The sequence below is a fragment of the Scardinius erythrophthalmus genome, assembly GCF_964197995.2.
Source record: "Scardinius erythrophthalmus genome assembly, chromosome: 10".
In the NCBI taxonomy this organism is placed as follows: Eukaryota; Metazoa; Chordata; class Actinopteri; order Cypriniformes; family Leuciscidae; genus Scardinius; species Scardinius erythrophthalmus.
The window spans coordinates 22,470,542-22,542,630 of record NC_138230.1 but is presented as its reverse complement, the minus strand read 5'-3'; positions in this window follow the sequence as shown (position 1 = coordinate 22,542,630).

The window sequence follows — 72,089 nt, the reverse complement described above, 5'->3', positions numbered from 1 at the left end:
TGAGCCAATAAGTGGTCTTCTACTGCCCTCTGCTGGCCATTCTACTTATTAATTAAATTTTTCCACATGTGCTTGTATTTATACTTGAATACACACTAAAAATCACTTATATAGCAATAACTATTATAACACAATCATATTTTGTCAGTGTTAATCACTTTATTTGCACTGACACTTCAAATAATTGCTAGTAATGTGGTAAATCATGGTAAATCATGGTTAACTATGCTCTGTGTGTGTGTGTGTGTGTGTGTGTGTGTGTGTGTGTGTGTGTGTGTGTGTGTGTGTGTGTGTGTGTGTGTGTGTGTGTAAGCATGCATTGAGTTAACATGGATAAACTGGTTTGCTTTAGTGCAGAAAACTGGTTTAAAGTGAAAGTGAGCCAATAAGTGGTCTTCTACTGCCCTCTGCTGGCCATTCTACTTATTAATGAAATATTTCAACATGTGCTTGCATTCATACTTGAATACACACAAAAAAAATCACTTATATAGCAATAACTATTATAACACAATCATATTTTGTCAGTGTTAATCACTTTATTTGCACTGACACTTCAAATAATTGCTAGTAATGTGATAAATCAGGCTAGAAACATGGTAAATCAAAGTAAATAATACTAGATTGTCGTTTATCTCCTGGTAAATAATACTAGAACGTGGTATATCATGGTAAATCATGGTTAACTATGCTGTGTGTGTATGTGTGTGTGTGTGTGTGTGTGTGTGTGTGTGTGTGTGTGTGTGTGTGTGTGTGTGTGTGTGTGTGTGTGTGTGTGTTTGTGTGTGTGTGTGTGTGTGTGTGTGTGTGTGTGTGTGTGTGTGTGTAAGCATGCATTGAGTTAACATGGAAAAACTGGTTTGCTTTAGTGCAGAAAACTGGTTTAAAGTGAAAGTGAGCCAATAAGTGGTCTTCTACTGCCCTCTGCTGGCCATTCTACTTAATAATGAAATATTTTACATGTGCTTTTGCATTCATACTTGGACACACACTAAAAATCACGTATATAACTAACTATTATAACACAATAATATTTTGTCAGTGTTCATCACCTCATTTGCACTGACACTTCACATATTTGCTAGTAATGTGGTTAATCATGCTAGAAACATTGTAAATCATAGTAAATAATACTGAAATGAGGTGTATCAAGGTAAATCATGCTAGAATCCTAATAAATCATTCTGGAACATGGTATATGATAGTAAATCATGCTAGAATCATATTAAATAATTCTAGAATGTGGCAAATCGTTGTGGGAGGAGCCTATTTTACTCAAATGGCTATAACTCAAGAAGTAAATGAGATATCTTCACCAAACTCAGTACACATGTGTATGGGTTCAATTTGAGGTCACAGTAAACAATTCTATGGAGATCGGAGCATAGGTGGCGCTATAACTGTTAAAAAGCTTTAAAACCATATATATCCCATGGCAAATTGCCTGTATTGGCTGTAAATGGTCTTTTCCATCTATTATGTCAGTGGTTACATGCTTGCTAAATAAATCTTAATAACTTTTGATGCTTTTGTGCTTAAATGCCTTAAAGGCCTTAACTGCTTGAACCCCGATAAATGCTGCTTGCAGCTTTAATTATTATTATTATTATTATTATTCTCCCCTAAAACGCATCGTGCAGCCCAAACCGTAAGAGCTGGAACCTTGAAACTTGGCCAAATGGTAGTCCTCAATTTGGGGAGAACCTATCAAAGTATGACCCAGATTGGCCCATAGGTGGCGCTATAGCGACCAAAAGCGCGAAACTGCTCATAACTCCTAGACCGTATGTCGTAGACTCAAGTGTCCTATATCATTGGAAAGCTGGACGCCTGAAGGTCAAAACGTATATCTCCGATTTTATTTCAGGTATGCAAATTTTTCCGCCATTTTGAATTTTGTCAAAAACCTACTTTTGCGAACTAGTCCCTGGTTTTTCGCCCGATCGGAACCAAACCAGTGCAGAAATGTTCTTTGGAGTCTGAAGATCAATAATTATCGAAAAAAAGTCGAAATTTCGATTCCTGGTCGCTAGCGGGTGATAAATTAATGTTGTGGGAGGAGCCTATTTTACTAAAATGGCTATAACTCGAAAAGGAAATGAGATATCTTCACCAAACTTGGTACACATGTGTATGAGTTCAATTTGGGGTCATAGTAAAAAAATTTCGACGATTGATCACATGGTGGCGCTATAACATGAAAAAAACATGAAAAGGGCTATGACCACGTGACCGTTTGTCCGATTGACTTGAAAATTGGTATGCAGTGTCTTGGTCCAAGGTGCCATGTATGTCTATGAGGACATTGGCGTACCTCGAAAAACATGACAGCCATCGACCAATGAAATTTGAGCACCTATTAGACAAGGTTAACGGAGGCCGATCGGAACGATACTCGATGGGCATGTTCAACTCATGGCCCTAGAGGTCTGTAAGAATTTTGAAAGAAATCGGCCACTAGTTGGCGCTAACGAGTTTTATGGCTCTGTAATCACGTGGTGTTACACTTATTGTCACAAAATGCATATCATTTGATAGATCTGCTCATGCTGAACAACTTTGCCTCAAGAACCATTGCTGTCAATCAAACCGTTCATTAAATATTCGCAATTATGTTAAAAACCTACTTTTGCGAACTAGTCCTAGGTTTTTTGCCCGATCGGAACAAAACCAGTCTAGGGTAATTCTCTGGACTCTCTAGATCAATAATTATCAAAAAAAAGTTCAACTTTAGCATTTTTCGCATGGGTATATTGGGTCATAATGAAAATGGGCGTGGCAAAATGCATTTAAAAGCCTATAAATCCTAAACGAAAACTCAGAACTTCACAAAAATTGGTGAGCATATGTACCATAACAGTCTAAACAAGCATGTAAAATTTCATGAAGATCGTACGATAGGTGGCGCTATAACTGTTAAAAAGCTTTGAAAACCATATATTTCCTATGGTAAATTGCCTGTTTTGGCTGTAAATGGTCTTTTCCATCTATTATTTCAGTGGTTAAAAGCTTTACAAATAAAACTTAATGTCTTAAATGCTTATGTGCTTAAAGGCCTTAAATGCTTGAACCCCGATAAATGCTGCTTGCAGCTTTAATTATTATTAGGGGTTCAAGCACGAAGTGCTGAAACCCTATTGTAATTGTACTGATTTTTATTATTATTAGGGGTTCAAGCACGAAGTGCTGAAACCCTATTGTAATTGTACTGATTTTTATTATTATTATTATTATTATTCTCCCCTAAAACGCATCGTGCAGCCCAAACCGTAAGAGCTGGAACCTTGAAACTTGGCCAAATGGTAGTCCTCAATTTGGGGAGAACCTATCAAAGTATGACCCAGATTGGCCCATAGGTGGCGCTATAGCGACCAAAAGCGCGAAACTGCTCATAACTCCTAGACCGTATGTCGTAGACTCAAGTGTCCTATATCATTGGAAAGCTGGACGCCTGAAGGTCAAAACGTATATCTCCGATTTTATTTCAGGTATGCAAATTTTTCCGCCATTTTGAATTTTGTCAAAAACCTACTTTTGCGAACTAGTCCCTGGTTTTTCGCCCGATCGGAACCAAACCAGTGCAGAAATGTTCTTTGGAGTCTGAAGATCAATAATTATCGAAAAAAAGTCGAAATTTCGATTCCTGGTCGCTAGCGGGTGATAAATTAATGTTGTGGGAGGAGCCTATTTTACTAAAATGGCTATAACTCGAAAAGGAAATGAGATATCTTCACCAAACTTGGTACACATGTGTATGAGTTCAATTTGGGGTCATAGTAAAAAAATTTCGACGATTGATCACATGGTGGCGCTATAACATGAAAAAAACATGAAAAGGGCTATGACCACGTGACCGTTTGTCCGATTGACTTGAAAATTGGTATGCAGTGTCTTGGTCCAAGGTGCCATGTATGTCTATGAGGACATTGGCGTACCTCGAAAAACATGACAGCCATCGACCAATGAAATTTGAGCACCTATTAGACAAGGTTAACGGAGGCCGATCGGAACGATACTCGATGGGCATGTTCAACTCATGGCCCTAGAGGTCTGTAAGAATTTTGAAAGAAATCGGCCACTAGTTGGCGCTAACGAGTTTTATGGCTCTGTAATCACGTGGTGTTACACTTATTGTCACAAAATGCATATCATTTGATAGATCTGCTCATGCTGAACAACTTTGCCTCAAGAACCATTGCTGTCAATCAAACCGTTCATTAAATATTCGCAATTATGTTAAAAACCTACTTTTGCGAACTAGTCCTAGGTTTTTTGCCCGATCGGAACAAAACCAGTCTAGGGTAATTCTCTGGACTCTCTAGATCAATAATTATCAAAAAAAAGTTCAACTTTAGCATTTTTCGCATGGGTATATTGGGTCATAATGAAAATGGGCGTGGCAAAATGCATTTAAAAGCCTATAAATCCTAAACGAAAACTCAGAACTTCACAAAAATTGGTGAGCATATGTACCATAACAGTCTAAACAAGCATGTAAAATTTCATGAAGATCGTACGATAGGTGGCGCTATAACTGTTAAAAAGCTTTGAAAACCATATATTTCCTATGGTAAATTGCCTGTTTTGGCTGTAAATGGTCTTTTCCATCTATTATTTCAGTGGTTAAAAGCTTTACAAATAAAACTTAATGTCTTAAATGCTTATGTGCTTAAAGGCCTTAAATGCTTGAACCCCGATAAATGCTGCTTGCAGCTTTAATTAGGGGTTCAAGCACGAAGTGCTGAAACCCTATTGTAATTGTGCTGATTTTTATTATTATTATTATTATTATTATTCTGCCGTAAAACGCATCGTGCAGCCCAAACCGTAAGGGCTAGAGCTTTGAAACTTTGCCATATGGTAGTACAAAAATCGAGGAGAGGTTATCAAATTATGACCCCGATTGGCCCATAGGTGGCGCTATAGCAACCAAAAGCGCGAAACTGCTCATAACTCCTAGACCGTAAGTCATAGACTCAAGTGTCTTATATCATTGGAAAGCTGGACGCCTGACGAACAAAACGTATATCTCCGATTTTATTTCCGCCATGATAGATTTTCCGCCATTTTGAATTTTGTCGAAAATCTACTTTTGCGAACTAGTCCCTGGTTTTTTGCCCGATCGGAACCAAACCAGTGCAGAATTGTTCTCTGGAGTCTGAATATCAATAATTATCAAAAAAAAGTTGAAATTTCGATTCACGGTCGCTAGGGGGTGCAAAATTAACGTTGTGGGAGGAGCCTATTTTACTAAAATGGCTATAACTCCAGAAGTAAAAGAGGTATTTTAACCAAACCTGGTACACATGTGTAAGACGTCAATATGAGGTCACGGTAAAAAAATCGCGGCGATTGGTCACATGGTGGCGCTATAACATGAAAAAAAACATAAAACAGGCTATAACCACCTGACCGTTAGTCCGATTGACTTGAAAATTGGTATGCAGTGTCTTGGTCCAAGGTGCCATGTATGTCTATGAGGACATTGGTGTATCTCAAAAAACATGGCCGCCATCGGCCAATGAAGTTTGAGCACCTATTAGACAAGGTTAACGGAGGCCTATCGGAACGAAACTCGGTGGGCATGTTCGACTCATGGCCCTAGAGGTCTGTAAGAATTTTAAAAGAAATCGGCCACTAGTTGGCGCTAACGAGTTTTATGGCTCTGTAATCACGTGGTGTTACACTTATTGTCACAAAATGCATACCATTTGATAGATCTCCTCTTGTTGAACAACTTTGCCTCAAGAACCATTGCTGTCAATCAAACCGTTCATTAAATATTCGTAATTATGTTAAAAACCTACTTTTGCGAACTAGTCCTAGGTTTTTCGCCCGATCAGAACCAAACGAGTCTAGGACAATTCTATGGACACTCAAGATCAATAATTATCAAAAAAAAGTTGAACTTTTGTATTTGTATGGCTGTAATAGGGTCATTTATAAAATGGGTGTGGCAAAATACACTCAAAAGCCTATAAATCCTAAATGAAAACTCAGAACTTCACAAAAATTGGTGAGCATATGTGTCATAACATCACAAACAAGCTTGCAAAATTTTATGGAGATTGGACAATAGTTGGCGCTATAACTGTTAAAAAGCTTTAAAACCATATATTTCCTATGGTAAACTGCCTGTATTGGCTGTAAATGGTCTTTTCCATGTCTGATCATATAATTTTCATATCATAATGTTCAAAACTAGTGCAATACAATTCTCTGGACTCACTAGATCAATAATTGTCAGAAAAAGTTGAACTACTTCATTTGGATAGCTATAATAGGTTCACTTCAAAATCTGGCCTTTACCAAGTGTCCCCGAAAGCCTATATCTCTTTAATCAATGCTCAGACCTTCTTAAAAACAAGTCAGAACGTGTGAAATATCACCCTGAACAAGCATGAAAATTTTCAGACAGATCGGACAAAATTTGCCTCTATAACAGTTAAAAAGGTGAAAATGATATGATTTAATGGCATGTTAAGCCAATAAGTGGTATTTTACTGCCCCCTGCTGTTTAAAATAGTCATTTTCTCATATTGGTATTGGTATCAGCCATGGTAAATCATGATAAATGATGGTGTGTGTGTGTGTGTGTGTGTGTGTGTGTGTGTGTGTGTGTGTGTGTGTGTGTGTGTGTGTGTGTGTGTGTGGTACAAATATAACAAAGGTTTTATTTTCCAACATGAAAACAAACATAACAGAGTGCTAGTGCACAAACAATAACCGACAATGATAATGGATGAGAGGGGAACTTAAATACACAGATCAAGACAAGGACAACAGGTGACGGTTATGATGATGAGGAGCAGGTGATGATGAGGAGGGTGATGAGGAGCAGGTGCAGGTGATGACGACAGATGGTGAATGTGATGAAGACAGAAGGTGAATGTGATGAAGGTGAATGTGACACCAATATCACTGAAACATTTGTGTGTGTGTGTGTGTGTGTGTGTGTGTGTGTGTGTGTGTGTGTGTGTGTGTGTGTGTGTGTGTGTGTGTGTGTGTAGCATTATTGTGTGTAGCATATGTAGCAATTATGCATTATTGAGTTAACATGGAAACACTGGTTTGCTTTAGTGCAGAAAACTGGTCAAAATCATGAGGTTTAAAGTGAAAGTGAGCCAATAAGTGGTCTTCTACTGCCCTCTGCTGGCCATTCTACTTATTAATTAATTTTTTCCACATGTGCTTGCATTTATACTTGAATACACACTAAAAATCACTTATATAGCAATAACTATTATAACACAATCATATTTTGTCAGTGTTAATCACTTTATTTGCACTGACACTTCAAATAATTGCTAGTAATGTGGTAAATCATGGTAAATCATGGTTAACTATGCTCTGTGTGTGTGTGTGTGTGTGTGTGTGTGTGTGTGTGTGTGTGTGTGTGTGTGTAAGCATGCATTGAGTTAACATGGATAAACTGGTTTGCTTTAGTGCAGAAAACTGGTTTAAAGTGAAAGTGAGCCAATAAGTGGTCTTCTACTGCCCTCTGCTGGCCATTCTACTTATTAATGAAATATTTCAACATGTGCTTGCATTCATACTTGAATACACACAAAAAAAATCACTTATATAGCAATAACTATTATAACACAATCATATTTTGTCAGTGTTAATCACTTTATTTGCACTGACACTTCAAATAATTGCTAGTAATGTGATAAATCAGGCTAGAAACATGGTAAATCAAAGTAAATAATACTAGATTGTCGTTTATCTCCTGGTAAATAATACTAGAACGTGGTATATCATGGTAAATCATGGTTAACTATGCTGTGTGTGTATGTGTGTGTGTGTGTGTGTGTGTGTGTGTGTGTGTGTGTGTGTGTGTGTGTGTGTGTGTGTGTGTGTGTGTGTGTGTGTGTGTGTGTGTGTGTGTGTGTGTGTGTGTGTGTGTGTGTGTGTGTGTGTGTGTGTGTGTGTGTGTAAGCATGCATTGAGTTAACATGGAAAAACTGGTTTGCTTTAGTGCAGAAAACTGGTTTAAAGTGAAAGTGAGCCAATAAGTGGTCTTCTACTGCCCTCTGCTGGCCATTCTACTTAATAATGAAATATTTTACATGTGCTTTTGCATTCATACTTGGACACACACTAAAAATCACGTATATAACTAACTATTATAACACAATAATATTTTGTCAGTGTTCATCACCTCATTTGCACTGACACTTCACATATTTGCTAGTAATGTGGTTAATCATGCTAGAAACATTGTAAATCATAGTAAATAATACTGAAATGAGGTGTATCAAGGTAAATCATGCTAGAATCCTAATAAATCATTCTGGAACATGGTATATGATAGTAAATCATGCTAGAATCATATTAAATAATTCTAGAATGTGGCAAATCGTTGTGGGAGGAGCCTATTTTACTCAAATGGCTATAACTCAAGAAGTAAATGAGATATCTTCACCAAACTCAGTACACATGTGTATGGGTTCAATTTGAGGTCACAGTAAACAATTCTATGGAGATCGGAGCATAGGTGGCGCTATAACTGTTAAAAAGCTTTAAAACCATATATATCCCATGGCAAATTGCCTGTATTGGCTGTAAATGGTCTTTTCCATCTATTATGTCAGTGGTTACATGCTTGCTAAATAAATCTTAATAACTTTTGATGCTTTTGTGCTTAAATGCCTTAAAGGCCTTAACTGCTTGAACCCCGATAAATGCTGCTTGCAGCTTTAATTATTATTATTATTCTCCCCTAAAACGCATCGTGCAGCCCAAACCGTAAGAGCTGGAACCTTGAAACTTGGCCAAATGGTAGTCCTCAATTTGGGGAGAACCTATCAAAGTATGACCCAGATTGGCCCATAGGTGGCGCTATAGCAACCAAAAGCGCGGAACTGCTCATAACTCCTAGACCGTATGTCGTAGACTCAAGTGTCCTATATCATTGGAAAGCTGGACGCCTGAAGGTCAAAACGTATATCTCCGATTTTATTTCAGGTATGCAAATTTTTCCGCCATTTTGAATTTTGTCAAAAACCTACTTTTGCGAACTAGTCCCTGGTTTTTCACCCGATCGGAACCAAAGCAGTGCAGAAATGTTCTTTGGAGTCTGAAGATCAATAATTATCGAAAAAAAGTCGAAATTTCGATTCCTGGTCGCTAGGGGGTGATAAATTAATGTTGTGGGAGGAGCCTATTTTACTAAAATGGCTATAACTCGAAAAGGAAATGAGATATCTTCACCAAACTTGGTACACATGTGTAAGAGTTCAATCTGGGGTCATAGTAAAAAAATGTCGACGATTGATCACTAGGTGGCGCTATAACATGAAAAAAAACATGAAAAGGGCTATGACCACGTGACCGTTTGTCCGATTGACTTGAAAATTGGTATGCAGTGTCTTGGTCCAAGGTGCCATGTATGTCTATGAGGACTTTGGCGTATCTCGAAAAACATGGCCGCCATCGACCAATGAAATTTGAGCACCTATTAGACAAGGTTAACGGAGGCCGATCGGAACGAAACTCGATGGGCATGTTCAACTCATGGCCCTAGAGGTCTGTAAGAATTTTGAAAGAAATCGGCCACTAGTTGGCGCTAACGAGTTTTATGGCTCTGTAATCACGTGGTGTTACACTTATTGTCACAAAATGCATATCATTTGATAGATCTGCTCATGCTGAACAACTTTGCCTCAAGAACCATTGCTGTCAATCAAACCGTTCATTAAATATTCGCAATTATGTTAAAAACCTACTTTTGCGAACTAGTCCTAGGTTTTTTGCCCGATCGGAACAAGACCAGTCTAGGGTAATTCTCTGGACTCTCTAGATCAATAATTATCAAAAAAAGTTCAACTTTAGCATTTTTCGCATGGGTATATTGGGTCATAATGAAAATGGGCGTGGCAAAATGCATTTAAAAGCCTATAAATCCTAAACGAAAACTCAGAACTTCACAAAAATTGGTGAGCATATGTACCATAACAGTCTAAACAAGCATGTAAAATTTCATGAAGATCGTACGATAGGTGGCGCTATAACTGTTAAAAAGCTTTGAAAACCATATATTTCCTATGGTAAATTGCCTGTTTTGGCTGTAAATGGTCTTTTCCATCTATTATTTCAGTGGTTAAAAGCTTTACAAATAAAACTTAATGTCTTAAATGCTTATGTGCTTAAAGGCCTTAAATGCTTGAACCCCGATAAATGCTGCTTGCAGCTTTAATTATTATTATTATTCTCCCCTAAAACGCATCGTGCAGCCCAAACCGTAAGAGCTGGAACCTTGAAACTTGGCCAAATGGTAGTCCTCAATTTGGGGAGAACCTATCAAAGTATGACCCAGATTGGCCCATAGGTGGCGCTATAGCGACCAAAAGCGCGAAACTGCTCATAACTCCTAGACCGTATGTCGTAGACTCAAGTGTCCTATATCATTGGAAAGCTGGACGCCTGAAGGTCAAAACGTATATCTCCGATTTTATTTCAGGTATGCAAATTTTTCCGCCATTTTGAATTTTGTCAAAAACCTACTTTTGCGAACTAGTCCCTGGTTTTTCGCCCGATCGGAACCAAACCAGTGCAGAAATGTTCTTTGGAGTCTGAAGATCAATAATTATCGAAAAAAAGTCGAAATTTCGATTCCTGGTCGCTAGCGGGTGATAAATTAATGTTGTGGGAGGAGCCTATTTTACTAAAATGGCTATAACTCGAAAAGGAAATGAGATATCTTCACCAAACTTGGTACACATGTGTATGAGTTCAATTTGGGGTCATAGTAAAAAAATTTCGACGATTGATCACATGGTGGCGCTATAACATGAAAAAAACATGAAAAGGGCTATGACCACGTGACCGTTTGTCCGATTGACTTGAAAATTGGTATGCAGTGTCTTGGTCCAAGGTGCCATGTATGTCTATGAGGACATTGGCGTACCTCGAAAAACATGACAGCCATCGACCAATGAAATTTGAGCACCTATTAGACAAGGTTAACGGAGGCCGATCGGAACGATACTCGATGGGCATGTTCAACTCATGGCCCTAGAGGTCTGTAAGAATTTTGAAAGAAATCGGCCACTAGTTGGCGCTAACGAGTTTTATGGCTCTGTAATCACGTGGTGTTACACTTATTGTCACAAAATGCATATCATTTGATAGATCTGCTCATGCTGAACAACTTTGCCTCAAGAACCATTGCTGTCAATCAAACCGTTCATTAAATATTCGCAATTATGTTAAAAACCTACTTTTGCGAACTAGTCCTAGGTTTTTTGCCCGATCGGAACAAAACCAGTCTAGGGTAATTCTCTGGACTCTCTAGATCAATAATTATCAAAAAAAAGTTCAACTTTAGCATTTTTCGCATGGGTATATTGGGTCATAATGAAAATGGGCGTGGCAAAATGCATTTAAAAGCCTATAAATCCTAAACGAAAACTCAGAACTTCACAAAAATTGGTGAGCATATGTACCATAACAGTCTAAACAAGCATGTAAAATTTCATGAAGATCGTACGATAGGTGGCGCTATAACTGTTAAAAAGCTTTGAAAACCATATATTTCCTATGGTAAATTGCCTGTTTTGGCTGTAAATGGTCTTTTCCATCTATTATTTCAGTGGTTAAAAGCTTTACAAATAAAACTTAATGTCTTAAATGCTTATGTGCTTAAAGGCCTTAAATGCTTGAACCCCGATAAATGCTGCTTGCAGCTTTAATTATTATTATTATTCTGCCGTAAAACGCATCGTGCAGCCCAAACCGTAAGGGCTAGAGCTTTGAAACTTTGCCATATGGTAGTACAAAAATCGAGGAGAGGTTATCAAATTATGACCCCGATTGGCCCATAGGTGGCGCTATAGCAACCAAAAGCGCGAAACTGCTCATAACTCCTAGACCGTAAGTCATAGACTCAAGTGTCTTATATCATTGGAAAGCTGGACGCCTGACGAACAAAACGTATATCTCCGATTTTATTTCCGCCATGATAGATTTTCCGCCATTTTGAATTTTGTCGAAAATCTACTTTTGCGAACTAGTCCCTGGTTTTTTGCCCGATCGGAACCAAACCAGTGCAGAATTGTTCTCTGGAGTCTGAATATCAATAATTATCAAAAAAAAGTTGAAATTTCGATTCACGGTCGCTAGGGGGTGCAAAATTAACGTTGTGGGAGGAGCCTATTTTACTAAAATGGCTATAACTCCAGAAGTAAAAGAGGTATTTTAACCAAACCTGGTACACATGTGTAAGACGTCAATATGAGGTCACGGTAAAAAAATCGCGGCGATTGGTCACATGGTGGCGCTATAACATGAAAAAAACATAAAACAGGCTATAACCACCTGACCGTTAGTCCGATTGACTTGAAAATTGGTATGCAGTGTCTTGGTCCAAGGTGCCATGTATGTCTATGAGGACATTGGTGTATCTCAAAAAACATGGCCGCCATCGGCCAATGAAGTTTGAGCACCTATTAGACAAGGTTAACGGAGGCCTATCGGAACGAAACTCGGTGGGCATGTTCGACTCATGGCCCTAGAGGTCTGTAAGAATTTTAAAAGAAATCGGCCACTAGTTGGCGCTAACGAGTTTTATGGCTCTGTAATCACGTGGTGTTACACTTATTGTCACAAAATGCATACCATTTGATAGATCTCCTCTTGTTGAACAACTTTGCCTCAAGAACCATTGCTGTCAATCAAACCGTTCATTAAATATTCGTAATTATGTTAAAAACCTACTTTTGCGAACTAGTCCTAGGTTTTTCGCCCGATCAGAACCAAACGAGTCTAGGACAATTCTATGGACTCTCAAGATCAATAATTATCAAAAAAAAGTTGAACTTTTGCATTTTTCGCATGGGTATATTGGGTCATAAAGAAAATGGGCGTGGCAAAATGCACTCAAAAGCCTATAAATCCTAAACAAAAACTCAGAACTTCACGAAAATTGGTGAGCTTATGTGCCATAACATCATTAACAAGCATGCAAAATTTCATGGAGATCGGACTATAGATGGTGCTATAACTGTTAAAAAGCTTTAAAAAACACATATTTCCTATGGTAAATTGCCTGTATTGGCTGTAAATGGACTTTTCCATCTATTATTTCAGTGGTTAAAAGCTTTCTAAATAAATCTTAATGTCTTAAATGCTTATGTGCCTAAAGGCCTTAAATGCTTGAACCCCGATAAATGCTGCTTGCAGCTTTAATTATTATTATTTTTCTTCTGCCGTAAAACGCATCGTGCAGCCCAAACCGTAAGTGCTAGAGACTTGAAACTTTGCCAGATGGTAGTACAAAAAATCGAGGAGAGGTTATCAAAATATGACCCCGATTGGCCCATAGGTGGCGCTACAGTGCAAAAAACAAAAAAAAATCATATTTTTGCTTAAATCTCATTAACCGTTTGTCACAGACTCAAGTGTCTTATATCATTGGAATCCTTGGGTCAAGCCGAACAAAAAAGGCCTCAAGGATTTCATTTCCGGTATGCAAATTTTCCGCCATTTTGAATTATGTCCAAAACCTACTTTTGCAAACTAGTCCCTGGTTTTGTGTCCGATCGGAACCAAACCAGTGCAGAAATGTTCTCTGGAGTCAGAATATCAATAATTATCGAAAAAAAGTTGAAATTTCGATTGACGGTCGCTAAGGGGCGCCAAAATGTTTGAAGAAGGCGGAGCCTATTTTACTAAAATGGCTATAACTCCAGAAGTAAATGAGGTATATTCACCAAACTCGGTACACCTGTGTAAGAGGTCAATCTGAGGTCATAGTAAAAAGATTGCGGCGATTGGCCACATGGTGGCGCTATAACATGAAAAAAACATAAATCAGGCTGTAACCACCTGACCGTTAGTCCGATTGACTTGAAAATTGGTATGCAGTGTCTTGGTCCAAGCTGTCATGTATATCTATGAGGACATTGGTGTATCTCAAAAAACATGGCCGCCATCGGCCAATGAAGTTTGAGCACCTATTAGACAAGGTTAACGGAGGCCGATCGGAACAAAACTCGGTGGGCATGTTCGACTCATGGCCCTAGAGGTCTGTAACAATTTTGAAAGAAATCGGCCACTAGTTGGCGCTAACGAGTTTTATGGCTCTGTAATCACGTGGTGTTACACTTATCATCACAAAATGCATATCATTTGATAGACCTGCTCATGCTGAACAACTTTGCCTCTAGAACCACTAATGTCAATCAAACCATTCATTAAATATTTACGAATATGTTAAAAACCTACTTTTGCGAACTAGTCCTAGGTTTTTCGCCCGATCGGAACCAAACCAGTCTGGGACAATTCTCTGGACTCTCTAGATCAATAATTATCAAAAAAAGTTGTACTTTTGCATTTGGATGGCTGTAATAGGATCATTTATAAAATGGGCGTGGCAAAATACATTAAAAAGCCTATAAATCCTAAATAAAAATCCAGAACTTCCCAAAAATTGGTGAACTTATGTGACATAACATCATTAACAAGCATGCAAAATTTCATGGAGATCGGACCATAGTTGGCGCTATAACTGTTAAAAGGCTTTAAAACAATATATATTCTATGGTAAATTGCCTGTATTGGCTGTAAATGGTGTTTTCCATTTATGATCTTATAATTTTCAAATCATAATCTTCAAATCTAGTGCAGTACAATTCTCTGGACTATCTAGATCAATAATTATCAGAAAAAGTATAACTTCTTCATTTGGATGGCTATAATAGGGTCACTTCAATATGTAGCCTTGACCAAGTGTCCCCAAAAGCCTATATCTTTTAAATATCTTTCAGATCTAGTCAGAACATGTTACTCTTAACAAGCATGAAAAATTTCAGACAGATCACACAAAAATTGCCTCTATAACAGTTAAAAAGGTAAAAATGATATAACATGGCATATTAAGCCAATAAGTGGTATTGTACTGCCCCCTGCTGTCATTTCATCATACTACTCCCTAATATTGTTATATAATTCATATTTAGACTTTATAAAATCATTATTTTAACATTTACAATAACATTTTGTCAAAATGCATCTATTGGAGTGTTACTATTGACAATTGTTTTACATTTAGAAAACGAAAGTAAAACCTTGTCCGCCATTTAGGCCACGCCCCCCCCAGTACAAATTCACTCATAACTCGAAAACGGAAAGTCGCCGCGCGCTCAAATTTTGATGGTAAGGACCTCTCCGGGCTCTTGATCGAAACGTAGCGTCGCGGGCCTCGGGGAGCGCCCCCCCACGGAACGCTAGTCCGCAGGACACCCGACTTTGAACGGCCGTAACTCCCGAACCATATCACCCCGAACCTTGTGTGAGGGCTCATTGGAAAGGGCCCATCCTTGGCTAGCTTCGATTCAAATGTGGTGTAATTTGTCCTCGGCATTCCAGAGAAAAATGCTCCAAAAGACATGCCTTTGAATGGTCATAGCTCCCGGCCCCAATCGCCCAAAAACACTGTGATGGTCTCATTCAACAGGGCTCCTCAAGCACGATCTATGCTCTGAGGTTTAGAATTTTTCGCCATCTGGTTCCCAAGATATAAGTGAAAAAACTAATTCCCATTCATTCACTTCAATTGTAAGATGAAGGCTGTAATTCCACTGTTGTCAACTAGAGGGAGCAGCAGTATTAGACATAGTATTAATCTTTTTATCAGCTTTCAGCTTTGGCCAACAAGCAAATGCTTAAAGCTATTTATTATTATTATTATGGACTGATAATACAGATCACAAAGAAATATGTGAAATGGTTAGACCATTAAAAGATATTTTCACATAAACATCCCAAAAACATTGAAAACATATTTGTCTTTGTGTGTGTGTGTGTGTGTGTGTGTGTCTGTGTGTGTCTGTGTGTGTAAGCATGCTTAATGGAAAGAACATGTAGAAACTGCTTTGTTTTACTGGTGGATAAAAAGTGAGTCAATTAGTGGTCTTCTACTGCCCTCTGCAGGACATTCTACTTATAAAAATGATTTTTACCTGTGCAATTTGCATACATTTTTAGACTATATAAAAATTGCTTGCATGAAAATCACCTATTATAACACAATCATGTTTTGTCAGTTTATCACTTAATTTGTACTAAGCTCTCAGTTTGAACAATTCTGCCTCTCAGTGATTAATTTGAAATTTGAAAATGGTGTTATACAGAGGATATTTGCAATTATCATTTTGTTACCTATCTTTTATTTAAAATATCTACATCTACAACCAAATGTGTTTGCGTGTGTGTTGAAGCATGGTTAGTGTATTAAGTATTATTGTTTAAGTATTATTGTTTTCATTTACATTTTAACCACCAGAAGACCACTCATTGCTTCATTCTGCTTACTAAAATATTATTTTCCAGTTAGTTTCCATTTGAAATATTGTTTAAACTTTATAAAATCATTAAAATAACATTTCAAATCATATTTTGTCTGTTTATAAATCCCACAGACTCACATTGGCTGCAATACTAATGTTTTGAAAGACACAGACCTGATAGTCTAATCTTTGTGTATTGTGCATATAGTATTGATATTATTACTATTGCAAATCATGTTATTGTAACTCATATCTTAACAGAATATTATTTGTAATTTTAATTCTTTATTTCTTAATTATTTTTTTCTGATTACTACAGATATTATCAACAAAGATATCAACTACACCTTCACTTTTAATATTGATAAGCTGCACACACAGCGCAATCACACACCCACTAATGCATTCAAATAAATGTTATCTTACTGTGCTACTTTATTTGTACATGATTAGAATGAACAGACATCTAAGAATATTTTTCTTCTTTTGTTAAAGCCATTTGTACATGATTAGAATGAACAGACATCTAAGAATATTTTTCTTCTTTTGTTAAAGCCATTTCAGACTACAAGTAAGCATTATAATACTTATTAACTATTTTAAAGGTGCCATACAATTGAAAAATGTATTTATCTTGGCATAGTTGAATGGTAATAGTTCTGGACATGGAACTGACATACCGTGAGCCTCAAACACCATTGTTTCCTCCTTCTTGTGTAAATCTCCTGTTTGCAAAAGACCGCTGAAAAATTAGTGAATTACAGCATAACACCGACTGTGACGTTGGAGTCGGGATCATTCATATTTATACCCCCCCCCAATTTGCATATACAAGTCCATGTTCTAGGCCAGGCAGTGTTAACGTGGACCTGCACAGCTGAATCATCAGAAGTTCTGCAGGTATTGTGAAGAAGCAAGCAAGGACAATAGTGAAAATGTCAGATCATGGATATAAATGTTATGTTCGAGGCTGTGCTGCGGATTTCAGAACTTTTCATTCCCTTCCCACAAAAGAGAACTGCCAACAGGCATGGTTGATTTTTACAACAGGATACCTTACCATTTTAATTCCAAGCTGTTAGTTTGCTCTGCCCATTTCACCACTGACACTTTTTCTAACCTGGGACAATATCAAGCAGGTTTCGCTCATCGTTTGATACTGAAGAAGGGGGCAGTTCCAACTAATGTTATATTTCCATTACAACCCCTACCGCAAGCAGAAAGTAACGTTAGTGATTTTATCCACTACTTGACTGGTGAAGACATTTCTGTTTCAGAGATATCAGAGAACAATTTAAAATATATCAATGCATTCTACGGCACCTTTAAAATAATTATTTAAAATGGAGATCAGGCCATAACATCACAAAAACATGAAAATGGCTATAACCACCTGACCATTAGTTTGATTGACTTTAAAATTGGCATGCAGTGTCTTGGTCCAAGGTGCCATGTATGTCTATGCCGCCATAGGCCAATAAAAGTTGTGCACCTCTTAGACAAGGTTAACGAAGGCCGATCGGAACGAAACTCGGTGGGCATGTTCGACTCGTGGCCCTAGAGGTCTGTAAGAATTTTGAAAGAAATCAGCCACTAGTTGACGCTAACAGGTTTTACGGCTTTGTAATCACGTGATGCATGTCATTTGATAGATCTCCTCATACTGAACAACTTTGCCTCAAAAACTACTGCTGTCAATTAATTTGTTCATTAAATACTTGCGATTATGTTAAAAACCTACTTTTGCGAACTAGTCCTATGTTTTTCACCTGATCGGAAATATACCAGTGCAGTACAATTCTCTGGACTCTCTAGAACAATAATCATATAAAAAACTTAAACTTTACCCATTGGGGAGCCATAATAGGATCATTTAGAAAATGTGTATGGCAAAAAACACTCAAAAGCCTGTAAATCCTAAACGAAAACTCAGACAACTCACTAAACTGCCTTATGTGCTTAAAGACCCTAGATGCTTGAACCCCGCTAAATGCTGCTTGCAGCTTTAATTAGGGGTTCAAGCACGAAGTGCTGAAACCCTATTGTAATTGTACTGATTTTTATTAGGGGTTCAAGCACTTCAGTGCTGAACACCTATTGTAATTGTTAATTTTCCCATGATGCAACATTCAGACATAAAACTGATCGGGCAGACCAAACCGTAAGTCGTGGAGACTTGAAACTTTGGGGGCTGATAGTACTCACACCGCCTACAGCGTCACCAAGGCCCGCCCCGATCGGCCTGACGGGGGCGCTACAGCGGCCAAAAGTACGAAACGGCTCATAACTCATCAACCGTGAGGCGTAGGCTCAAGTGTCTTATATCGCTGGAATCCTTGGCTCGAGGCGGACCAGATGCATGCCTCGGATTTGCTCGTCACCCTGGGAAAATTTTAGGGTATTTGGGGTTTTTCCAAAAACCTACTTTCGCGAACTAGTCCTAGGTTTTTGGCCCGACCGGAACCAAACCAGTGCGGCAAGATTCTCTGGAGTCTGATTGTCAATAATTATCAAAAAAAAGTGTAAATTTCGCTTCACGGTCCCTAAGGGCCGCCAAAATGTTCGAAGTGGGAGGAGCCCATTTTGCTTAATTGGCTATAACTCGTGAACGGAACGAGATTTTTGCACCAAACTCAGCACACGCATGTACGAGCTCATTCTGTGGTCACGTGAAAAAGGGCGCAGCGACTGGCCACTTGGTGGCGCTATAACTGTTAAAAGGGTGTCAAAATGATGTATTTCTATGGAAAAAACACATGAAATGGCTGAAAGCGGCCATCTTGCTGTCTGATTTGCATACAAGCTCACAAAATCGGGCATGCGCATGCGTCACGTGATCCTGAAGAAGCTTGAAAACTTTCATGGACGTCGGGCCATTGGTGGCGCTTTAACTGTCATAAAGGTGAGAAGGCCTCTGTATTACCCTATGCAAAATGACATTTAAATGACTGAAAAATGGGGGGAAAAGAGCAGAGCTTCACCAAATTAGCTGAGCACATGCGCCATATTATTCTAAAGAAGCGTGCAAACTTTTATGGAGATCGGGCCATCAGTGGGGGTGTCACAGTTTAAAAGGTAAAAAAAAAAATGCACCACATTTCCATGATAAATGAGCTAAAAGGGCAACAAACGTTCTTTTTCCTCTCCGAGGCACATGTTAGAAGGCTGGATAAAGTTTTTGGAACGCAGCAGCGCAGACGGCAAGCGCCTAGACCCTATAGTTTTTTTTTTAGAGGCCTTTTTGTGGCCCTTTTTTAGCCACTTATTAGGGGTTCAAGCACTTCAGTGCTGAACACCTATTGTAATTGTTAATTTTCCCATGATGCAACATTCAGACATAAAACTGATCGGGCAGACCAAACCGTAAGTCATGGAGACTTGAAACTTTGGGGGCTGATAGTACTCACACCGCCTACAGCGTCACCAAGGCCCGCCCCGATCGGCCTGACGGGGGCGCTACAGCGGGCAAAAGTACGAAACGGCTCATAACTCATCAACCGTGAGGCGTAGGCTCAAGTGTCTTATATCGCTGGAATCCTTGGCTCGAGGCGGACCAGATGCATGCCTCGGATTTGCTCGTCACCCTGGGAAAATTTTAGGGTATTTGGGGTTTTTCCAAAAACCTACTTTCGCGAACTAGTCCTAGGTTTTTGGCCCGACCGGAACCAAACCAGTGCGGCAAGATTCTCTGGAGTCTGATTGTCAATAATTATCAAAAAAAAGTGTAAATTTCGCTTCACGGTCCCTAAGGGCCGCCAAAATGTTCGAAGTGGGAGGAGCCCATTTTGCTTAATTGGCTATAACTCGTGAACGGAACGAGATTTTTGCACCAAACTCAGCACACGCATGTACGAGCTCATTCTGTGGTCACGTGAAAAAGGGCGCAGCGACTGGCCACTTGGTGGCGCTATAACTGTTAAAAGGGTGTCAAAATGATGTATTTCTATGGAAAAAACACATGAAATGGCTGAAAGCGGCCATCTTGCTGTCTGATTTGCATACAAGCACACAAAATCGGGCATGCGCATGCGTCACGTGATCCTGAAGAAGCTTGAAAACTTTCATGGACGTCGGGCCATTGGTGGCGCTTTAACTGTCATAAAGGTGAGAAGGCCTCTGTATTACCCTATGCAAAATGACATTTAAATGACTGAAAAATGGGGGGAAAAGAGCAGAGCTTCACCAAATTAGCTGAGCACATGCGCCATATTATTCTAAAGAAGCGTGCAAACTTTTATGGAGATCGGCCCATCAGTGGGGGTGTCACAGTTTAAAAGGTAAAAAAAAAAAATGCACCACATTTCCATGATAAATGAGCTAAAAGGGCAACAAACGTTCTTTTTCCTCTCCGAGGCACATGTTAGAAGGCTGGATAAAGTTTTTGGAACGCAGCAGCGCAGACGGCAAGCGCCTAGACCCTATAGTTTTTTTTTTTAGAGGCCTTTTTGTGGCCCTTTTTTAGCCACTTATTAGGGGTTCAAGCACTTCAGTGCTGAACACCTATTGTAATTGTTAATTTTCCCATGATGCAACATTCAGACATAAAACTGATCGGGCAGACCAAACCGTAAGTCGTGGAGACTTGAAACTTTGGGGGCTGATAGTACTCACACCGCCTACAGCGTCACCAAGGCCCGCCCCGATCGGCCTGACGGGGGCGCTACAGCGGCCAAAAGTACGAAACGGCTCATAACTCATCAACCGTGAGGCGTAGGCTCAAGTGTCTTATATCGCTGGAATCCTTGGCTCGAGGCGGACCAGATGCATGCCTCGGATTTGCTCGTCACCCTGGGAAAATTTTAGGGTATTTGGGGTTTTTCCAAAAACCTACTTTCGCGAACTAGTCCTAGGTTTTTGGCCCGACCGGAACCAAACCAGTGCGGCAAGATTCTCTGGAGTCTGATTGTCAATAATTATCAAAAAAAAGTGTAAATTTCGCTTCACGGTCCCTAAGGGCCGCCAAAATGTTCGAAGTGGGAGGAGCCCATTTTGCTTAATTGGCTATAACTCGTGAACGGAACGAGATTTTTGCACCAAACTCAGCACACGCATGTACGAGCTCATTCTGTGGTCACGTGAAAAAGGGCGCAGCGACTGGCCACTTGGTGGCGCTATAACTGTTAAAAGGGTGTCAAAATGATGTATTTCTATGGAAAAAACACATGAAATGGCTGAAAGCGGCCATCTTGCTGTCTGATTTGCATACAAGCACACAAAATCGGGCATGCGCATGCGTCACGTGATCCTGAAGAAGCTTGAAAACTTTCATGGACGTCGGGCCATTGGTGGCGCTTTAACTGTCATAAAGGTGAGAAGGCCTCTGTATTACCCTTTGCAAAATGACATTTAAATGACTGAAAAATGGGGGGAAAAGAGCAGAGCTTCACCAAATTAGCTGAGCACATGCGCCATATTATTCTAAAGAAGCGTGCAAACTTTTATGGAGATCGGCCCATCAGTGGGGGTGTCACAGTTTAAAAGGTAAAAAAAAAAATGCACCACATTTCCATGATAAATGAGCTAAAAGGGCAACAAACGTTCTTTTTCCTCTCCGAGGCACATGTTAGAAGGCTGGATAAAGTTTTTGGAACGCAGCAGCGCAGACGGCAAGCGCCTAGACCCTATAGTTTTTTTTTTAGAGGCCTTTTTGTGGCCCTTTTTTAGCCACTTATTAGGGGTTCAAGCACTTCAGTGCTGAACACCTATTGTAATTGTTAATTTTCCCATGATGCAACATTCAGATGTAAGGACCACCCATTGGCCCAACGACGGAATCCAACGGCCTGGCGAAGGTTTAAAGCGTGTATGTCTTTTCAGCGCTCCAGTGAAGTTCACTTAATCTATTGGAACTTAGTTTTAGTATTACTTTAGCTCTACGTTTGATCTGACTCCAATTTCAAATGATAATCAAATTTAGATCGTATTTCTGATTAGAAATTAATCATAAACATCGATTATGAATTAATTTAGATCTTTGATTATCCTGATTATCCCATACTTTCAGTTATTAATACGTTATGGACCCGAATGCCGCACAGAGATCACGTCGGCCAATTCGTGTTTCTCACGGACACAAACTTGTTAATTCTGATTTGAGTCAGAGGATGTAGGGTTTGCTAATATACCCCTAAAGTCAGTCGCCTACTGCTTACGGACTAGAGAGTGTAGTTTATTTTAGCCATTTCCATACAACTTGCTAAACCAGTGATAGACAGAAATCAACAGGTCTCCAAGATGACGTGCCTACTGCTCCGTTCATTCATGTGCCTGTAGTTTGACCTACCTTAACTAAGTTTGCGGTAGCACCAGCCTCCTTAAATATATTAAAATAATGATTTCAGAATACTTCAGAATAAATCAAGATGTAACATTTATTTGTCAGGTAAAAATGTATTATGCCAATTACAGAAGTAATTTATTAAAAGCCAATTCAAATATACATTTACTCAAAGATGAATCTAAAAGTAAGCAATGTTCTCCTGACAAAGACACACAGTAATGTGTCAGGATTTTCCAACAGGAAAATACTGCCATGCATTACTGTGTGGGGGATGATCCCGGTAAAAGATTCCCAATGATTGCTCTGTCCCCTCACCTTAAATACCAGACCAGAACAAAAGGGGTTAAACAAATGTTGTTTAGAGTTGGTTGGGCCAATCCATGTACCCCAGGGGGGTAGCACCTGGTTTCTTGAGATATCGTAAAGAGATATCAGCCAGAGAGGAGATACAGGATTCTCCTAAGTTCTTCAATCTTTTTCATTAAACCAATGACTGCAATGAAATTAAGACCATTTTACCAATCGCACTGTGCCCTTTAAAATGACACCAAACATGAAAAGGAAAAACAACATATTCACAAGATACATCATATGTGATATATAGACATTCTTAATGAACTTTCAGTGCCTTGAGGAGGGAGAGGGGGGATGAGTTGAAGTCAAACAGGGGAACAATGAGATAAGTTTGGGCAGTACAAGGTTCTGTGCTCTGCCTTTGTTGTCCGCTGTCCAGGGTGCATTTTATGGCGTTATTGCAGGGTGAGTTTTGTTTTAACAGGAAAATCAGTTCTTACAGACGGCCCCTGGCCCCTTGGGACAGATTTAGATCAGGCCTAAGGGGACATGTTTTGGACATTTTCCTGTTGCCACATTTTCAGTGTTATTCTCTGAGTGTTCATATAGGGCTGACCACTGTAGTTTGCAGCGTTCGTCGATTGGTGCAGGAATCCAGTCGTCACCTGAAATAACAGCATTAAGACAGGTTGAACATTAAAATGAAAGCGTGGCAGAATTCGTGGATGCTGCAGCAGCTGGACAGGGTGTCATGACCCTCTTGGCCGGGTTCGCTTCCACCTGCACTTGGCTGCGTTGGTATTCAGTCTGTAGAATGATCTCGTTGTATCAAGTCTGTTTGCTTTGGTCAGCATGATCAGAAAGTGTCATTGGAAAGTGTCATTATAACGCTTTGCGGAAACATCTTTGTCCTCCCTAGGATGTTTTAACTGACCATTTGAGAAGTCCTCGGTCACCTTCAAGCAGAAGGTTTCATTTGCCGGGTAGATCAGAACTCCATTGTTGAAGGAATCATTTCACTGATGACGCTCCACTGCGTGTAAGACACCTGAACAACTTTTGAATGACCATGCAATAATTGAACACTGATGTATTTGTGGTTATTGTAAGATGAGGAAAAGTTATTGGATAAACACAAGAACACAAGATAACAAAACATGATGTACTCAAAAATATGAAACCCAAAAGTCAAAGGTGCGAGTGGTAAATATGGTCTCTTTTTCAAAATCATATATTTAATGAACATGTGTAATTTGATCACCAAATTCTTCACTACCGCAATGATCTGGTAGTGGGATTTAGACTTGGTCTGGATGAATCAAGGACGGGTAGCAGAAAGTCACCATAACTAGTATATTTACTAGTTGTATGCATAATTAGAGTAATTAGAGTATATCACATAATTAAACATGGAAATACACAATTTCATAATTGTAAAATTGTCTACATTAGTTGTTATAAGTGCAAATCATCAATGAAACTTAATGTTTTAATCGATTCAATTAGAGAATGAAATGTATAGAAACAGAGATTTAAATTTCTGGTTTAACTTTTGTAATCATCCTCTGTGCATTTGATTTACAGGCTAGGTCACACTCAATAGTGCAGGTCTGAATTGTTCAGTTGACAAATAGAAATGCCTGCATTTTAAATTTAGCTGTTTAGATCATTGTCATTAGTCATTTGTTGGAAACTAGGGGGCCCTCCTGGTTTGCAACAACGCTAACGACTGGACATAAAAAATATTTTGTCCAAAGACCAGTTGCATTGATTAATAGGTCTCAATAAGATTTTTTATGTGGATTTAAATCAATTGATGTGTGACCACAGCCATGCATGTCCTATGCACAGCACAGTATTTACATACAGGAAGTTGACAAGACTGTAATGCTGAAAAGAAATTATTAAAATAATTTTCCTTGTCCTATATGTATGAAGGTAAATGATGTATTGCATGATGTAAATAATTTTGGCCTGGTTAGTCTTATGATCTATGCCAGGTAGAGATGTTCTAAGATTGCCATAGTGATGGTGTGTATTGTGTATGTTTGTGTACAGGAGATGGGTGGTGTTTTATCCTACCATAATTTGTGTTGCATAATTTAGTTCCAGTGCTACACCGGGAGGCCACATACAGGAGCTGCTTCTGTAGTGTTATGAGGTGTGAGCGGCCCCTTGGAAGTTTCTCCACCCCCATCTCCTAATGTAAAGTTGTGTGTCCTGCTTAAGGCAGGCAGAACCAGACCCTTGTGGAATCTGGTTCTAAAGAAAGTCATTTGTCAGCCTGTAGGGAAATAGACCTAGAGAGGAAAACACAGTTTAATCTTGAGCCTTTATACAAATTGCATTTAAGATAGATGGTCTATCTCAATATTTATTTGATGGCTTTAGCCAGACAGTTGTTACTGATGGCTTTGATCTGTTAAGATTTTACGCCATTAGAAGAAAATTTGTTTTTGTTTACAAAGACATGTATCATTCTCATGATCATGTGTTTGCAAAGAAAAGGTCAATTAAACAGTGATAATAGTCAGATCTGACTGCTATTGCATCTAAACTCAAACAGTCTGCTGTGTTGTGAGCATTAGGACCCTCAGGTCTGCTAGGGAAATCTCTTTACATGATGTTGTTTATTTACACTAGCCAGATCTGTGTTTAGAGCAATTAGATCACCAGGGGTGGTGCTGTGCTTGTTTGTTTTAGCCTTTGGAATTTATGGTGCCATTCAACTCTTGACCATTTGGATCTCTGTGGTCCATAAAGACTGTAGATTTTCTGCCTGATATTTAAATTCGCACAACTGTTCTTACATGTACAGTAAAATACCTTTCCTGATCAGATCCCATGTGAGATGAAGCTCCTAGAGAGGAGTTTAACACTTGCACCACTTTGTTTGTGGTTTTGTTGCAAGAGAAAATTTAAATTTGTACCTCCCCTTGTTACTGGGTTAAAGATCTATTAGATCAAAATGAAATCATCCTGTGGATTTGGATGGACATTTAAGACATGGTAATCAGGTTGATCATTTTAGTTGGTATATACTGAGCATTAATTTCTCTCATTAAAGATTCTTGCACAAATAGAAGGTAAAGAAATTCTTTCTGATTCATTCTTCCTTTCAGTTTCCTTTCTTACCAATACTTTCTCTAACCATTTATTATCTCATTCCTCCCAACACTAGTAGTGTTCCTCCTTCTTGTTCCCTACATACACGTACCATCTTTCTACATTCTGATTCTTTTAATTCTCATTAAACATTCTTTTTTCTTCTAACCCAATGCTGAATCATCACGAGATTAAAGCCATTCTTGGCCATTACAATATAATATATATTACAATCTGGTCATAATATAAATTATATTTTATAAAATTGTATAAATCAAACCAATTTTATTTACTGGTCTCGGGGGTTTCTACTGAGTAATTTGTCCAAACTGACTTGTTATCTTCTCACTGATCTTTTAGAAGGTGATTGGCCCTGCAGCTCCAGCTGTGCTGGCATTAGCATTGTGTACACAGCAACAACCCAAACTGGAAACCAGTTACAGCTGCTTCGATGCTGTGAACATTCAATGGACTGCAGGCATTGAGAAACATGGGTCAAATCATTGCTCAATTTAAAGATTTTTGTGACTACAATTTAGAATTGGACACAATTATCTTTTTTTAGGCTGAGATGTTATCAGTTGCATTCTTTTAAGAATCTTATTTAAATATGAAAGAAAGGTTGGACAAACAGGTCTCATGGAGGGCGCCAAGATTGTTTTATGGTTTGTTGCTTTTATCAGTCTCTTTTGAGACCTCGAAAGCATACAATAATGCAGTGATTGCAAAGTCTGCGATAAAACCAAATTAAAAGCTATGTTTTATAAGACTGAGCCTTAAATGGTGTTGTTTAAACCATATACGGGACATCAGTCATGAACTTTTTGACACTATTAAAAGATTTTCAAAGAACCATGATTACTTTGATGTAATTCATATAGGTCTTTGTCTAAATTATCTCATAAGATAAGGACAAGCTGTGCATGTCCTCTGACACTATCAGGCCTGGTTACAAGCCTCTAGTAACACAATAATTGTCATTATATGCATCAGTTTTAAAATTTAGCGTATTTTTCCAAATTTCAGCCTAGGACTCCTGCATAGCAGCTGTTCTCTAGGACTGGAATCATTTTCCCAGATAATTTCTTTTGAAATATTCTAATTGCATTGCACTGTTTTGTCCAACTTTACACTTCACACACAAAGGATTCAAGTGAGACAATTTTACTTGTTATCTTTTAGCTCATCAAATCACAAGATTTTTCTCACAAGTTAGCGTGACCATTTTCTTATTTCCAGTGTTGCAATGTTGTTGCAACAAAGCAAATAATTAAATGTAACAACATTATTTATCTCAGAATTTAAGTTTTTAGTTTCAACCCTCTGTTGAGTACCAGAACAAAATTTGGATGATGTTATCCCAATTTAGGTTTCATCACTTGTTGCTTTGGCAAACAAGGAGGTAAAGTTAAAGCAAGGGATGTCATTTCTCATCTACGCTGCCGCTATCATGTCCCTGATATGTGGTTTTATCTAATTCTCAAGCCCCACCAGATTTTGCGTTCTCCGGTCTAACTGGGTATGCCGACCCATTCTACAAATGTGTCTATGTGAGGTGCGTCTGAATTTTCCCTCAACACTTCTAAAAGGCAAAAGAGAATTGACTTACCAAACGGCTGAAGAAAGAGAAGGACATCTTTTTTCTCTTACTTGTTGCAAGTCCCAATATTTCGCTGAAAAGACACTCGCAACCTGGAGAATCACGTCGAGGTCACCACTTTGTAAGGACCACCCATTGGCCCAACGACGGAATCCAACGGCCTGGCGAAGGTTTAAAGCGTGTATGTCTTTTCAGCGCTCCAGTGAAGTTCACTTAATCTATTGGAACTTAGTTTTAGTATTACTTTAGCTCTACGTTTGATCTGACTCCAATTTCAAATGATAATCAAATTTAGATCGTATTTCTGATTAGAAATTAATCATAAACATCGATTATGAATTAATTTAGATCTTTGATTATCCTGATTATCCCATACTTTCAGTTATTAATACGTTATGGACCCGAATGCCGCACAGAGATCACGTCGGCCAATTCGTGTTTCTCACGGACACAAACTTGTTAATTCTGATTTGAGTCAGAGGATGTAGGGTTTGCTAATATACCCCTAAAGTCAGTCGCCTACTGCTTACGGACTAGAGAGTGTAGTTTATTTTAGCCATTTCCATACAACTTGCTAAACCAGTGATAGACAGAAATCAACAGGTCTCCAAGATGACGTGCCTACTGCTCCGTTCATTCATGTGCCTGTAGTTTGACCTACCTTAACTAAGTTTGCGGTAGCACCAGCCTCCTTAAATATATTAAAATAATGATTTCAGAATACTTCAGAATAAATCAAGATGTAACATTTATTTGTCAGGTAAAAATGTATTATGCCAATTACAGAAGTAATTTATTAAAAGCCAATTCAAATATACATTTACTCAAAGATGAATCTAAAAGTAAGCAATGTTCTCCTGACAAAGACACACAGTAATGTGTCAGGATTTTCCAACAGGAAAATACTGCCATGCATTACTGTGTGGGGGATGATCCCGGTAAAAGATTCCCAATGATTGCTCTGTCCCCTCACCTTAAATACCAGACCAGAACAAAAGGGGTTAAACAAATGTTGTTTAGAGTTGGTTGGGCCAATCCATGTACCCCAGGGGGGTAGCACCTGGTTTCTTGAGATATCGTAAAGAGATATCAGCCAGAGAGGAGATACAGGATTCTCCTAAGTTCTTCAATCTTTTTCATTAAACCAATGACTGCAATGAAATTAAGACCATTTTACCAATCGCACTGTGCCCTTTAAAATGACACCAAACATGAAAAGGAAAAACAACATATTCACAAGATACATCATATGTGATATATAGACATTCTTAATGAACTTTCAGTGCCTTGAGGAGGGAGAGGGGGGATGAGTTGAAGTCAAACAGGGGAACAATGAGATAAGTTTGGGCAGTACAAGGTTCTGTGCTCTGCCTTTGTTGTCCGCTGTCCAGGGTGCATTTTATGGCGTTATTGCAGGGTGAGTTTTGTTTTAACAGGAAAATCAGTTCTTACACAGACATAAAACTGATCGGGCAGACCAAACCGTAAGTCGTGGAGACTTGAAACTTTGGGGGCTGATAGTACTCACACCGCCTACAGCGTCACCAAGGCCCGCCCCGATCGGCCTGACGGGGGCGCTACAGCGGCCAAAAGTACGAAACGGCTCATAACTCATCAACCGTGAGGCGTAGGCTCAAGTGTCTTATATCGCTGGAATCCTTGGCTCGAGGCGGACCAGATGCATGCCTCGGATTTGCTCGTCACCCTGGGAAAATTTTAGGGTATTTGGGGTTTTTCCAAAAACCTACTTTCGCGAACTAGTCCTAGGTTTTTGGCCCGACCGGAACCAAACCAGTGCGGCAAGATTCTCTGGAGTCTGATTGTCAATAATTATCAAAAAAAAGTGTAAATTTCGCTTCACGGTCCCTAAGGGCCGCCAAAATGTTCGAAGTGGGAGGAGCCCATTTTGCTTAATTGGCTATAACTCGTGAACGGAACGAGATTTTTGCACCAAACTCAGCACACGCATGTACGAGCTCATTCTGTGGTCACGTGAAAAAGGGCGCAGCGACTGGCCACTTGGTGGCGCTATAACTGTTAAAAGGGTGTCAAAATGATGTATTTCTATGGAAAAAACACATGAAATGGCTGAAAGCGGCCATCTTGCTGTCTGATTTGCATACAAGCACACAAAATCGGGCATGCGCATGCGTCACGTGATCCTGAAGAAGCTTGAAAACTTTCATGGACGTCGGGCCATTGGTGGCGCTTTAACTGTCATAAAGGTGAGAAGGCCTCTGTATTACCCTATGCAAAATGACATTTAAATGACTGAAAAATGGGGGGAAAAGAGCAGAGCTTCACCAAATTAGCTGAGCACATGCGCCATATTATTCTAAAGAAGCGTGCAAACTTTTATGGAGATCGGCCCATCAGTGGGGGTGTCACAGTTTAAAAGGTAAAAAAAAAATGCACCACATTTCCATGATAAATGAGCTAAAAGGGCAACAAACGTTCTTTTTCCTCTCCGAGGCACATGTTAGAAGGCTGGATAAAGTTTTTGGAACGCAGCAGCGCAGACGGCAAGCGCCTAGACCCTATAGTTTTTTTTTTTAGAGGCCTTTTTGTGGCCCTTTTTTAGCCACTTATTAGGGGTTCAAGCACTTCAGTGCTGAACACCTATTGTAATTGTTAATTTTCCCATGATGCAACATTCAGACATAAAACTGATCGGGCAGACCAAACCGTAAGTCGTGGAGACTTGAAACTTTGGGGGCTGATAGTACTCACACCGCCTACAGCGTCACCAAGGCCCGCCCCGATCGGCCTGACGGGGGCGCTACAGCGGCCAAAAGTACGAAACGGCTCATAACTCATCAACCGTGAGGCGTAGGCTCAAGTGTCTTATATCGCTGGAATCCTTGGCTCGAGGCGGACCAGATGCATGCCTCGGATTTGCTCGTCACCCTGGGAAAATTTTAGGGTATTTGGGGTTTTTCCAAAAACCTACTTTCGCGAACTAGTCCTAGGTTTTTGGCCCGACCGGAACCAAACCAGTGCGGCAAGATTCTCTGGAGTCTGATTGTCAATAATTATCAAAAAAAAGTGTAAATTTCGCTTCACGGTCCCTAAGGGCCGCCAAAATGTTCGAAGTGGGAGGAGCCCATTTTGCTTAATTGGCTATAACTCGTGAACGGAACGAGATTTTTGCACCAAACTCAGCACACGCATGTACGAGCTCATTCTGTGGTCACGTGAAAAAGGGCGCAGCGACTGGCCACTTGGTGGCGCTATAACTGTTAAAAGGGTGTCAAAATGATGTATTTCTATGGAAAAAACACATGAAATGGCTGAAAGCGGCCATCTTGCTGTCTGATTTGCATACAAGCACACAAAATCGGGCATGCGCATGCGTCACGTGATCCTGAAGAAGCTTGAAAACTTTCATGGACGTCGGGCCATTGGTGGCGCTTTAACTGTCATAAAGGTGAGAAGGCCTCTGTATTACCCTATGCAAAATGACATTTAAATGACTGAAAAATGGGGGGAAAAGAGCAGAGCTTCACCAAATTAGCTGAGCACATGCGCCATATTATTCTAAAGAAGCGTGCAAACTTTTATGGAGATCGGCCCATCAGTGGGGGTGTCACAGTTTAAAAGGTAAAAAAAAAAATGCACCACATTTCCATGATAAATGAGCTAAAAGGGCAACAAACGTTCTTTTTCCTCTCCGAGGCACATGTTAGAAGGCTGGATAAAGTTTTTGGAACGCAGCAGCGCAGACGGCAAGCGCCTAGACCCTATAGTTTTTTTTTTTAGAGGCCTTTTTGTGGCCCTTTTTTAGCCACTTATTAGGGGTTCAAGCACTTCAGTGCTGAACACCTATTGTAATTGTTAATTTTCCCATGATGCAACATTCAGACATAAAACTGATCGGGCAGACCAAACCGTAAGTCGTGGAGACTTGAAACTTTGGGGGCTGATAGTACTCACACCGCCTACAGCGTCACCAAGGCCCGCCCCGATCGGCCTGACGGGGGCGCTACAGCGGCCAAAAGTACGAAACGGCTCATAACTCATCAACCGTGAGGCGTAGGCTCAAGTGTCTTATATCGCTGGAATCCTTGGCTCGAGGCGGACCAGATGCATGCCTCGGATTTGCTCGTCACCCTGGGAAAATTTTAGGGTATTTGGGGTTTTTCCAAAAACCTACTTTCGCGAACTAGTCCTAGGTTTTTGGCCCGACCGGAACCAAACCAGTGCGGCAAGATTCTCTGGAGTCTGATTGTCAATAATTAGCAAAAAAAAGTGTAAATTTCGCTTCACGGTCCCTAAGGGCCGCCAAAATGTTCGAAGTGGGAGGAGCCCATTTTGCTTAATTGGCTATAACTCGTGAACGGAACGAGATTTTTGCACCAAACTCAGCACACGCATGTACGAGCTCATTCTGTGGTCACGTGAAAAAGGGCGCAGCGACTGGCCACTTGGTGGCGCTATAACTGTTAAAAGGGTGTCAAAATGATGTATTTCTATGGAAAAAACACATGAAATGGCTGAAAGCGGCCATCTTGCTGTCTGATTTGCATACAAGCTCACAAAATCGGGCATGCGCATGCGTCACGTGATCCTGAAGAAGCTTGAAAACTTTCATGGACGTCGGGCCATTGGTGGCGCTTTAACTGTCATAAAGGTGAGAAGGCCTCTGTATTACCCTATGCAAAATGACATTTAAATGACTGAAAAATGGGGGGAAAAGAGCAGAGCTTCACCAAATTAGCTGAGCACATGCGCCATATTATTCTAAAGAAGCGTGCAAACTTTTATGGAGATCGGGCCATCAGTGGGGGTGTCACAGTTTAAAAGGTAAAAAAAAAAATGCACCACATTTCCATGATAAATGAGCTAAAAGGGCAACAAACGTTCTTTTTCCTCTCCGAGGCACATGTTAGAAGGCTGGATAAAGTTTTTGGAACGCAGCAGCGCAGACGGCAAGCGCCTAGACCCTATAGTTTTTTTTTTAGAGGCCTTTTTGTGGCCCTTTTTTAGCCACTTATTAGGGGTTCAAGCACTTCAGTGCTGAACACCTATTGTAATTGTTAATTTTCCCATGATGCAACATTCAGACATAAAACTGATCGGGCAGACCAAACCGTAAGTCGTGGAGACTTGAAACTTTGGGGGCTGATAGTACTCACACCGCCTACAGCGTCACCAAGGCCCGCCCCGATCGGCCTGACGGGGGCGCTACAGCGGCCAAAAGTACGAAACGGCTCATAACTCATCAACCGTGAGGCGTAGGCTCAAGTGTCTTATATCGCTGGAATCCTTGGCTCGAGGCGGACCAGATGCATGCCTCGGATTTGCTCGTCACCCTGGGAAAATTTTAGGGTATTTGGGTTTTTTCCAAAAACCTACTTTCGCGAACTAGTCCTAGGTTTTTGGCCCGACCGGAACCAAACCAGTGCGGCAAGATTCTCTGGAGTCTGATTGTCAATAATTATCAAAAAAAGTGTAAATTTCGCTTCACGGTCCCTAAGGGCTGCCAAAATGTTCGAAGTGGGAGGAGCCCATTTTGCTTAATTGGCTATAACTCGTGAACGGAACGAGATTTTTGCACCAAACTCAGCACACGCATGTACGAGCTCATTCTGTGGTCACGTGAAAAAGGGCGCAGCGACTGGCCACTTGGTGGCGCTATAACTGTTAAAAGGGTGTCAAAATGATGTATTTCTATGGAAAAAACACATGAAATGGCTGAAAGCGGCCATCTTGCTGTCTGATTTGCATACAAGCACACAAAATCGGGCATGCGCATGCGTCACGTGATCCTGAAGAAGCTTGAAAACTTTCATGGACGTCGGGCCATTGGTGGCGCTTTAACTGTCATAAAGGTGAGAAGGCCTCTGTATTACCCTATGCAAAATGACATTTAAATGACTGAAAAATGGGGGGAAAAGAGCAGAGCTTCACCAAATTAGCTGAGCACATGCGCCATATTATTCTAAAGAAGCGTGCAAACTTTTATGGAGATCGGCCCATCAGTGGGGGTGTCACAGTTTAAAAGGTAAAAAAAAAAATGCACCACATTTCCATGATAAATGAGCTAAAAGGGCAACAAACGTTCTTTTTCCTCTCCGAGGCACATGTTAGAAGGCTGGATAAAGTTTTTGGAACGCAGCAGCGCAGACGGCAAGCGCCTAGACCCTATAGTTTTTTTTTTAGAGGCCTTTTTGTGGCCCTTTTTTAGCCACTTATTAGGGGTTCAAGCACTTCAGTGCTGAACACCTATTGTAATTGTTAATTTTCCCATGATGCAACATTCAGACATAAAACTGATCGGGCAGACCAAACCGTAAGTCGTGGAGACTTGAAACTTTGGGGGCTGATAGTACTCACACCGCCTACAGCGTCACCAAGGCCCGCCCCGATCGGCCTGACGGGGGCGCTACAGCGGCCAAAAGTACGAAACGGCTCATAACTCATCAACCGTGAGGCGTAGGCTCAAGTGTCTTATATCGCTGGAATCCTTGGCTCGAGGCGGACCAGATGCATGCCTCGGATTTGCTCGTCACCCTGGGAAAATTTTAGGGTATTTGGGGTTTTTCCAAAAACCTACTTTCGCGAACTAGTCCTAGGTTTTTGGCCCGACCGGAACCAAACCAGTGCGGCAAGATTCTCTGGAGTCTGATTGTCAATAATTAGCAAAAAAAAGTGTAAATTTCGCTTCACGGTCCCTAAGGGCCGCCAAAATGTTCGAAGTGGGAGGAGCCCATTTTGCTTAATTGGCTATAACTCGTGAACGGAACGAGATTTTTGCACCAAACTCAGCACACGCATGTACGAGCTCATTCTGTGGTCACGTGAAAAAGGGCGCAGCGACTGGCCACTTGGTGGCGCTATAACTGTTAAAAGGGTGTCAAAATGATGTATTTCTATGGAAAAAACACATGAAATGGCTGAAAGCGGCCATCTTGCTGTCTGATTTGCATACAAGCTCACAAAATCGGGCATGCGCATGCGTCACGTGATCCTGAAGAAGCTTGAAAACTTTCATGGACGTCGGGCCATTGGTGGCGCTTTAACTGTCATAAAGGTGAGAAGGCCTCTGTATTACCCTATGCAAAATGACATTTAAATGACTGAAAAATGGGGGGAAAAGAGCAGAGCTTCACCAAATTAGCTGAGCACATGCGCCATATTATTCTAAAGAAGCGTGCAAACTTTTATGGAGATCGGGCCATCAGTGGGGGTGTCACAGTTTAAAAGGTAAAAAAAAAAATGCACCACATTTCCATGATAAATGAGCTAAAAGGGCAACAAACGTTCTTTTTCCTCTCCGAGGCACATGTTAGAAGGCTGGATAAAGTTTTTGGAACGCAGCAGCGCAGACGGCAAGCGCCTAGACCCTATAGTTTTTTTTTTAGAGGCCTTTTTGTGGCCCTTTTTTAGCCACTTATTAGGGGTTCAAGCACTTCAGTGCTGAACACCTATTGTAATTGTTAATTTTCCCATGATGCAACATTCAGACATAAAACTGATCGGGCAGACCAAACCGTAAGTCGTGGAGACTTGAAACTTTGGGGGCTGATAGTACTCACACCGCCTACAGCGTCACCAAGGCCCGCCCCGATCGGCCTGACGGGGGCGCTACAGCGGGCAAAAGTACGAAACGGCTCATAACTCATCAACCGTGAGGCGTAGGCTCAAGTGTCTTATATCGCTGGAATCCTTGGCTCGAGGCGGATTTGCTTGCCCTTCAGGCGCCAATTTTGAGTAAATTGAGGTTTTTTGAAAAACCTACTTTTGCGAATTACTCCTAGATTTTTTGCCCGATCGAAACCAAACCAATGCAGAAATATTCTCTGGACAGAGACTATCAATAATCATCAAAAAAATTCTTAATTTAAATTCACGGTCGCTAAGGGAAATCAAAATGTTTGATGGCACCAGGGCCACTTTTACTAAAACAATTATAACTCGTGAATGGAAAGAGATATTTTCGCTAATCTTGGGAAACGTGTTTATGAGCTCAATCTGAGATTACTTGAAAAAAATCGCGACGATTGGCCACTTGGTGGCGCTACAACATGGAAAAAAATTTATGAAAATGGCTATAAACGCACCCAACCGTTAGTCCTTTGAAATCCTCAATCCTTCCCGAGTCCAACAATACCAAATATGCCAGGTTTCTCCTTATAGTTTGTGTATCATTGTCATTAAGCACTTAAAAAACTTGCAATTATCTTCGAAACCGATAGTCCAAATTTCTTGAAATTTGAAAACATAGATCAATAGCTAAACAATAACGCCCAAATATCACAATTAAGATAGGAACTGACAAAAATAAATAAACAAATAAAATTTTTAAATCATTGTCACCCATGGATCATTTTTATTCTCTCATAAACAGAACTGTCTAAACTTCAAAACAAAATGAGATATTTACAACAAATTTGACAGACATGCATGGGCACACTTTGAGGACACTTGAAGTGGTGGAGATCAGGCAAGATGTGGTGCTATAACTGTCAAAAAAACTTTCCTCAGTAAATTGCCTGTATTGGCTGTAAATGGTATTTTCCATCAATGTTATAAGTTTATTTCTTTATTTGGATCCCCATTAGCCTCTTTCTAGGCAGTGGCTACTCTTCCTGGGGTCCCAAAAAGTAAATCATACAAAACTACATTTAATCAACAACAACAAAAAGTCAAGTCAATGAAACGCACTAACCCATCATCCATTCCAAATATCAAAATCAACAATTTAATATATTTTGCCATTAAATATTCCTTTGAATATTTTTTTAAAACTAATTTTTCTTATAAAAATGTGTGATATCAATAGTAAATGATTCCATATTTTCATTCCTCTATACATTACTGTCCGTTGGTTTCCAGTGGTTTTCGAAACAGGAAATAAAAAACATTCCTTTTATTCATGCCTGGTGTAAAAAAAATATGACTAGTACTATTATACAAAAGTTGAGAGTACAGCGCATTAGGAACTCTAGACACAGAAATATTTCTTATAAAATAAAGCAGAGAGACAATCCTTCACCAGTTCATTCTCAGTATATTAGCTCTTCTATAACAGTTTAAATTCAGTCCTGTCGCTCTGTTCTGGACAAATTTATTTTTTCAATTACATCCATTTTTTTTTATTTACTTGATGCACTGGTAAAAACCACTGGGCAAAAACACGCGATTCGTCCAATCACTGATTGTGCTGCAGTGACTGCCACCCCTGAGAGCCAACAGTAGCGGCATATTCTTAAGGCCCGCCCACTGTTCGCGCAGGCGCTGCTGCTGTCAGCATGATGAGAGAACAGAATAGATCAGATGAGACAGCAGCACGGAAACTTTCTTCAGAAACTCCTTGTACTAAATGATCATCATAATCTATCGGGAACTGTGATTGTGTGCACTTGGAAACTTTGGATGCATCAACTTGTCGTCAGAGAAAGGTGTAAAAGGTGAAATCGGAGTAAAGATTTATAGTGTGATAATCTTTATTGAACAATCTTCTTTAATTGAATATGTGATGCAGTCTCGTTTTGGTGAGTGACTTTTTTTTGTCATATGTTATCTTATGACAGATATCTATTTCAGAAATGATTTGATATGAGCTGAGTTGACTAGGCCGCAGTCACAGCGCGAGCTGAACTAGTTAGCCGTGTGCTAAAGCTACCGCGTGTAGCTAACATCTTTGTATCATGAGTTGTGACAGTGACTGTTTTATGAGTGTCGAATCGATGTGTTAAATAAATTTGGATTAATGTGTCATTTGAGCTGTGCATGTCATTTGTTACTGAAATGTTGAGTCAGAAATTAATTATTGTACGTTTGCCTTGTGTTTTCCAAGGCTGCGTTTTCTTGTTCTCTATTTTTTTTCCCTATGTGAACGTGATCGGCAAGTGTATCCTGTTTTGTGCCATAAATAATCCTGTGAAGGTGAATCGCCTGCCTAGTGGATGCAATTACATGCACAAATGCTAACCAGTGCCCATGGACCTGTTTCCCATTTGAACTGTAATTTGAAACCATCAACTGGTAGGATAACTACAATTTTCTTTTGTTTGTTTTTGTTTTTTATATTTATGTGTTGCTATATAAATAAGTGTTACGATGTGTATAGCATGCACAAAAATCAAGGACATTTTTTGTAACGAATGTAGCGAAAACTAAACAGCGTCTCTGCGCATTGAAAGGCTGTCACTCAGTGCACAATCACATTGTTACAGCAACGGATTGTCTTTGAGTCATTAAACCGTACATGTACAAACATGTTCAAAAACACTGATTCGTTAAAAAGATAGATGTGATGAAACTAGGTGGTAATTATTTTTAACTTTAAGCTCCACTTTCGAACTTCACCTAATTTAATCGAAGCTTTTAGGCTGTTGAATCATTAAAAAGAAACAAGTCGGTGATGTCTGTTTTCATTTACTAACTCTCTATTGTTCTTATTTGTCACTCATCTTTCTGAAACAAACTACAAAGAGAACTTTTTAATTTATCAATATAATTTTCTCTTTGAATCAGAACAAAATTGTCAATTATTTGCTCTCCTGTTGCACCATTTCCTCCCTCCAGTAGATGATCCTTGCTTCTGATTTAATTATGCCCTACCGAATACTATATCTAGGTGTAGCACATCAAGTCAAGTTGCGCACTACATGCTACACAGTGTTGTGTAGGGCTGGGTTTCGATTCAAATTTCAAGAATCGATTCGATTCCGATTCTCAAGATCTTGAATCGATTATCATTATTCGATCCGATCTGATCCGATCTTCGAGATTTAGATAATGTTAATTTCCGCCATGATAAATTTTCCACCATTTTGAATTTTGTCAACAACGTACTTTTACTAACTAGTCCTAGGTTTATCGCCCAATCGGAACCAAACCAGTGCAGAAATGTATAGAAATCCTATAAATGTTAAACAGCTTTAAAACCATGTATTTCCTATGTTACATTGCCTGTATTGGCTGTAAATGGTCTTTTCCATCTATTATGTCAGTGGTTACATGCTTGCTAAATAAAACTTAATAGATTTTAAAGCTTTTGTGCTTTAAGGCCTTAAAGGCCTTAACTGCTTGAACCCCGATAAATGCTGCTTGCAGCTTTAATTATTATTATTTTTCTTCTGCCGTAAAACGCATCGTGCAGCCCAAACCGTAAGTGCTAGAGACTTGAAACTTTGCTAGATAGTAGTACAAAAATTGAGGAGAGGTTATCAAAATATGACCCCGATTGGCCCATAGGTGGCGCTACAGTGCAAAAAACAAAAAAAAAATCATATTTTTGCTTAAATCTCATTAACGGTTTGTCACAGACTCAAGTGTCTTATATCATTGGAATCCTTGGGTCAAGCCGAACAAAAAAGGCCTCAAGGATTTCATTTCCGGTATGCAAATTTTCCGCCATTTTGAATTATGTCCAAAACCTACTTTTGCGAACTAGTCCCTGGTTTTGTGTCCGATCGGAACCAAACCAGTGCAGAAATGTTCTCTGGAGTCAGAATATCAATAATTATCGAAAAAAAGTTGAAATTTCGATTGACGGTCGCTAAGGGGCGCCAAAATGTTTGAAGAAGGCGGAGCCTATTTTACTAAAATGGCTATAACTCCAGAAGTAAATGAGGTATATTCACCAAACTCGGTACACCTGTGTAAGAGGTCAATCTGAGGTCATAGTAAAAAGATTGCGGCGATTGGCCACATGGTGGCGCTATAACATGAAAAAAACATAAATCAGGCTGTAACCACCTGACCGTTAGTCCGATTGACTTGAAAATTGGTATGCAGTGTCTTGGTCCAAGCTGTCATGTATATCTATGAGGACATTGGTGTATCTCAAAAAACATGGCCGCCATCGGCCAATGAAGTTTGAGCACCTATTAGACAAGGTTAACGGAGGCCGATCGGAACAAAACTCGGTGGGCATGTTCGACTCATGGCCTTAGAGGTCTGTAACAATTTTGAAAGAAATCGGCCACTAGTTGGCGCTAACGAGTTTTATGGCTCTGTAATCACGTGGTGTTACACTTATCATCACAAAATGCATATCATTTGATAGACCTGCTCATGCTGAACAACTTTGCCTCTAGAACCATTGCTGTCAATCAAACAGTTTATTAATTATTCACGAATATGTTAAAAACCTACTTTTGCAAACTAGTCCCTGGTTTTTTGCCTGATCGGAACCAAACGAGTCTAGGACAATTCTCTGGACTCTTTAGATCAATAATTATCAAAAAAAGTTGAACTTTTGCATTTTTCGCATGGGTATAATTGGGTCATAAAGAAAATGGGCGTGGCAAAATGCAAACAAAAGCCTATAAATCCTAAACAAAAACTCAGAACATCACGAAAAAAGGTGAGCATATGTGCCATAACATTCTAAATAAGCATGCAAAATTGTATGTAGATCGGATGATAGTTGGCGCTATAACTGTTAAAAAGCAATGGTAAATTGCCTGTATTGGCTGTAAATGGACTTTTCAATCTATTATTTCAGTGGTTAAAAGCTTTCTAAATAAATCTTAATGTCTTGAATGCTTAAATGCCTTAAAGGCCTTAAATGCTTGAACCCCGATAAATGCTGCTTGCAGCTTTAATTATTATTATTAGGGGTTCAAGCACGAAGTGCTGAAACCCTATTGTAATTGTACTGATTTTTAGGGGTTCAAGCACGAAGTGCTGAAACCCTATTGTAATTGTGCTGATTAGGGGTTCAAGCACGAAGTGCTGAAACCCTATTGTAATTGTGCTGATTTTTATTAGGGGTTCAAGCACGAAGTGCTGAAACCCTATTGTATTTGTGCTGATTTTTATTATTATTAGGGGTTCAAGCACGAAGTGCTGAAACCCTATTGTAATTGTGCTGATTTTTAGGGGTTCAAGCATGAAATGCTGAAACCCTATTGTAATTGTAAGGATTCGTAAAACGCATCGTGCAGGACAAACCGTAAGGCCTAGAGACGTGAAACCTGGCCAGATGGTAGGCCTCAATTTGGGGACAACCTATCAGAGTATGACCCCAATTGGCCCATAGGTGGCGCTACAGCAACCAAAAGTACTAAATCGCTCATAACCCTTAGACCGTTTGTCCCAGGATCAAGTGTCTTATATCGTTGGAATCCTTGGCTCAAGGCGGACAAAATGGCTATCTCCGATTTGGATGTAGGCAGGGAAAATTTTCTGCTATGTCGGATTTTGTCCAAAACCTACTTTTGCGAACTAGTCCCTGGTTTTTGACCCGATCGGAACCAAACCAGTCTAGGACAATTCTCTGGACTCTCTAGATCAATAATTATCGAAAAAATGTTGAACTTTTGCATTTGGGTGGCTGTAACAGGGTCATTTAGAAAAGGGGCGTGGCAAAATACACTAAAAAGCCTATAAATCCCAAATGAAAACTCAGAACTTCACAAAAATGGATGAGCATATGTGTCAGAACATGGTGAGGAAGCATGCAGAGTTTCATGGAGATCGGACCATAGGTGGCGCTATAACTGGCAAAAAGCCTTCATTCTTATTAGGGGTTCAAGCATGAAATGCTGAAACCCTATTGTAATTGTAAGGATTCGTAAAACGCATCGTGCAGGACAAACCGTAAGGCCTAGAGACGTGAAACCTGGCCAGATGGTAGGCCTCAATTTGGGGACAACCTATCAGAGTATGACCCCAATTGGCCCATAGGTGGCGCTACAGCAACCAAAAGTACTAAATCGCTCATAACCCTTAGACCGTTTGTCCCAGGATCAAGTGTCTTATATCGTTGGAATCCTTGGCTCAAGGCGGACAAAATGGCTATCTCCGATTTGGATGTAGGCAGGGAAAATTTTCTGCTATGTCGGATTTTGTCCAAAACCTACTTTTGCGAACTAGTCCCTGGTTTTTGGCCCGATCGGAACCAAACCAGTCTAGGACAATTCTCTGGACTCTCTAGATCAATAATTATCGAAAAAATGTTGAACTTTTGCATTTGGGTGGCTGTAACAGGGTCATTTAGAAAAGGGGCGTGGCAAAATACACTAAAAAGCCTATAAATCCCAAATGAAAACTCAGAACTTCACAAAAATGGATGAGCATATGTGTCAGAACATGGTGAGGAAGCATGCAGAGTTTCATGGAGATCGGACCATAGGTGGCGCTATAACTGGCAAAAAGCCTTCATTCTTATTAGGGGTTCAAGCATGAAATGCTGAAACCCTATTGTAATTGTAAGGATTCGTAAAACGCATCGTGCAGGACAAACCGTAAGGCCTAGAGACGTGAAACCTGGCCAGATGGTAGGCCTCAATTTGGGGACAACCTATCAGAGTATGACCCCAATTGGCCCATAGGTGGCGCTACAGCAACCAAAAGTACTAAATCGCTCATAACCCTTAGACCGTTTGTCCCAGGATCAAGTGTCTTATATCGTTGGAATCCTTGGCTCAAGGCGGACAAAATGGCTATCTCCGATTTGGATGTAGGCAGGGAAAATTTTCTGCTATGTCGGATTTTGTCCAAAACCTACTTTTGCGAACTAGTCCCTGGTTTTTGGCCCGATCGGAACCAAACCAGTCTAGGACAATTCTCTGGACTCTCTAGATCAATAATTATCGAAAAAATGTTGAACTTTTGCATTTGGGTGGCTGTAACAGGGTCATTTAGAAAAGGGGCGTGGCAAAATACACTAAAAAGCCTATAAATCCCAAATGAAAACTCAGAACTTCACAAAAATGGATGAGCATATGTGTCAGAACATGGTGAGGAAGCATGCAGAGTTTCATGGAGATCGGACCATAGGTGGCGCTATAACTGGCAAAAAGCCTTCATTCTTATTAGGGGTTCAAGCATGAAATGCTGAAACCCTATTGTAATTGTAAGGATTCGTAAAACGCATCGTGCAGGACAAACCGTAAGGCCTAGAGACGTGAAACCTGGCCAGATGGTAGGCCTCAATTTGGGGACAACCTATCAGAGTATGACCCCAATTGGCCCATAGGTGGCGCTACAGCAACCAAAAGTACTAAATCGCTCATAACCCTTAGACCGTTTGTCCCAGGATCAAGTGTCTTATATCGTTGGAATCCTTGGCTCAAGGCGGACAAAATGGCTATCTCCGATTTGGATGTAGGCAGGGAAAATTTTCTGCTATGTCGGATTTTGTCCAAAACCTACTTTTGCGAACTAGTCCCTGGTTTTTGGCCCGATCGGAACCAAACCAGTCTAGGACAATTCTCTGGACTCTCTAGATCAATAATTATCGAAAAAATGTTGAACTTTTGCATTTGGGTGGCTGTAACAGGGTCATTTAGAAAAGGGGCGTGGCAAAATACACTAAAAAGCCTATAAATCCCAAATGAAAACTCAGAACTTCACAAAAATGGATGAGCATATGTGTCAGAACATGGTGAGGAAGCATGCAGAGTTTCATGGAGATCGGACCATAGGTGGCGCTATAACTGGCAAAAAGCCTTCATTCTTATTAGGGGTTCAAGCATGAAATGCTGAAACCCTATTGTAATTGTAAGGATTCGTAAAACGCATCGTGCAGGACAAACCGTAAGGCCTAGAGACGTGAAACCTGGCCAGATGGTAGGCCTCAATTTGGGGACAACCTATCAGAGTATGACCCCAATTGGCCCATAGGTGGCGCTACAGCAACCAAAAGTACTAAATCGCTCATAACCCTTAGACCGTTTGTCCCAGGATCAAGTGTCTTATATCGTTGGAATCCTTGGCTCAAGGCGGACAAAATGGCTATCTCCGATTTGGATGTAGGCAGGGAAAATTTTCTGCTATGTCGGATTTTGTCCAAAACCTACTTTTGCGAACTAGTCCCTGGTTTTTGGCCCGATCGGAACCAAACCAGTCTAGGACAATTCTCTGGACTCTCTAGATCAATAATTATCGAAAAAATGTTGAACTTTTGCATTTGGGTGGCTGTAACAGGGTCATTTAGAAAAGGGGCGTGGCAAAATACACTAAAAAGCCTATAAATCCCAAATGAAAACTCAGAACTTCACAAAAATGGATGAGCATATGTGTCAGAACATGGTGAGGAAGCATGCAGAGTTTCATGGAGATCGGACCATAGGTGGCGCTATAACTGGCAAAAAGCCTTCATTCTTATTAGGGGTTCAAGCATGAAATGCTGAAACCCTATTGTAATTGTAAGGATTCGTAAAACGCATCGTGCAGGACAAACCGTAAGGCCTAGAGACGTGAAACCTGGCCAGATGGTAGGCCTCAATTTGGGGACAACCTATCAGAGTATGACCCCAATTGGCCCATAGGTGGCGCTACAGCAACCAAAAGTACTAAATCGCTCATAACCCTTAGACCGTTTGTCCCAGGATCAAGTGTCTTATATCGTTGGAATCCTTGGCTCAAGGCGGACAAAATGGCTATCTCCGATTTGGATGTAGGCAGGGAAAATTTTCTGCTATGTCGGATTTTGTCCAAAACCTACTTTTGCGAACTAGTCCCTGGTTTTTGGCCCGATCGGAACCAAACCAGTCTAGGACAATTCTCTGGACTCTCTAGATCAATAATTATCGAAAAAATGTTGAACTTTTGCATTTGGGTGGCTGTAACAGGGTCATTTAGAAAAGGGGCGTGGCAAAATACACTAAAAAGCCTATAAATCCCAAATGAAAACTCAGAACTTCACAAAAATGGATGAGCATATGTGTCAGAACATGGTGAGGAAGCATGCAGAGTTTCATGGAGATCGGACCATAGGTGGCGCTATAACTGGCAAAAAGCCTTCATTCTTATTAGGGGTTCAAGCATGAAATGCTGAAACCCTATTGTAATTGTAAGGATTCGTAAAACGCATCGTGCAGGACAAACCGTAAGGCCTAGAGACGTGAAACCTGGCCAGATGGTAGGCCTCAATTTGGGGACAACCTATCAGAGTATGACCCCAATTGGCCCATAGGTGGCGCTACAGCAACCAAAAGTACTAAATCGCTCATAACCCTTAGACCGTTTGTCCCAGGATCAAGTGTCTTATATCGTTGGAATCCTTGGCTCAAGGCGGACAAAATGGCTATCTCCGATTTGGATGTAGGCAGGGAAAATTTTCTGCTATGTCGGATTTTGTCCAAAACCTACTTTTGCGAACTAGTCCCTGGTTTTTGGCCCGATCGGAACCAAACCAGTCTAGGACAATTCTCTGGACTCTCTAGATCAATAATTATCGAAAAAATGTTGAACTTTTGCATTTGGGTGGCTGTAACAGGGTCATTTAGAAAAGGGGCGTGGCAAAATACACTAAAAAGCCTATAAATCCCAAATGAAAACTCAGAACTTCACAAAAATGGATGAGCATATGTGTCAGAACATGGTGAGGAAGCATGCAGAGTTTCATGGAGATCGGACCATAGGTGGCGCTATAACTGGCAAAAAGCCTTCATTCTTATTAGGGGTTCAAGCATGAAATGCTGAAACCCTATTGTAATTGTAAGGATTCGTAAAACGCATCGTGCAGGACAAACCGTAAGGCCTAGAGACGTGAAACCTGGCCAGATGGTAGGCCTCAATTTGGGGACAACCTATCAGAGTATGACCCCAATTGGCCCATAGGTGGCGCTACAGCAACCAAAAGTACTAAATCGCTCATAACCCTTAGACCGTTTGTCCCAGGATCAAGTGTCTTATATCGTTGGAATCCTTGGCTCAAGGCGGACAAAATGGCTATCTCCGATTTGGATGTAGGCAGGGAAAATTTTCTGCTATGTCGGATTTTGTCCAAAACCTACTTTTGCGAACTAGTCCCTGGTTTTTGGCCCGATCGGAACCAAACCAGTCTAGGACAATTCTCTGGACTCTCTAGATCAATAATTATCGAAAAAATGTTGAACTTTTGCATTTGGGTGGCTGTAACAGGGTCATTTAGAAAAGGGGCGTGGCAAAATACACTAAAAAGCCTATAAATCCCAAATGAAAACTCAGAACTTCACAAAAATGGATGAGCATATGTGTCAGAACATGGTGAGGAAGCATGCAGAGTTTCATGGAGATCGGACCATAGGTGGCGCTATAACTGGCAAAAAGCCTTCATTCTTATTAGGGGTTCAAGCATGAAATGCTGAAACCCTATTGTAATTGTAAGGATTCGTAAAACGCATCGTGCAGGACAAACCGTAAGGCCTAGAGACGTGAAACCTGGCCAGATGGTAGGCCTCAATTTGGGGACAACCTATCAGAGTATGACCCCAATTGGCCCATAGGTGGCGCTACAGCAACCAAAAGTACTAAATCGCTCATAACCCTTAGACCGTTTGTCCCAGGATCAAGTGTCTTATATCGTTGGAATCCTTGGCTCAAGGCGGACAAAATGGCTATCTCCGATTTGGATGTAGGCAGGGAAAATTTTCTGCTATGTCGGATTTTGTCCAAAACCTACTTTTGCGAACTAGTCCCTGGTTTTTGGCCCGATCGGAACCAAACCAGTCTAGGACAATTCTCTGGACTCTCTAGATCAATAATTATCGAAAAAATGTTGAACTTTTGCATTTGGGTGGCTGTAACAGGGTCATTTAGAAAAGGGGCGTGGCAAAATACACTAAAAAGCCTATAAATCCCAAATGAAAACTCAGAACTTCACAAAAATGGATGAGCATATGTGTCAGAACATGGTGAGGAAGCATGCAGAGTTTCATGGAGATCGGACCATAGGTGGCGCTATAACTGGCAAAAAGCCTTCATTCTTATTAGGGGTTCAAGCATGAAATGCTGAAACCCTATTGTAATTGTAAGGATTCGTAAAACGCATCGTGCAGGACAAACCGTAAGGCCTAGAGACGTGAAACCTGGCCAGATGGTAGGCCTCAATTTGGGGACAACCTATCAGAGTATGACCCCAATTGGCCCATAGGTGGCGCTACAGCAACCAAAAGTACTAAATCGCTCATAACCCTTAGACCGTTTGTCCCAGGATCAAGTGTCTTATATCGTTGGAATCCTTGGCTCAAGGCGGACAAAATGGCTATCTCCGATTTGGATGTAGGCAGGGAAAATTTTCTGCTATGTCGGATTTTGTCCAAAACCTACTTTTGCGAACTAGTCCCTGGTTTTTGGCCCGATCGGAACCAAACCAGTCTAGGACAATTCTCTGGACTCTCTAGATCAATAATTATCGAAAAAATGTTGAACTTTTGCATTTGGGTGGCTGTAACAGGGTCATTTAGAAAAGGGGCGTGGCAAAATACACTAAAAAGCCTATAAATCCCAAATGAAAACTCAGAACTTCACAAAAATGGATGAGCATATGTGTCAGAACATGGTGAGGAAGCATGCAGAGTTTCATGGAGATCGGACCATAGGTGGCGCTATAACTGGCAAAAAGCCTTCATTCTTATTAGGGGTTCAAGCATGAAATGCTGAAACCCTATTGTAATTGTAAGGATTCGTAAAACGCATCGTGCAGGACAAACCGTAAGGCCTAGAGACGTGAAACCTGGCCAGATGGTAGGCCTCAATTTGGGGACAACCTATCAGAGTATGACCCCAATTGGCCCATAGGTGGCGCTACAGCAACCAAAAGTACTAAATCGCTCATAACCCTTAGACCGTTTGTCCCAGGATCAAGTGTCTTATATCGTTGGAATCCTTGGCTCAAGGCGGACAAAATGGCTATCTCCGATTTGGATGTAGGCAGGGAAAATTTTCTGCTATGTCGGATTTTGTCCAAAACCTACTTTTGCGAACTAGTCCCTGGTTTTTGGCCCGATCGGAACCAAACCAGTCTAGGACAATTCTCTGGACTCTCTAGATCAATAATTATCGAAAAAATGTTGAACTTTTGCATTTGGGTGGCTGTAACAGGGTCATTTAGAAAAGGGGCGTGGCAAAATACACTAAAAAGCCTATAAATCCCAAATGAAAACTCAGAACTTCACAAAAATGGATGAGCATATGTGTCAGAACATGGTGAGGAAGCATGCAGAGTTTCATGGAGATCGGACCATAGGTGGCGCTATAACTGGCAAAAAGCCTTCATTCTTATTAGGGGTTCAAGCATGAAATGCTGAAACCCTATTGTAATTGTAAGGATTCGTAAAACGCATCGTGCAGGACAAACCGTAAGGCCTAGAGACGTGAAACCTGGCCAGATGGTAGGCCTCAATTTGGGGACAACCTATCAGAGTATGACCCCAATTGGCCCATAGGTGGCGCTACAGCAACCAAAAGTACTAAATCGCTCATAACCCTTAGACCGTTTGTCCCAGGATCAAGTGTCTTATATCGTTGGAATCCTTGGCTCAAGGCGGACAAAATGGCTATCTCCGATTTGGATGTAGGCAGGGAAAATTTTCTGCTATGTCGGATTTTGTCCAAAACCTACTTTTGCGAACTAGTCCCTGGTTTTTGGCCCGATCGGAACCAAACCAGTCTAGGACAATTCTCTGGACTCTCTAGATCAATAATTATCGAAAAAATGTTGAACTTTTGCATTTGGGTGGCTGTAACAGGGTCATTTAGAAAAGGGGCGTGGCAAAATACACTAAAAAGCCTATAAATCCCAAATGAAAACTCAGAACTTCACAAAAATGGATGAGCATATGTGTCAGAACATGGTGAGGAAGCATGCAGAGTTTCATGGAGATCGGACCATAGGTGGCGCTATAACTGGCAAAAAGCCTTCATTCTTATTAGGGGTTCAAGCATGAAATGCTGAAACCCTATTGTAATTGTAAGGATTCGTAAAACGCATCGTGCAGGACAAACCGTAAGGCCTAGAGACGTGAAACCTGGCCAGATGGTAGGCCTCAATTTGGGGACAACCTATCAGAGTATGACCCCAATTGGCCCATAGGTGGCGCTACAGCAACCAAAAGTACTAAATCGCTCATAACCCTTAGACCGTTTGTCCCAGGATCAAGTGTCTTATATCGTTGGAATCCTTGGCTCAAGGCGGACAAAATGGCTATCTCCGATTTGCTCGCCCTTCAGGCGCCAATTTCGAGTAAATTGCATTTTTTTGAAAAAACTATTTTTGCGAATTTCTCCTAGGTTTTTGGCCCGATTGGAACCAAACCACTGCAAGAATATTCTCTGGAGTCTGACAATCAATAATCATCCAAACAATTCAAAATTTCAATTAACGGTCGATAAGGGGAACCAAAATATTTAATGGCAGCAGGGCCACTTTTACTAAAGCGGTTATAAATTGTGAACGGAAAGAGATTTTTTTGCTAAATTTGGGATACATCTTCCTGAGCTCAGTCTGAGATCACTTGAAAAAAAATCGCAACAATTGGCCACTAGGTGGCACTATAAAACGGTTATAACTTGTGAACGGAAAGAGATATTTTCGCAAAACTTGGGACACATGTTCATGAACTCATTCTGAGGTCACGTGAAAAAAATCACGACAATTGGCCACTTGGTGGCGCTATAAAATGGTTATAACTTGTGAGCGGAAAGAGATATTTTCGCTAAACTTGGGACACATGTTCATAAGCTCAATCTGAGTTGACATGAAAAAAATCGTGACAATTGGCCACTTGGTGGCGCTATAACAGTGAAAAAAATCATGAAAATAGCTATAAGCGCACCCAACCGTTAGTCTACTGAAAATTGGCACGCAGTAGCCGCGTTTCCACTGTCGGGCCAGGTCCGGGCTAGGGCTAACAGCGAGCCGAGCCGGGCCAGTGGCCTCGGGCCTCAAACACCGGGCTTGCGTTTCCACTGCCGGGCCATAAACCCTGCAGCGCTGCCCTAAACCCGCCTTCCTGGATCAAACGTCAAACGTCATACAAGTGTAGTAGACGGTCCCTGCTCCACTTCTGAGTCAAATAAAGCACTCTGGGATGACGATTCTAGCACACAAAACATAAACACGTATATGAGCCACTTATGCAATATTTTATTTGTTTTCTTAGGAAGTTAGAAAACGTAGAATTTATGAAGATAGCATGTATTAACTCACCGTCCGCGGCTGCCATAGTGTCCCGACTTGTCCCTCCACTAACAGAGGGACGGTGACCCAGCACACCGTCCATCAAGTCGAACCATGGAAAGTTCTTTCTCTGGGCACCGCTTTGTCCATTGTGCGTTTTAAGCGCCTTGTACTGCGCCCGCAACTTTTTTTTCTTTTTTTTTTACTTGAAGCATTGTTCGCTGAATGCTTAGCTTAGCAAGTTCAGCAACAATGTATTTTATAACGTCCTCGTTTCTGCACACGCCGTCAAATTGACGTTGTACCCTTTCTTCTGCCCAAATGCTCAGAAGAGCTTTGGTATCTTCGACAGACCAGTACAGGCGATTCTCCATTTCGAGCAGCGTTTATTTTTTGCGATATAAAAAAGTGAAATGTGCATCTTGCCGCAGACCATAACTTTCCCTAACACCGATAAACTCCGCCTTTTACCTTGACCATGCCTCTAGCCCGAGCTGGCCCAAGGTATTCGATGGGCCAGAAATCCTGGCCGTTGGCCCCGAGTAAGCCCCGATCAAGCCCCGGAAGTGACAGTGGAAACGCGACTGGCCCTGGCACGCACTAGCACGGCCCGGCCCTGGCCCGACAGTGGAAACGCGGCTAGTGTCTTTGTCCAGGGTGCCATGATAGTCTATGAGAACATTGGTGTATCTCAAAAAACTCACTATACGTCATTGGCACAATGCCTTGAAGGAGCCTTAGAAGTTTCAAGCCCATGTTTTTTTCACAGGAGTGACCTCCTAAGAATCCTTGCCAAGTCCAACAATACCAAACATGCCAGGTTTCGCCTTATGGTTTTTGTAAGTGTGATTTAGAGCTTTAAAAAATTGTGGTTATCTTCAAAGCTGTTAGTCCAATCGAGACGACAACAACAAAAAAACAAAGGAAATTTGAAAACATGGGAAAATAGCTAAACAATAACACCAAAATGTTCAAATTATGATAGGAACTGACAAAAAAATTAATTAAATCCAATCAATTTCACCCATGGATCATTTTGATGCTCTCACATGTTTGAAACGAACAATGATGGATTGTGATGAAATTTGTGGCGAATCCCCGTCCATACTGTCAATGACCGTTCGCAAAGACCCGCCCACTTTAGTTACTGTTGCCATGTCTGACAAGCGACGCCACTCTCACACCACACCAAGTTCTCACGCAGTGAAAAATACATTGCGGATCAGAGAAAAGACTGCGCGCTGACAGACAAGTACTTTTGATATGAAACAAAGTCTCACCTTTCAAATGTAGTCATTTTTTAGAGACATTTAAACAATAAATACCGTTTTGTGACTCTTTAATGTGTCTGACAGATCGCTGTAGACTCGAGCCTCAGTTAAAGCTGCTCGTGAACCGATCATCAATTGGTGAGCATATGTGACATAACATCATTAACAAGCATGCCAAATTTTATGGAGATCGGACCAAAGGTGGCGTTATAACTGTTAAAAAACTTTAAAACCATACATTTCCTATGGTACATTGCCTGTATTGGCTCTAAATGGTGTTTTCCATCTATTATGTCAGTGGTTACATGCTTGCTAAATAAAACTTAATCACTTTTGATGCTTTTGTGCTTAAAGGCCTTAACTGCTTGAACCCCGATAAATGCTGCTTGCAGCTTTAATTATTATTATTATTATTATTATTCCGCCGTAAAACGCATCGTGCAGCCCAAACCGTAAGAGCTGGAACTTTGAAACTTTGACAGATGGTAGTACAAAAATCGAGGAAAGGTTCAGAGATTATGACCCCGATTGGCCCATAGGTGGCGCTATAACAACCAAAAGCGCGAAACTGCTCATAACTCCTAGACCGTATGTCGTAGACTCAAGTGTCTTATATCATTGGAAAGCTGGACGCCTGACGAACAAAACGTATATCTCCGATTTCATTTCCGCCATGATAGATTTTCCGCCATTTTGAATTTTGTCAAAAATCTACTTTTGCGAACTAGTCCCTGGTTTTTTTCCCGATTGGAACCAAACCAATGCAGAAATGTTCTCTGGAGACTGAATATCAATAATTATCGAAAAAAAGTGGAAATTTCGATTCACGGTCGCTAAGGGGCGCCAAAACGTACGTTGTGGGAGGGGCCTATTTTACTAAAATGGCTATAACTCCCGATGTAAATGAGGTATCTTCACCAAACTTGGTACACATGTGTATGAGCTTACTCTGGGGTCACAGTAAAAAAATCGCGACGATTGGCCTCATGGTGGCGCTATAAAATGAAAAAAACATAAAACAGGCTATAACCACCTGACCGTTAGTCCGATTGACTTGAAAATTGGTATGCAGTGTCTTGGTCCAAGGTGCCATATATGTGTATGAGGACATTGGCGTATCTCAAAAAACATGGCCGCCATCGGCCAACGAAGTTTGAGCACCTATTAGACAAGGTTAACGGAGGCCGATCGGAACGAAACTCAATGGGCATGTTCGGCTCATGGTCCTAAAGGTCTGTAAGAATTTTGAAAGAAATCAGCCACTAGTTGGCGCTAACGAGTTTTACGGCTCTGTAATCACGTGGTGTTACAAATATCCACACAATATGCATATCATTTGATAGATCTCCTCATCCTGAACAACTTTGCCTCAAGAACCATTGCTGTCAATCAAACTGTTCATTAATTATTCATTAATATGTTAAAAACCTACTTTTGCGAACTAGTCCTAGGTTTTTTGCCCGATCGGAACCAGACCAGTCTAGGACAATTCTCTGGACTCTCTAGATCAATAATTATCAAAAAAAAGTTGAACTTTTGCATTTGGATGGCTGTAATAGGGTCATTTATAAAATGGGCGTGTCAAAATACATTAAAAAGCCTATAAATCCTAAATAAAAACTCAGAACTTCACAAAAATTGGTCAGCATATGTGACATAACATCATTAACAAGCATGAAAAATTCTATGGAGATCGGACGATAGGTGGCGCTATAACTGTTAAAAAGCTTTAAAATCATATATTTCCTATGGTAAACTGCCTGTATTGGCTGTAAATGGTCTTTTCTATCTCTGATCATATAATTTTCATATCATAATGTTCAAAACTAGTGCAATACAATTCTCTGGACTCACTAGATCAATAATTGTCAGAAAAAGTTGAACTACTTCATTTGGATAGCTATAATAGGTTCACTTCAAAATCTGGCCTTTACCAAGTGTCCCCGAAAGCCTATATCTCTTTAATCAATGCTCAGACCTTCTTAAAAACAAGTCAGAACGTGTGAAATATCACCCTGAACAAGCATGAAAATTTTCAGACAGATCGGACAAAATTTGCCTCTATAACAGTTAAAAAGGTGAAAATGATATGAATTAATGGCATGTTAAGCCAATAAGTGGTATTTTACTGCCCCCTGCTGTTTAAAATAGTCATTTTCTCATATTGGTATTGGTATCAGCCATGGTAAATCATGATAAATGATGGTGTGTGTGTGTGTGTGTGTGTGTGTGTGTGTGTGTGTGTGTGTGTGTGTGTGTGTGTGTGTGTGTGGTACAAATATAACAAAGGTTTTATTTTCCAACATGAAAACAAACATAACAGAGTGCTAGTGCACAAACAATAACCGACAATGATAATGGATGAGAGGGGAACTTAAATACACAGATCAAGACAAGGACAACAGGTGACGGTTATGATGATGAGGAGCAGGTGATGATGAGGAGGGTGATGAGGAGCAGGTGCAGGTGATGACGACAGATGGTGAATGTGATGAAGACAGAAGGTGAATGTGATGAAGGTGAATGTGACACCAATATCACTGAAACATTTGTGTGTGTGTGTGTGTGTGTGTGTGTGTGTGTGTGTGTGTGTGTGTAGCATTATTGTGTGTAGCATATGTAGCAAGTATGCATTATTGAGTTAACATGGAAAAACTGGTTTGCTTTAGTGCAGAAAAATGGTCAAAATCATGAGGTTTAAAGTGAAAGTGAGCCAATAAGTGGTCTTCTACTGCCCTCTGCTGGCCATTTTCCACATGTGCTTGCATTTATACTTGAATACACACTAAAAATCACTTATATAGCAATAACTATTATAACACAATCATATTTTGTCAGTGTTAATCACTTTATTTGCACTGACACTTCAAATAATTGCTAGTAATGTGGTAAATCATGGAAAATCATGGTTAACTATGCTGTGTGTGTGTGTGTGTGTGTGTGTGTGTGTGTGTGTGTGTGTGTGTGTGTGTGTGTGTGTGTGTGTGTGTGTGTAAGCATGCATTGAGTTAACATGGATAAACTGGTTTGCTTTAGTGCAGAAAACTGGTTTAAAGTGAAAGTGAGCCAATAAGTGGTCTTCTACTGCCCTCTGCTGGCCATTCTACTTATTAATGAAATATTTCAACATGTGCTTGCATTCATACTTGAATACACACTAAAAAAATCACTTATATAGCAATAACTATTATAACACAATCATATTTTGTCAGTGTTAATCACTTTATTTGCACTGACACTTCAAATAATTGCTAGTAATGTGATAAATCAGGCTAGAAACATGGTAAATCAAAGTAAATAATACTAGATTGTCGTTTATCTCCTGGTAAATAATACTAGAACGTGGTATATCATGGTAAATCATGGTTAACTATGCTGTGTGTGTATGTGTGTGTGTGTGTGTGTGTGTGTGTGTGTGTGTGTGTAAGCATGCATTGAGTTAACATGGAAAAACTGGTTTGCTTTAGTGCAGAAAACTGGTTTAAAGTGAAAGTGAGCCAATAAGTGGTCTTCTAGTGCCCTCTGCTGGCCATTCTACTTAATAATGAAATATTTTACATGTGCTTTTGCATTCATACTTGGACACACACTAAAAATCACGTATATAACTAACTATTATAACACAATAATATTTTGTCAGTGTTCATCACCTCATTTGCACTGACACTTCACATAATTGCTAGTAATGTGGTTAATCATGCTAGAAACATTGTAAATCATAGTAAATAATACTGAAATGAGGTGTATCAAGGTAAATCATGCTAGAATCCTAATAAATCATTCTGGAACATGGTATATGATAGTAAATCATGCTAGAATCATATTAAAGGTGCTCTAAGTCATGTCACGCGTTTTTTAGGCCAAAACATTTTTTGTCACATACCGCAAACATCTCCTCACTATCCGCTAGCTGCCTGTCCCCTGAACACACTGTAAAAAAACGCGGTCTCTGTAGACACCACAGGCTCCACAAACTGCAACAAAAACAAACTGAGCAACAAACAGAGCGACCCGCAGCACGAAACACAACAAACTGTTCCAGCCAATAACCGACAAGAATGATGTGGGGGTGGGGTTCGGGGGTTAGTGCGCGGATGAGGAGGAGGGAGGGTCTAGCTAGCCTCCGTTTTGTTTGACAATAATTCGAATGTCAACAAGAAGAAACATCTCCCGGGATCGCTTAGACAACCTTTAAATAATTCTAGAATGTGGCAAATCGTTGTGGGAGGAGCCTATTTTACTCAAATGGCTATAACTCAAGAAGTAAATGAGATATCTTCACCAAACTCAGTACACATGTGTATGGGTTCAATTTGAGGTCACAGTAAACAATTTTATGGAGATCGGACCATAGGTGGCGCTATAACTGTTAAAAAGCTTTAAAACCATATATATCCCATGGCAAATTGCCTGTATTGGCTGTGAATGGTCTTTTCCATCTATTATGTCAGTGGTTACATGCTTGCTAAATAAATCTTAATAACTTTTGATGCTTTTGTGCTTAAATGCCTTAAAGGCCTTAACTGCTTGAACCCCGATAAATGCTGCTTGCAGCTTTAATTATTATTATTATTATTCTGCCGTAAAACGCATCGTGCAGCCCAAACCGTAAGGGCTAGAGCTTTGAAACTTTGCCAGATGGTAGTACAAAAATCGAGGAGAGGTTATCAAATTATGACCTCGATTGGCCCATAGGTGGCGCTATAACAACCAAAAGCGCGAAAGTGGTCATAACTCCTGGACCGTATGTCGTAGACACAAGTGTCTTATATCATTGGAAAGCTGGTCGTCTGACGAACAAAACGTATATCTCCGATTTCATTTCCGTCATGATAGATTTTCCGCCATTTTGAATTTGGTCGAAAACCTACTTTTGCGAACTAGTCCCTGGTTTTTTGCTCGATCGGAACCAAACCAGTGCAGAATTGTTCTCTGGAGACTGAAGATCAATAATTATCGAAAAAAAGTTGAAATTTCGATTCAGGGTCGCTAGGGGGCGCAAAATTAACGTTGTGGGCGGAGCCTATTTTACTAAAATGGCTATAACTCCAGAAGTAAATGAGGTATCTTCACCAAACTCGGTACACATGTGTAAGAGGTCAATCTGAGGTCACAGTAAAAAAATCGCGGCGATTGGCCACATGGTGGCGCTCTAACATGAAAAAAACATAAAACAGGCTTTAACCACCTGACTGTTAGTCCGATTGACTTGAAAATTGGTATGCAGTGTCTTGGCCCAAGGTGTCATGTATGTCTATGAGGACATTGGTGTATCTCAAAAAACATGGCCGCCATCGGCCAACGAAGTTTGAGCACCTATTAGACAAGGTTAACGGAGGCCGATCGGAACGAAACTCGATGGGCATGTTCAACTCATAGCCCTAGAGGTCTGTAAGAATTTTGAAAGAAATCGGCCACTAGTTGGCGCTAACGAGTTTTACGGCTCTGTAATCACGTGGTGTTACACTTATTGTCACAAAATGCATATCATTTGATAGATCTGCTCATGCTGAACAACATTGCCTCAAGAACCATTGCTGTCAATCAAATCGTTCATTAATTATTTGCGAATATGTTAAAAACCTACTTTTGCGAACTAGTCCCTGGTTTTTCGCCCGATCGGAACCAGACCAGTCTAGGACAATTCTCTGGACTCTCCTGATCAATAATTATCGAAAAAAAGTTGAACTTTTGAATTTTTCGTATGGCTATAATTGGGTCATAAAGAAAATGGGCGTGGCAAAATGCACTCAAAAGCTTATAAATCCTAAACGAAAACTCAGAACTTCACGAAAATTGGTGAGCATATGTGCCATAATATTCTAAACAAGCATGCCAAATTTCATGTTGATCGGACCATAGGTGGCGCTATAACTGTTAAAAAAGTTTGAAAACCATATATTTCCTATGGTAAATTGCCTGTATTGGCTGTAAATGGACTTTTCCATCTATTATTTCAGTGGTTAAAAGCTTTCTAAATAAAACTTAATATCTTAAATGCTTATGTGCTTAAAGGCCTTAAATGCTTGAACCCCGATAAATGCTGCTTGCAGCTTTAATTATTATTATTATTATTATTATTATTATTATTCCGCCGTAAAACGCATCGTGCAGCCCAAACCGTAAGAGCTGGAACTTTGAAACTTTGACAGATGGTAGTACAAAAATCGAGGAAAGGTTCAGAGATTATGACCCCGATTGGCCCATAGGTGGCGCTATAACAACCAAAAGCGCGAAACTGCTCATAACTCCTAGACCGTATGTCGTAGACTCAAGTGTCTTATATCATTGGAAAGCTGGACGCCTGACGAACAAAACGTATATCTCCGATTTCATTTCCGCCATGATAGATTTTCCGCCATTTTGAAATTTGTCAAAAATCTACTTTTGCGAACTAGTCCCTGGTTTTTTGCCCGATTGGAACCAAACTAGTGCAGAAATGTTCTCTGGAGACTGAATATCAATAATTATCGAAAAAAAGTGGAAATTTCGATTCACGGTCGCTAAGGGGCGCCAAAACGTACGTTGTGGGAGGGGCCTATTTTACTAAAATGGCTATAACTCCCGATGTAAATGAGGTATCTTCACCAAACTTGGTACACATGTGTATGAGCTTACTCTGGGGTCACAGTAAAAAAATCGCGACGATTGGCCTCATGGTGGCGCTATAAAATGAAAAAAACATAAAACAGGCTATAACCACCTGACCGTTAGTCCGATTGACTTGAAAATTGGTATGCAGTGTCTTGGTCCAAGGTGCCATGTATGTGTATGAGGACATTGGCGTATCTCAAAAAACATGGCCGCCATTGGCCAACGAAGTTTGAGCACCTATTAGACAAGGTTAACGGAGGCCGATCGGAACGAAACTCAATGGGCATGTTTGGCTCATGGCCCTAAAGGTCTGTAAGAATTTTGAAAGAAATCGGCCACTAGTTGGCGCTAACGAGTTTTACGGCTCTGTAATCACGTGGTGTTACAAATATCCACACAATATGCATATCATTTGATAGATCTCCTCATCATGAACAACTTTGCCTCAAGAACCATTGCTGTCAATCAAACTGTTCATTAATTATTCATTAATATGTTAAAAACCTACTTTTGCGAACTAGTCCTAGGTTTTTTGCCCGATCGGAACCAGACCAGTCTAGGACAATTCTCTGGACTGTCTAGATCAATAATTATCAAAAAAAAGTTGAACTTTTGCATTTGGATGGCTGTAATAGGGTAATTTATAAAATGGGTGTGTCAAAATACATTAAAAAGCCTATAAATCCTAAATAAAAACTCAGAACTTCACAAAAATTGGTCAGCATATGTGACATAACATCATTAACAAGCATGAAAAATTCTATGGAGATCGGACGATAGGTGGCGCTATAACTGTTAAAAAGCTTTAAAATCATATATTTCCTATGGTAAACTGCCTGTATTGGCTGTAAATGGTCTTTTCCATCTCTGATCATATAATTTTCATATCATAATGTTCAAAACTAGTGCAATACAATTCTCTGGACTCACTAGATCAATAATTGTCAGAAAAAGTTGAACTACTTCATTTGGATAGCTATAATAGGTTCACTTCAAAATCTGGCCTTTACCAAGTGTCCCCGAAAGCCTATATCTCTTTAATCAATGCTCAGACCTTCTTAAAAACAAGTCAGAACGTGTGAAATATCACCCTGAACAAGCATGAAAATTTTCAGACAGATCGGACAAAATTTGCCTCTATAACAGTTAAAAAGGTGAAAATGATATGAATTAATGGCATGTTAAGCCAATAAGTGGTATTTTACTGCCCCCTGCTGTTTAAAATGGTAATTTTCTCATATTGGTATTGGTATCAGCCATGGTAAATCATGATAAATGATGGTGTGTGTGTGTGTGTGTGTGTGTGTGTGTGTGTGTGTGTGTGTGTGTGTGTGTGTGTGTGTGGTACAAATATAACAAAGGTTTTATTTTCCAACATGAAAACAAACATAACAGAGTGCTAGTGCACAAACAATAACCGACAATGATAATGGATGAGAGGGGAACTTAAATACACAGATCAAGACAAGGACAACAGGTGACGGTTATGATGATGAGGAGCAGGTGATGATGAGGAGGGTGATGAGGAGCAGGTGCAGGTGATGACGACAGATGGTGAATGTGATGAAGACAGAAGGTGAATGTGATGAAGGTGAATGTGACACCAATATCACTGAAACATTTGTGTGTGTGTGTGTGTGTGTGTGTGTGTGTGTGTGTGTGTGTGTGTAGCATTATTGTGTGTAGCATATGTAGCAAGTATGCATTATTGAGTTAACATGGAAACACTGGTTTGCTTTAGTGCAGAAAACTGGTCAAAATCATGAGGTTTAAAGTGAAAGTGAGCCAATAAGTGGTCTTCTACTGCCCTCTGCTGGCCATTCTACTTATTAATTAAATTTTTCCACATGTGCTTGCATTTATACTTGAATACACACTAAAAATCACTTATATAGCAATAACTATTATAACATAATCATATTTTGTCAGTGTTAATCACTTTATTTGCACTGACACTTCAAATAATTGCTAGTAATGTGGTAAATCATGGTAAATCATGGTTAACTATGCTGTGTGTGTGTGTGTGTGTGTGTGTGTGTGTGTGTGTGTGTGTGTGTGTGTGTGTGTGTGTGTGTGTGTGTGTGTGTGTGTGTGTGTGTGTGTGTAAGCATGCATTGAGTTAACATGGATAAACTGGTTTGCTTTAGTGCAGAAAACTGGTTTAAAGTGAAAGTGAGCCAATAAGTGGTCTTCTACTGCCCTCTGCTGGCCATTCTACTTATTAATGAAATATTTCAACATGTGCTTGCATTCATACTTGAATACACACTAAAAAAATCACTTATATAGCAATAACTATTATAACACAATCATATTTTGTCAGTGTTAACCACTTTATTTGCACTGACACTTCAAATAATTGCTAGTAATGTGATAAATCAGGCTAGAAACATGGTAAATCAAAGTAAATAATACTAGATTGTCGTTTATCTCCTGGTAAATAATACTAGAACGTGGTATATCATGGTAAATCATGGTTAACTATGCTGTGTGTGTATGTGTGTGTGTGTGTGTGTGTGTGTGTGTGTGTGTGTGTGTGTGTGTGTGTGTGTGTGTGTGTGTGTGTGTGTTTGTGTGTGTGTGTGTGTGTGTGTGTGTGTAAGCATGCATTGAGTTAACATGGAAAAACTGGTTTGCTTTAGTGCAGAAAACTGGTTTAAAGTGAAAGTGAGCCAATAAGTGGTCTTCTACTGCCCTCTGCTGGCCATTCTACTTAATAATGAAATATTTTACATGTGCTTTTGCATTCATACTTGGACACACACTAAAAATCACGTATATAACTAACTATTATAACACAATAATATTTTGTCAGTGTTCATCACCTCATTTGCACTGACACTTCACATATTTGCTAGTAATGTGGTTAATCATGCTAGAAACATTGTAAATCATAGTAAATAATACTGAAATGAGGTGTATCAAGGTAAATCATGCTAGAATCCTAATAAATCATTCTGGAACATGGTATATGATAGTAAATCATGCTAGAATCATATTAAATAATTCTAGAATGTGGCAAATCGTTGTGGGAGGAGCCTATTTTACTCAAATGGCTATAACTCAAGAAGTAAATGAGATATCTTCACCAAACTCAGTACACATGTGTATGGGTTCAATTTGAGGTCACAGTAAACAATTTTATGGAGATCGGACCATAGGTGGCGCTATAACTGTTAAAAAGCTTTAAAACCATATATATCCCATGGCAAATTGCCTGTATTGGCTGTAAATGGTATTTTCCATCTATTATGTCAGTGGTTACATGCTTGCTAAATAAATCTTAATAACTTTTGATGCTTTTGTGCTTAAATGCCTTAAAGGCCTTAACTGCTTGAACCCCGATAAATGCTGCTTGCAGCTTTAATTTTTATTATTATTATTATTCTTCTCCGCTAAAACGCATCGTGCAGCCCAAACCGTAAGTGCTAGAGACTTGAAACTTGGCCAAGAGGTAGAACAAAAATCGAGGAGAGGTTCAGAGAATATGAGCTAGATTGGCCAATAGGTGGCGCTACAGTGCAAAAAACAAAAAAATTGCATATTTTTGCTTAAATCTCATTAACCGTTTGTCACAGACTCAAGTGTCTTATATCGTTGGAATCCTTGGATCAAGCCGAACAAAATTGGCCTCAAGGATTTCATTTCCGGTATGCAAATTTTTCCGCCATTTTGGATTATGTCCAAAACCTACTTTTGCGAACTAGTCCCTGGTTTTTCGCCCGATCGGAACCAAACCAGTGCAGAAATGTTCTCTGGTGTCTGAATATCAATAATTATCGAAAAAAAGTTGAAATTTCGATCCACGGTTGCTAAGGGGCGTCAAAACGTTTGCAGGAGGCGGAGCTAATTTTACTAAAATGGTTATAACTCGTGAACAAAATGAGATATTTTCACCTAACCTCGGTACACATATGTACGGGCTCAATATGAGGTCACAGTAAAAAAATCGCGCCGATTGGCCACATGGTGGCGCTATAACATGAAAAAAACATAAAACAGGCTAGAACCACCTGACCGTTAGTCCGATTCACTTGAAAATTGGTATGCAGTGTCTTGGTCCAAGGTGCCATGTATGTCTATGAGGACATTGGCGTATCTCAAAAAACATAGCCGCCATTGGCCAATGAAATTTGAGCACCTATTAGACAAGGTTAACGGAGGCCGATCGGAACAAAACTCAATGGGCATGTTCGACTCATGGTCCTAGAGGTCTGTAAGAATTTTGAAAGAAATTGGCCACTAGTTGGCGCTAACGAGTTTTATGGCTCTGTAATCACGTGGTGTTACACTCATCCACACAAAATGCATATCAATTGATAGATCTGCTCATGCCAAACAACTTTGCCTCAAGAACTACTAATGTCAATCAAACCGTTCATTAAATATTCATGAACATGTGAAAAACCTACTTTTGCGAACTAGTCCTAGGTTTTTCAACCGATCGGAACCAAACCAGTCTAGGACAATTCTCTGGACTCTCTAGATCAATAATTATCGAAAAAAAGTTGAACTTTTGCATTTGGGTGGCTGTAATAGGGTCATTTATAAAATGGGTGTGGCAAAATACATTAAAAAGCCTATAAATCCTAAATAAAAACTCAGAACTTCACAAAAATTGGTGAACTTATGTAAAATAACATCATTAACAAGCATGCCAAATTTTATGGAGATCGGACAATAGGTGGCGCTAAAACTGTTAAACAGATTTAAAACCATATATTTCCTATGGTAAATTGCATGTATTGGCTGTAAATGGACTTTTCAATCTATTATTTCAGTGGTTAAAAGCTTTCTAAATAAATCTTAATGTCTTAAATGCTTAAATGCCTTAAAGGCCTTAACTGCTTGAACCCCGATAAATGCTGCTTGCAGCTTTAATTATTATTATTTTTCTTCTCCGCTAAAACGCATCGTGCAGCCCAAACCGTAAGAGCTGGAACCTTGAAACTTTGCCAGATGGTAGTACAAAAATCTAGGAGAGGTTCAGAGAGTATGACCCCGATTGGCCCATAGGTGGCGCTATAGCGACCAAAAGCGCGAAACTGTTCATAACTCCTAGACCGTATGTCGTAGACTCAAGTGTCTTATATCATTGGAAAGCTGGACACTTGAAGAACAAAACGTATATCTCCGATTTCATTTCCGGTATGCAAATTTTTCCGCCATTTTGAATTTTGTTATAAACCTACTTTTGCGAACTAGTCCTAGGTTTTTCGTCCGATCGGAACCAAACCAGTGCAGAAATGTTCTCTGGAGTCTGAATATCTATAATTATCGAAAAAAAGTCGAAATTTCGATTCACGGTCGCTAAGGGGCGCCAAAATGTATGTTGTGGGAGGAGCCTATTGTACTAAAACAGCTATAACTCCAGAAATGAATAAGGTATCTTCACCAAACTCGGTACGTATATGTAAGAGTTCAATCTGAGGTCACAGTAAAAAAATCGTGGTGATTGGCCACATGGTGGCGCTATAACATGAAAAAAACATAAAACAGGCTATAACCACCTGACCGTTAGTCCGATTGACTTGAAAATTGGCATGCAGTGTCTTGGTCCAAGGCCCCATGTATGTCTATGAGGACATTGGTGTATCTCAAAAAACATGGCCGCCATCGGCCAATGAAGTTTGAGCACCTATTAGACAAGGTTAACGGAGGCCGATCGGAACGAAACTCGGTGGGCATGTTCGACTCATGGCCCTAGAAGTCTGTAAGAATTTTGAAAGAAATCGGCCACTAGTTGGCGCTAACGAGTTTTATGGCTCTGTAATCACGTGGTGTTACACTTATTGTCACAAAATGCATATCATTTGATAGATCTGCTCATGCTGAACAACTTTGCCTCAAGAACCATTGCTGTCAATCAAACCGTTCATTAATTATTCGCGAATATGTTAAAAACCTACTTTTGCAAACTAGTCCTAGGTTTTTCGCCCGATCGGAACCAGACCAGTCTAGGACAATTCTATGGACTCTCTAGATCAATAATTATCAAAAAAAAGTTGAACTTTTGCATTTTGCGCATGGCTATAATAGGGTCATAAAGAAAATGGGTGTGGCAAAATGCACTAAAAAGCCTATAAATCATAAATGAAAACTCAGAACTTCACAAAAATTGGTGGGAATATGTGCCATAACATCTTTAACAAGCATGCCAAATTTTATGGAAATCGGACCATAGTTGGCGCTATAATTGTTAAAAAGCTTTAAAACCATATATTTCCTATGGTAAATTGCCTGTATTGGCTGCAAATGGTCTGTTTCATCTATGATCAAATAATTTTCATATCATAATGTTCAAAACTAGTGCAGTACAATTCTCTGGACTCTCTAGATCAATAATTATCAGAAAAAGTTGAACTACTTCATTTGGATGACTATAATAGGGTCACTTCAATATGTGGCCTTGACCAAGTGTCCCCGAAAGCTTATATATTTTAAGATGCTCAGACCTTCTTAAAAACAAGTCAGAACATATGAAATATCACTCTAAACATGCATGAACATTTTCAGACAGATCACACACACACACACACACACACACACACACACAAATGTTGTTTTTTCAATGCTATTGGGATATGTCATTATGAAAATATATTTGAATGGTCTATAAACACTTCACAAAGTCTTTGTAAACTATTAATCAGATTATTCAGAATTTATTCAGAAACCTAACTTCACATAATTGCTAACAATGTGGTAAATCATGGTAAATCACGCTAAAAACATGGTAAATCATAGTAAATAATACTAGAATGTGGTGTATCAAGGTAAATCATACTATAATCCTGGTACATCGTTCTAGAACATGGTATATCATGGTACATCATGCTAGAACATGGTAAATCATGGTAAACATTGCTAGAACAGGGTAAATCATGGTAAGCCATGATAAATCATGATAAACTATGGTAAATCATGTAAGAATGTGGTATATCATGGTAAATCATGCTAGAACATGGTAAATCATGGTAAACTATGCTAGAACAGGGTAAATCATGGTAAACTATGATAAATCATGATAAACTATGGTGAACCATGCTAGAATCACAGTAAACAATGGTAAATCATACTAGAATGTATGGTAAATCATACTAGAATGTAGTATATCATGGTAAATCCTGCTAGAATATGGCAAATCATGCTAGAATCATAGTAAATAATACTAGAATGTGGTAAATTGTTGTGGGAGGAGCCTATGTTACTAAAATGGCTATAACTCAAGAAGTAAATGAGATATCTTCACCAAACTCAGTACACATGTGTATGGGTTCAATTTGAGGTCACAGTAAACAATTTTATGGAGATTGTACCATAGGTGGCGCTATAACTGTTAAAAAGCTTTAAAACCATATATTTCCTATGATACATTGCCTGTATTGGCTGTAAATGGTCTTTTTCATCTATTATGTCAGTGGTTACATGCTTGCTAAATAAAACTAATAACTTTTGATGCTTTTGTGCTTAAAGGCCTTAAAGGCCTTAACTGCTTGAACCCCGATAAATGCTGCTTGCAGCTTTAATTAGGGGTTCAAGCACGAAGTGCTGAAACCCTATTGTAATTGTACTGATTTTTAGGGGTTCAAGCACGAAGTGCTGAAACCCTATTGTAATTGTACTGATTTTTATTAGGGGTTCAAGCACGAAGTGCTGAAACCCTATTGTAATTGTGCTGATTTTTATTAGGGGTTCAAGCACGAAGTGCTGAAACCCTATTGTAATTGTACTGATTTTTATTATTATTAGGGGTTCAAGCACGAAGTGCTGAAACCCTATTGTAATTGTACTGATTTTTATTATTATTATTATTATTATTCTCCCCTAAAACGCATCGTGCAGCCCAAACCGTAAGAGCTGGAACCTTGAAACTTGGCCAAATGGTAGTCCTCAATTTGGGGAGAACCTATCAAAGTATGACCCAGATTGGCCCATAGGTGGCGCTATAGCGACCAAAAGCGCGAAACTGCTCATAACTCCTAGACCGTATGTCGTAGACTCAAGTGTCCTATATCATTGGAAAGCTGGACGCCTGAAGGTCAAAACGTATATCTCCGATTTTATTTCAGGTATGCAAATTTTTCCGCCATTTTGAATTTTGTCAAAAACCTACTTTTGCGAACTAGTCCCTGGTTTTTCGCCCGATCGGAACCAAACCAGTGCAGAAATGTTCTTTGGAGTCTGAAGATCAATAATTATCGAAAAAAAGTCGAAATTTCGATTCCTGGTCGCTAGCGGGTGATAAATTAATGTTGTGGGAGGAGCCTATTTTACTAAAATGGCTATAACTCGAAAAGGAAATGAGATATCTTCACCAAACTTGGTACACATGTGTATGAGTTCAATTTGGGGTCATAGTAAAAAAATTTCGACGATTGATCACATGGTGGCGCTATAACATGAAAAAAACATGAAAAGGGCTATGACCACGTGACCGTTTGTCCGATTGACTTGAAAATTGGTATGCAGTGTCTTGGTCCAAGGTGCCATGTGTGTCTATGAGGACATTGGCGTACCTCGAAAAACATGACAGCCATCGACCAATGAAATTTGAGCACCTATTAGACAAGGTTAACGGAGGCCGATCGGAACGATACTCGATGGGCATGTTCAACTCATGGCCCTAGAGGTCTGTAAGAATTTTGAAAGAAATCGGCCACTAGTTGGCGCTAACGAGTTTTATGGCTCTGTAATCACGTGGTGTTACACTTATTGTCACAAAATGCATATCATTTGATAGATCTGCTCATGCTGAACAACTTTGCCTCAAGAACCATTGCTGTCAATCAAACCGTTCATTAAATATTCGCAATTATGTTAAAAACCTACTTTTGCGAACTAGTCCTAGGTTTTTTGCCCGATCGGAACAAAACCAGTCTAGGGTAATTCTCTGGACTCTCTAGATCAATAATTATCAAAAAAAAGTTCAACTTTAGCATTTTTCGCATGGGTATATTGGGTCATAATGAAAATGGGCGTGGCAAAATGCATTTAAAAGCCTATAAATCCTAAACGAAAACTCAGAACTTCACAAAAATTGGTGAGCATATGTACCATAACAGTCTAAACAAGCATGTAAAATTTCATGAAGATCGTACGATAGGTGGCGCTATAACTGTTAAAAAGCTTTGAAAACCATATATTTCCTATGGTAAATTGCCTGTTTTGGCTGTAAATGGTCTTTTCCATCTATTATTTCAGTGGTTAAAAGCTTTACAAATAAAACTTAATGTCTTAAATGCTTATGTGCTTAAAGGCCTTAAATGCTTGAACCCCGATAAATGCTGCTTGCAGCTTTAATTATTATTATTATTCTCCCCTAAAACGCATCGTGCAGCCCAAACCGTAAGAGCTGGAACCTTGAAACTTGGCCAAATGGTAGTCCTCAATTTGGGGAGAACCTATCAAAGTATGACCCAGATTGGCCCATAGGTGGCGCTATAGCAACCAAAAGCGCGGAACTGCTCATAACTCCTAGACCGTATGTCGTAGACTCAAGTGTCCTATATCATTGGAAAGCTGGACGCCTGAAGGTCAAAACGTATATCTCCGATTTTATTTCAGGTATGCAAATTTTTCCGCCATTTTGAATTTTGTCAAAAACCTACTTTTGCGAACTAGTCCCTGGTTTTTCACCCGATCGGAACCAAAGCAGTGCAGAAATGTTCTTTGGAGTCTTAAGATCAATAATTATCGAAAAAAAGTCGAAATTTCGATTCCTGGTCGCTAGGGGGTGATAAATTAATGTTGTGGGAGGAGCCTATTTTACTAAAATGGCTATAACTCGAAAAGGAAATGAGATATCTTCACCAAACTTGGTACACATGTGTAAGAGTTCAATCTGGGGTCATAGTAAAAAAATGTCGACGATTGATCACTAGGTGGCGCTATAACATGAAAAAAAACATGAAAAGGGCTATGACCACGTGACCGTTTGTCCGATTGACTTGAAAATTGGTATGCAGTGTCTTGGTCCAAGGTGCCATGTATGTCTATGAGGACTTTGGCGTATCTCGAAAAACATGGCCGCCATCGACCAATGAAATTTGAGCACCTATTAGACAAGGTTAACGGAGGCCGATCGGAACGAAACTCGATGGGCATGTTCAACTCATGGCCCTAGAGGTCTGTAAGAATTTTGAAAGAAATCGGCCACTAGTTGGCGCTAACGAGTTTTATGGCTCTGTAATCACGTGGTGTTACACTTATTGTCACAAAATGCATATCATTTGATAGATCTGCTCATGCTGAACAACTTTGCCTCAAGAACCATTGCTGTCAATCAAACCGTTCATTAAATATTCGCAATTATGTTAAAAACCTACTTTTGCGAACTAGTCCTAGGTTTTTTGCCCGATCGGAACAAGACCAGTCTAGGGTAATTCTCTGGACTCTCTAGATTAATAATTATCAAAAAAAGTTCAACTTTAGCATTTTTCGCATGGGTATATTGGGTCATAATGAAAATGGGCGTGGCAAAATGCATTTAAAAGCCTATAAATCCTAAACGAAAACTCAGAACTTCACAAAAATTGGTGAGCATATGTACCATAACAGTCTAAACAAGCATGTAAAATTTCATGAAGATCGTACGATAGGTGGCGCTATAACTGTTAAAAAGCTTTGAAAACCATATATTTCCTATGGTAAATTGCCTGTTTTGGCTGTAAATGGTCTTTTCCATCTATTATTTCAGTGGTTAAAAGCTTTACAAATAAAACTTAATGTCTTAAATGCTTATGTGCTTAAAGGCCTTAAATGCTTGAACCCCGATAAATGCTGCTTGCAGCTTTAATTATTAGGGGTTCAAGCACGAAGTGCTGAAACCCTATTGTAATTGTACTGATTTTTATTATTAGGGGTTCAAGCACGAAGTGCTGAAACCCTATTGTAATTGTACTGATTTTTATTATTATTATTATTATTATTCTCCCCTAAAACGCATCGTGCAGCCCAAACCGTAAGAGCTGGAACCTTGAAACTTGGCCAAATGGTAGTCCTCAATTTGGGGAGAACCTATCAAAGTATGACCCAGATTGGCCCATAGGTGGCGCTATAGCGACCAAAAGCGCGAAACTGCTCATAACTCCTAGACCGTATGTCGTAGACTCAAGTGTCCTATATCATTGGAAAGCTGGACGCCTGAAGGTCAAAACGTATATCTCCGATTTTATTTCAGGTATGCAAATTTTTCCGCCATTTTGAATTTTGTCAAAAACCTACTTTTGCGAACTAGTCCCTGGTTTTTCGCCCGATCGGAACCAAACCAGTGCAGAAATGTTCTTTGGAGTCTGAAGATCAATAATTATCGAAAAAAAGTCGAAATTTCGATTCCTGGTCGCTAGCGGGTGATAAATTAATGTTGTGGGAGGAGCCTATTTTACTAAAATGGCTATAACTCGAAAAGTAAATGAGATATCTTCACCAAACTTGGTACACATGTGTATGAGTTCAATTTGGGGTCATAGTAAAAAAATTTCGACGATTGATCACATGGTGGCGCTATAACATGAAAAAAACATGAAAAGGGCTATGACCACGTGACCGTTTGTCCGATTGACTTGAAAATTGGTATGCAGTGTCTTGGTCCAAGGTGCCATGTATGTCTATGAGGACATTGGCGTACCTCGAAAAACATGACAGCCATCGACCAATGAAATTTGAGCACCTATTAGACAAGGTTAACGGAGGCCGATCGGAACGATACTCGATGGGCATGTTCAACTCATGGCCCTAGAGGTCTGTAAGAATTTTGAAAGAAATCGGCCACTAGTTGGCGCTAACGAGTTTTATGGCTCTGTAATCACGTGGTGTTACACTTATTGTCACAAAATGCATATCATTTGATAGATCTGCTCATGCTGAACAACTTTGCCTCAAGAACCATTGCTGTCAATCAAACCGTTCATTAAATATTCGCAATTATGTTAAAAACCTACTTTTGCGAACTAGTCCTAGGTTTTTTGCCCGATCGGAACAAAACCAGTCTAGGGTAATTCTCTGGACTCTCTAGATCAATAATTATCAAAAAAAAGTTCAACTTTAGCATTTTTCGCATGGGTATATTGGGTCATAATGAAAATGGGCGTGGCAAAATGCATTTAAAAGCCTATAAATCCTAAACGAAAACTCAGAACTTCACAAAAATTGGTGAGCATATGTACCATAACAGTCTAAACAAGCATGTAAAATTTCATGAAGATCGTACGATAGGTGGCGCTATAACTGTTAAAAAGCTTTGAAAACCATATATTTCCTATGGTAAATTGCCTGTTTTGGCTGTAAATGGTCTTTTCCATCTATTATTTCAGTGGTTAAAAGCTTTACAAATAAAACTTAATGTCTTAAATGCTTATGTGCTTAAAGGCCTTAAATGCTTGAACCCCGATAAATGCTGCTTGCAGCTTTAATTATTATTATTATTATTCTCCCCTAAAACGCATCGTGCAGCCCAAACCGTAAGAGCTGGAACCTTGAAACTTGGCCAAATGGTAGTCCTCAATTTGGGGAGAACCTATCAAAGTATGACCCAGATTGGCCCATAGGTGGCGCTATAGCGACCAAAAGCGCGAAACTGCTCATAACTCCTAGACCGTATGTCGTAGACTCAAGTGTCCTATATCATTGGAAAGCTGGACGCCTGAAGGTCAAAACGTATATCTCCGATTTTATTTCAGGTATGCAAATTTTTCCGCCATTTTGAATTTTGTCAAAAACCTACTTTTGCGAACTAGTCCCTGGTTTTTCGCCCGATCGGAACCAAACCAGTGCAGAAATGTTCTTTGGAGTCTGAAGATCAATAATTATCGAAAAAAAGTCGAAATTTCGATTCCTGGTCGCTAGCGGGTGATAAATTAATGTTGTGGGAGGAGCCTATTTTACTAAAATGGCTATAACTCGAAAAGGAAATGAGATATCTTCACCAAACTTGGTACACATGTGTATGAGTTCAATTTGGGGTCATAGTAAAAAAATTTCGACGATTGATCACATGGTGGCGCTATAACATGAAAAAAACATGAAAAGGGCTATGACCACGTGACCGTTTGTCCGATTGACTTGAAAATTGGTATGCAGTGTCTTGGTCCAAGGTGCCATGTATGTCTATGAGGACATTGGCGTACCTCGAAAAACATGACAGCCATCGACCAATGAAATTTGAGCACCTATTAGACAAGGTTAACGGAGGCCGATCGGAACGATACTCGATGGGCATGTTCAACTCATGGCCCTAGAGGTCTGTAAGAATTTTGAAAGAAATCGGCCACTAGTTGGCGCTAACGAGTTTTATGGCTCTGTAATCACGTGGTGTTACACTTATTGTCACAAAATGCATATCATTTGATAGATCTGCTCATGCTGAACAACTTTGCCTCAAGAACCATTGCTGTCAATCAAACCGTTCATTAAATATTCGCAATTATGTTAAAAACCTACTTTTGCGAACTAGTCCTAGGTTTTTTGCCCGATCGGAACAAAACCAGTCTAGGGTAATTCTCTGGACTCTCTAGATCAATAATTATCAAAAAAAAGTTCAACTTTAGCATTTTTCGCATGGGTATATTGGGTCATAATGAAAATGGGCGTGGCAAAATGCATTTAAAAGCCTATAAATCCTAAACGAAAACTCAGAACTTCACAAAAATTGGTGAGCATATGTACCATAACAGTCTAAACAAGCATGTAAAATTTCATGAAGATCGTACGATAGGTGGCGCTATAACTGTTAAAAAGCTTTGAAAACCATATATTTCCTATGGTAAATTGCCTGTTTTGGCTGTAAATGGTCTTTTCCATCTATTATTTCAGTGGTTAAAAGCTTTACAAATAAAACTTAATGTCTTAAATGCTTATGTGCTTAAAGGCCTTAAATGCTTGAACCCCGATAAATGCTGCTTGCAGCTTTAATTATTATTATTATTATTATTCTGCCGTAAAACGCATCGTGCAGCCCAAACCGTAAGGGCTAGAGCTTTGAAACTTTGCCATATGGTAGTACAAAAATCGAGGAGAGGTTATCAAATTATGACCCCGATTGGCCCATAGGTGGCGCTATAGCAACCAAAAGCGCGAAACTGCTCATAACTCCTAGACCGTAAGTCATAGACTCAAGTGTCTTATATCATTGGAAAGCTGGACGCCTGACGAACAAAACGTATATCTCCGATTTTATTTCCGCCATGATAGATTTTCCGCCATTTTGAATTTTGTCGAAAATCTACTTTTGCGAACTAGTCCCTGGTTTTTTGCCCGATCGGAACCAAACCAGTGCAGAATTGTTCTCTGGAGTCTGAATATCAATAATTATCAAAAAAAAGTTGAAATTTCGATTCACGGTCGCTAGGGGGTGCAAAATTAATGTTGTGGGAGGAGCCTATTTTACTAAAATGGCTATAACTCCAGAAGTAAAAGAGGTATTTTAACCAAACCTGGTACACATGTGTAAGACGTCAATATGAGGTCACGGTAAAAAAATCGCGGCGATTGGTCACATGGTGGCGCTATAACATGAAAAAAACATAAAACAGGCTATAACCACCTGACCGTTAGTCCGATTGACTTGAAAATTGGTATGCAGTGTCTTGGTCCAAGGTGCCATGTATGTCTATGAGGACATTGGTGTATCTCAAAAAACATGGCCGCCATCGGCCAATGAAGTTTGAGCACCTATTAGACAAGGTTAACGGAGGCCTATCGGAACGAAACTCGGTGGGCATGTTCGACTCATGGCCCTAGAGGTCTGTAATAATTTTAAAAGAAATCGGCCACTAGTTGGCGCTAACGAGTTTTATGGCTCTGTAAT